Here is a 61,704-nt window from a genome sequence, read left to right as displayed (position 1 = left end):
TGTTTCTATTAAAAAACATCAAGGAATGTAACATTGTAAAACATTAACTCCCTTTCACACACGCGGGAGTACGATACGAAGGGAGAGGTTGAGGCCTAGTTCTAGGCTTTAGGCCTAGCTGTAGGCTTTAGGCCGCCGTGAGTTAATTTTATAATTAAATGTTTTTATTATTTATGTAAAAGCTTTAAATTTAAATGTTTCTATTTAAAAGCATCAGGGAAAGTAACATTGTTAAACATTAACTCCCTTGCACACACGCGGGGGTACGATACGAAGGGAGAGTGATAGGCGTAGTTCGAGGCTTTAGGCCTAGCTGTAGGCTTTAGGGCGCTGTGAGTAAAATTAGAATTTAAAAGTTTTAATTATAAAATTTGAATTTAAAAGTTTTAATTAAAAGCTATCTCAGGGAATTATAAGGGAATGTTACACTTGTTTAGCCAGGAAAGCCTCATTAATTTAAATGTTTTAATTAAAAGCTATCTGAGGGAATTATAAGCGTCACTGAGTCTAAAGGTTTTTGTAGGGTCCTGCCAAGTGTTTGCAGTAGGGGGCAATGTTGCTACACGGTCGGACGGACGGTCGGACGGACGATATAATCTATTGTAGGCTGGTCCACTTCGTTCCTACCAGTAAAAAATATAAAACAATAAAAAATCCTCACGACGTTTCGACTGCAACACAAGCAATCATCATCAGGTGTGAAATCCACAGCAAGAAACGTCGTGAGAATTTTTTTCTTGTTTTATATTTTTATTATTGTATCATTTCCCTTCTACGTGACTTACCGAAAGAACCAAGAATATGAATCCCTGCAGTCACGAAAGCTTTAAATCAGGTGTTAAGACGTTCAAACAGCAAATCGATAAAAGTTTCAAAGACAACGCGTATATAATTATCGGAGTGTGTTTGCATGTTCATATGGACTCGGTTCATTGAAAACGGTTTCTATTTGGTCTTTGAACATCTTAAAACCTCTTGTTTTATTGGCAGAAAGGGTAAAACCTAAAATGTATCCCATGATACCGCATTGTGGTTCAAGATCAGCAGATAGTTTCAAAGATTTATTTTTATTTTCTTTGAACCTGTCTACGTGACTTTACCGAAAGACACAAACAATATTAATTCCTGCAGTCACGAAAGCACTAAGTCAAGTATTATGATTGTGTTCACAGCTAAACACGTGGTGCCGCGGGTGATGATGACGATGCTACTGCTGCGTCGGCAAGCACAATAAACAACAACTCAACACGTTCGTCAATAACAACACCCGTGCGTGCGTGTGGCCTTTAAAGAAAAACATACGTGATGGCCGACGTTTCGGGCAATGGTCCTTCTTCATAGCGCATAGTCGAAATAATCACGTGCCGAGTATTTCGATTGTTTTGCCGCTATATATATTGCCACGCGATAAGCCACGTCGCGTTGAGCTCTCGTTTGTGATAGTCAGATCGCTTCTGAGAAATAAGATAATAGCTTCGTGGGCCGTAAGATGAAGGAAAAAAATTGTTGAATTTTATTTGTATTTTTTTAAAGTGATTTGTTTACTTTTCCTATACTTTGCACTTCCGATCGTGTTTTGGTATCGCTTCTTGCTGTCGCGTTGTGACCCTGTGCCTCTACTGGACATCCGTGAGGGAAACAAAAGAGTATTAGGTTTTTTGGGTAAAGTCACGTAGGTAAAGAAATCAAATCTAGAATGAAACAAAAGAGCTTTACAGCGCTACGGATTCCCCCTCGGAGGAGGTTGGACATTGGCCACGCCCAGCAGGGACATCACCGCCCCTAGCCCCGCCCCCAGCCCCGCCCCCCCCCCGCTTTGCCCCACCCACCCCATCTCTTCCTCTCTCGGCCAATCAGCGCGGGTCCTATCGAGGGAGGGGTCAGAGTGTGCGGGTTGAGAGGTCACGAGGCACGTGTGCTGGCCATGGCGGCGTGCGGAGTGGGAAGGCTGCTGCTGCTGCTACCCGCGACCTTGGCGCGCGGCGCGCCCGGCGTAGGAGGCGTAGCAGGCGGCCTCAGGCCGTCGGGGGGGCTCCTCAGAGGATTCGCGGGCCTCGTGGGCCCCGGCCTACAGACCCTGATGCCGCCGGCTCCTCCTGCCAGCCGAGGTTACGCCAAGAAGCCGGGTGAGCGGACACGCTGGGGGACGTGGGGATGACGGGGGAGACGAGGGGACACTGCGGGGCACAGGGAGACACGGGGACAGGAGAGGCAGGGGTACGTGGGGAGAAACGAGGACATGGGGAGAAACGAGGACATGGGGAGACAAGAAAGTATGGGGAGCTGATGAATGTTTATAGAAGTATGGGGAGACGAGAAAGTGGTATGCGTCTTCCCCGACGGACGTGGCTGTGTGGGTGACACGAGCCACTCCAGGAGGCGAGGATACGGCGGTGAACGCGGAGACACCAGCACACGAGGAGCGATGCGATGTTGGCGGTGTACGTGCAGTGAAACACCGGGTCGTGCGAATTGAAACGGCAGATAAATCACGAGAGAAAGACACAAGGACGAAGATCCACCCCCATCGTTGTGTTTCACGCGTTACAAATCTGTGCATAGCATTCTTGTTTTAATAGTGTGTACATAAAGCCTTGCGTGTACGCGTGCTATGTAAATGTTCGTAGATACCACAGCCTGCACCAATAACCACATCCCCCCCCCCCGCCATGCGCAGCGTTCAAGGCGAAGGGCAAGGCCATGGTGAAGGAGGTGCTCGTCGACCCAGAGTTGAGTCGCGACCCCGAGGTCCTCGTCTCTCACTGCGTGGGCCTCAACTTCCTCCGCGAGGGCAGCGACCCCCCGCTGCGTGCCGACTCCGAGTACCCGCCCTGGTGTGTGTGCAGGGGCGCAACTACGGGGGTTGGGGGTCATGCAGCGTGATGCGACGCGTAGGGGCCCCGGTCGGCCGCAGTGGGGCCACCCGAATCGACAGATAAGCAGCGACATTTTTTGAAAGAAAAACTAGAGTAGAACCTCTCTTAAAGAGCACCCCTGTTAACGATTAATCGCTAAACGGCGTGCCTCCATAGAGCCCAATGTGTAGTGCAGTGTATAGTAGTGTAGTGTCTCCATAGAGTCCATTGTGTAGTGCAGTGTATAGTAGTGTGGTGTAGTGCCTCCATAGAGCCCAATGTGTTCGCTTACCGACCATTCCCCTGTTAACGACGGGATGTTGTTGGTACAGTAAATATTAATGTTTTAATTAACCGCGTTTATTTTAATACTGTGTGTTTATAATTCATATCCATTGTTTAAATATTATGAAGTGCGTGTTTTGGGTGAAAATGTTAACTTTCGATGCTATCGGAACGAATTAAGCCTTTAACGTGTATTTCCTATAATCGCTTAATGACCAAATCACTTAACGACCGGTTACGCAGAACCAATTACCGCCGTTAAGAGGGGTTCTACTATGTTAAAAAAATATGAGAACACTAATAGTTATAGCCTACATTGTGTATACGGTTTAAAAACATCCATAGCTATTTCTGTAAAAGAGAATCGGGAGAAAGGAGGGGGGGGCACAGTCGTATCTTACTTAGCCCCCCCGTTGAAATAGGTAGTATCGCTCCTGTATGTATGCATGTATATTAAACTTCTTTTTCACCGAACGTAGCCAACCGTCCTAATCGGAGGTTCGGGGAATATTGGTCGGGTGGGGGGGGGCGTTTGTTTGCAAGGTCACTGGTGAAATATAAGATGGGGTGATGAATGGACAGGGTGATTGGTGGACTAGAATACAGGGTGATGAGTTGACGGGGTGGATGGGGGTTTATTCACAGACCCCCAACTTGAGTCCTTATCACCCTTTCCCATTACCTGTGACGCGAGCGTGAATCCAAACGCTTACTGAGGTGTAATGCCGAACTCTTGAGTCATTGCTGTATCTGCATGAGCAAATAATCCCAATCTGATCATATCTCAAGCCAAGCAGGGATAAGCCAGGTTTACTCTTTGGATGGGAAACTGCCTTTGGTCATGACAGTCAAAATTCATATCAAAAAGGAAAAAAAATTATCAGCTGGAATTGAGCAGAATTTACCCTTTCTGTTCACTACTGAAGCTCAGAACGTGTATGTGGTTATTGTTCATTTTATTTAGAGGCATCTAATTAACATTTTACGGTACTCACCACAGAGAACTGTAGCGACACAACCGCACTCTATGATAGCTAGCGCCAAACTGTGCCACATGCCTTCCCGCATGGCCTTGGGGGAGCCTCGGTACGTCTTCCGACCTGAAGATGTACCGATAAAGTTATTTTATTTCTGTTTTTCTTCCGATTCCGTTTCGATGAGGTACACGTACGTACACGTATGTCATCGGAATGGGAGAATGGGAATAAACTAATTTAACATTTTGGTTCTTCACCTCTACTATCGCTGATTCAGTGCTTTTGCAGACGAGCGCGTGTTGGAAAGCGTTACTCAATCCACGTACCCGCGTGGTTTTTTTTCCCTTTTTCCCCTGTACCACCTGTCCATGCAAGGCTGTTTGAGCTGAATGTGGGACCCCCGTTGAAGCTGGATGAGGTGGAGCCTGACTCGATGGAGTATTTCCGACTGCTGCGGAAGCAGCACATGTGGCGCGTCAACAAGCTGAGCCGCCACAAACGCATCCGATGATGACTCCTCTCAATTGCGGTTTCATTCAGCGCGGGACTCCCTTCAGCTTCAGCCATGCGTGCTGCCGACACCCTGCCTGGGTTCACGTCCAGGCCCCAGATATTTCTATCCCTTCTACCTGTGCTTGGCGGCCTCATTCTCTCCATGAAATAAATATGCCCACCATGTGTGTACTGCGTCTTTATACGTGGTCACATTTTATCGCGATGTAAATACACGTGTTGTGCTGACTCGCACAACGGTGCATAGGCTCCACACGAAGGTCCCCGATCTCGAATGGAGACCTGCGACTGGCGGTATCTATGAAATGTCGCATGTTTCTGGGGAGCGTCTGCAGATGTGGTCGCATTTAAACGCTTATCAAACCCTGCATTGGCCTCTCCTGTCGGCACTGTAACACACTTGACTATGATAACGGCCACACAAACTGGTCATCCATTGAAGCACACTCCAGGCACTAACCAGGATTTACCCTGCTAAGCAGGGGCATCTCGCTGCAATGGCGAGATGTTAACTCCCTGGCCTGGTATACAGGAGGTCGTGGGTTTGTTCCCGACCCTAACGCCATTATATTTGGAGTTTGTATGTTCTCCCCGTGGTCGTGTGGATTTTTTTTTAGGACCTCCGGTTTTTCTCTCGACATTTAGAAACATGCATTTAGAGTATTTGGCTGCTATAAATTTACACGCGGTAAGCCACTTAGTTGAGCTATCATGTGTGGCCAGGTCGCTTCTGAAAAAGAGCTAAATAGCTTGGTGGGCCTCATCTGGTCAAGTAAAAAGTTGAGTTTAGCATCCAAGGTGTGGCAATCGGGTGCAGTCCAAGTCATTTTTGCATGGGCTACGACCATTCTATAATAGTTTTGTTTATTTGATAGTATCTTGAGCTGGAGATATCACTTGAATTTGGTTTTTATTGCAAAAGGAAAATTGATCTGCACCCTTAAAGTTGTAGCGCTGGGTTTTGCCACAGTCACTCGGCAACCTCTTGGCTCATTAGCAAGTGGGTGCTGCTAAGCTGCTAAGCGCTCGTGTCTCGGTGTCTCTTGAGTACCATTTTTGGCCCTCTTCATTGCCGCTTCACCGTGTTCCTCTTTAAATTGTAAACGTGAGATATCGTTCTCAAACGACGAGTGCAGGTGTGGAATCTTCTGCCTTTGAAGTATGTTTTATAAAATAAAAACATCTACATGTGTATCTTGCTGTTGTCGAGCCCCGTTATGTTGTCTTTTAACCATTATGGGATCACCCAGAGAATTAATCGTTCCAGTCGTAGTTATGGGAATCTAGAATGGTGTAAAACTTCTACGAATGTAGGTTTTTGCGTTTGTGCTGTATGTATTTATGTTGAACTTCTTTCGCAACGTACACAGCTAACCGTGTAAATCGGAGGTGCTGTACAGTTTTCCGATTTTTGTTGTGCCGCTACGCGTTGTTCGGCACCTCGTCCCAACGTTTTTCTCCGCGTGCCGGGGCTTCAGGAAATTCATTCTCATCGACACCTCTACAGGTGGTGACGTATGCCAAGCGATCGTGTTGCTTTTTTGCAGAGGTTTGCGGTTTAAATCCTGCAACCAGTTCTAGTTAGTACTGCCGGTGTGTTAACCATACAATATGCTCCCGCCATCTGCTTCACAGGAGATGTTATGCGTCCCACGACTATTCAAAAAGAGTAGGCCAGTTTCGTTAAAATTATAAATTTACCTGCAAAATAATTCCGATTGGCTCGCCTACCAAGTGTACTTATTTTCTTTAACTTGAGTTCCGGACGGTGATCGATTCCTTCATGCATTACTGTGTGCATGTATCGTGAGCCTGGTCTATTTCAGTCGGTGACTTAGTGGGTCGCGTATTGCGTTGTGAACCTGGCCACGGCTGACACTGGTGGGGCAAGGATATCTGACCCAATGATGGGTCTCTTTTTGTGGTGAAGTATGTCAACGCCCACCAATGACATCACAGGAAGGCCTTCAGCCAGCAGTGGATTGAGGAAGGGGTGAAGGTTAATATGAAGGAATTTGCTTGCCAAGGTTCTGTCGATTTAAGTATTGTCATAGCCCATCATCCTTCGGGGGTTAAGATGAGTACCACTTTGTGGGGAAATCAATAGTGGTTAGCGAGCACCTGATCAGCCGCTTTCCCATTCACCAGGACCTCAATAACGTCCCTCGTCATCGCTTGAAGTCACGCCAAGCCCTTCATCAATGTGAGTTCAACCCCGATGAAGCTTGCAGAGCTGAATGGAGTTCAAAAGGTCTCACAAACACCACCTTGTGAAGACCCAACGCAGAAGATCCCTGGGTTCGATCTTCCACGAAGCTCATGGTCCACCATAAACCACATCAACTCCACAAACCAGGGCAGTAGATGTCGGTATCTGATGCACAAATTGAAAATTAAAACGCTCCAGTGTGCCACTGTGTTTCATCCAGAACAGACCGTAGTGCAACGTTAAACGACGCAATGGCAGATCCACAAATACGAAGGGGACTTCACAGCTGCTCCTGACGCGGTTGTGTGCCTTGATAACCACCTGCACGTGAAATTGGAGTTGTTGCTCTGCATCAGCCATACGACAGAAGGATAGTGATTGTCCTCTGGGAGATTCGCCATAGTAATGTGTAATTGCCATGCCTGACGACTCAAGGCTGTGAAGAGATGAGCCACAACTGCAATGCTCGTTGGAGCAGGAACTTTGATTTTGTTACTGCAGTGTAGGCACACTCCAGTAGGGGGCAATAGTGCACCATACCACGCCTGTTCACAAGCAACTGTGCCACCAGTATAACATTTTAATGAAGTAACATTTTTATAAACATTATTCACGTCATTTGTTTAAATGAATGCATTGGTGGCCATACACCCTTCGAATTATGAATACTTTTGATTTCACCTGTGATTAAAAATAAAATAAAAACTAGCGCCCAACGTGGGGCTCGAACCCACGACCCTGAGATTAAGAGTCTCATGCTCTACCGACTGAGCTAGCCGGGCTTACGTGCACACTCACGGGATAGCCCTTACATAGGCAGTGACTATTGGGATTTGTGTCAGTGTGTGTGGGGAGCGGTGGTGTAGTGGTTAGCGCGCTGCTCCACGAACCCGGCCACCTGAGTTCGATGCCCGCTCACGGCCAACACCAATGACGATCATCTGAACCGGTCCCGGGCTTCCCCTAGGTCGACTCAGCCTCAAATGAGTACCTGGTACGGTGTATAAACATCGCCACTGGGGAGACAAAGGCGGCCGGGCGTGGTGCTGGCCACCCACCGCTTCGTGTGCCATGCCGACCTTCATAAGTGCTCGCTAACAGCACTTTCCCCAACATTGTGTTTACTCCGAATGATGCTCCTGCTGTTGTAAAGTAACTCATGCAGCCAGCTATGGCTATACAGGGTTTGGTGGTCCATGTTGTTCATGTCGTTTATTGTGAAAATTCCGTCACAGTTCCTATGATCACTGTTTCATTGCTTTCATAGCTTTATTTTGGTGATTTCTAAAAGTTTTTTGGTTTGGCCATGTTTGTTTGTTGTAGTACGGAGTTAGACCGATGGCTTTAATATAAGTTGTCTTGTGGTTGTTGTTGTTGTTTGACTTGCATCCCACTGGGATTTTTGCACACAGCGTTGGTGTACGGTGCTTTTTCTGCAATATTTTGATGTCTTTTCTTGGATTTTCTGTTTGCACATAGTCACATATTCACTTTAAGATGTTTTCTGGTTCATGTTTTTGTTTGTTGCGGTTGCACCCGATTCAAGAGCCGAATGGCTCACTGGGCTACACCTAATACATTAACTTGAAGTCTTTGTCGAGGCTCGTGAAAGACGCAACTGGCCAGTAGGTACTCTTAGGTTTTTTTCGGTAAAGTCACGTAGGGGAAAAAATAAGTAAATAATAAAATAATAGAAATAATAATTTTAATAAAATAATAAATCACGACGTTTCGGAGGCAACACAAGTCCCCGTCATCAGGTGGGACAGCTAGATTTACTGTATCAAGTGAGGAAAAATCCAAGAGACAAGCTCTTAAATACAAGTTAAGGGGGAGGGGGGGAGGAGCTTATCTGAATGTATTAGCCAATGAATGGAACGTGTTGGGGGGGTGGGCGGGGCTAAAAGAGAACCAATCGGTGTCCTCGACTTGGGGTTGTAACCGGTGTTGGCTGACAATACAAATACAAAAAAATTTACCCGTAAAAACAAAGTTTTTCACTATAAATCCTTTATATGCGTGGCATCGGTTTTATTTTATTATTCATTTCTGTTTTTCTTGAGTAAGAGTTTCATTTTTATCACATTGGTATTTTAAATTAAATATGATTTTTTTTTTCCCTAAAAAGTGGAAAATTTTGGAAAAATGTTTTCACGAAAATAAATTGTCACGCACAACGAGTCTGTGTGCAAAATGTCAGCTCGATTGGATCACGGGAAGTGGGTTAAAAAACGACCGAAAGATTTGCACGGTCGTAAGCGCGCAAGCAAGCAAGTTAACTTAATATAAAGGATTTAAAAAGCAGTACTGTTAAACGCTGGGGATGTCAACACTCGGTAAAGTAGAATAGTACCTGTCAAATCAGATGGTACAAATGTGTGTAGTTAAATCTTTCTTACATGGTTAATAACATATTTCCAATGATTACTCAATTTGTACCCATCATCACGGTTGAAGTTATTAGTATTCATATTATTATTATTTATATTATTTTATTATTTACTTCCTTTTTCCCCTCCGTGACTTTACCGAAAAAACCCTAAGAGTATGAATCCTTGCAGTCACGAAAGCTTCAAATCTAGAATTGGCCAGTAGGTGGCAGTCGCCCTCCAGCAACCAGCAGAGGGCACGGGGAGGGACGCTCACAACAACGAGCGGAGCGCCGTGCCCCTGGACTGCTGACGAGAAGCTGAATGGCAAAACTATTTAGTTTGTCTTGAAATCAACGCTGCTGAAATGATCCACTCCCACAAGCTAGACCGTGGTCACTGATGGCATGTGTAAAACAAAAATAAGTGTTTTTTCTCTATTTGTTGAGTCGGACGTGTGAATGTCTCTGGTGAGATGTTAACTACCTCGCCAGGTATACAGGAGGTGGTGCCGTGCCAGCCTTCGTAGGTGCTCGCTCGCAGCACTTATTTTCAATGTAGATTAGTCGTAATGCAGATTGGAAACTAATTTCTTTAGAAGTGCTTTTTGTCGTTTAGTTTGTTCTTCCCCTGCACCTCCGATTAGCCCGGTTGGCGGCGTACGGTGTAAAAGAAGTTCAACATACATGAGCTCCACGGTGGCAATGAGATGTCAACCACCTCGCCTGGTATACAAGGAGGTCGTGGGCTCGATCCCGAGACCCTGACGATGCCTGCTGCTGCTGTTGTATATCTGTGGTGTCTCTGGGTTTCCCCTCGACATTTCGAATCAACATCCACGCGTTTAGACTTCAGAGTATTTGTCTGCTATGAATGTCCACACGATGAGAAGCCACTTCGTTGAGCCGTCATTTGTGGTCAGGTGGCTTCTGAAACGAAGAGCTACACAGCTCAGTGGGCCTTTCCTGGTGGAAACATAAAATAGTTTAGTTTTTCCATCATCTAGGGGGTTTTTTGGGTTAGGGGCCGTCCATAAATGACGTCACGCGATTTTTGACGATTTTTGCCCCCCCCCCTTCGTCACACTGCGTCACAAAAAGTCAGACCCCCCCCCTCTGCCCCCCCCAAAATAAAACATGCTTCAAATCGCTTTAAACTATTGTCATTGTAGTGCGTATTTAATATGACGATGCACTCTGATGTTGTAGGAGAAAACATTTATAAAAAAGTATATTTAATTAAGTAGAACGTGTTTGTCTATATTTATTTAAAGTTGCGCATTTTGATGTGACGTCACATTTCTCAAACCCCCCCTCGTCACACATCGTCACAAATGTCTGACCCCCCCCCCCACCATAGGTGCGTGACGTCATTTATGGACGGCCCCTTAGATCGCGTAAATATAAATGTGTCGTTAAACCCGCCATCCACCCGACACAGCCAATTGGTAATGGTTTGCCATGTAAACAGAACACAACATTTACAATGCTGCTGTCAGTCGGTCACATTTACCAAAATTAAATATCCCCAACGTCGGCACGTGCTTCGACCAGTTGTCCCGCTGGCATCCACAACATTTACTATCTTGAGCACCGCGTTTCGCCAGTAATTACACGTAAACAGAACACAACATTTACTATCTTGAGCACCGCGTTTCGCCAGTAATGAAAACCGGCGTCATCATCAGGCGGACAGCCAGAATTGTCAGCAAAAGAACGGAGAATCCACTGTAACATTACAAATGTGTCTCAATTGCTTGTTCGCCATCATCGTCAACGCGTGCCTGGAATCTTCTCCAGGTGGTATCCAGAGCCCAGATAGTTCCAAATTCTCACAAGTGTTAACATTTTTTTTTAAACACCCTGTTTATTCTCGAGTTACACATCACACTTTGATGGAGGGTAAGGGGCCATCCATTGAGTAGGTGCGCAAAAATCTGTCAAAAACTCGACCCATCCACCCTCCCTGTACGCAGGAGGACTTTTTACACCCCCGCCTCCCACGAATCATATAGAACGGCCGATATTTAATCGACGCAGAAGCGATCAAGGAATAATAATATTAACGTGTTTAAACAGACAGTCCGCCGCCGGACTATCTAACTCATTTGAAGGCCAATATAGACACATTATTATCGAGGCATCACCCCCCCCCCCCCCCAATTTCCTATGCGTGCATAGTCAGTAGACCCCCCTCCATGCGTACGGACTAAATGGACGGCCCCTAAAGGGGGGGAGGCCGTCTGGTGGTGGTGGTGGTCATCTCACGCCCTCTGCTGGCCACGCTCCCTCATCGCCCACTGCCCCCGTCTCCGGGGGAGCCGAAGGAATAACGGGACCCAGGGCCCGTGGTGGTGGAGGTGGTGGAGGAGGTTGGTGAGTGCCGGTCGAGAGGGGGGAGACGCAGAGGGGGGGGGGGCGCAGAGGGGGGAGGGGGACGCAGAGGGGGGGGGGAGACGCAGAGGGGGGAGACGCAGAGGGGGGGGGGGACGCAGAGGGGGGAGACGCAGAGGGGGGAGACGCAGAGGGGGGGTGGGGACGCAGAGAGGGGGGGGGGAGACGCAGAGGGGGGGGGGGGGAGACGCAGAGGGGGGGGGAGACGCAGAGGGGGGGGAGACGCAGAGGGGGGGGGGGACGCAGAGGGGGGGGGGGGAGACGCAGAGGGGGGGGGAGACGCAGAGGGGGGGGGAGACGCAGAGGGGGGGGGGGGGGAGACGCAGAGGGGGGGGGGGGCGCAGAGAGGGGGGGGGGGAGACGCAGAGGGGGGGTGACGCAGAGGGGGGGGGGACGCAGAGGGGGGGGGGGAGACGCAGAGGGGGGGGGGGGAGACGCAGAGGGGGGGGGGGGCGCAGAGAGGGGGGGGGGGCGGCTTCGAGAAACCGCAGCGGGACTTGGTGGAGAACTCGACCTGCCGAGGACTGACTCGACATCCAAGTTTTAGACTTCGGGGACGACTACGAACTACCCGGGAGACTTAAAGATAAAAACACTTCAAGGGATGCCCAAGACGGACTTGAGGGATACATAATAAACGTTGAGGTTGGTCCTGGAGAGGTTTTAGAAATAATTAAGCGAGACTGAATATACAATATACTGTACCCTACATCAATGTAAGGGAGATTGAAGGGACGCCTCAAAGGGAAATTAAGGAATACTCAGTTAATACGAGAGGGATAGTTTATAGCATTACTCTTGTTTTGCTGACGAGGGGGAATTGATTGAGACTTGAGGGAGAGAGAAAGACACGAAAACCGAGAGACAATGAAGTCGTCGGGCCTAGGACCCGTCCGCGCTCGCGACGCCTCGGCCTCGCCTAGCGGCTCCCCGGCCCGGGTGCAGCCCAAGGCGGGCGAGCTCGGCCCCGGGGGCCCCGGGGTCTCCTCGGGCTCCGCGGGGCCCGAGCAGCAGCAGCAGCAGGCGGCCCGCGCCGTCCTCAGGGAGGCCGTGGACGCCGTGGTGAAGAGCTTTGCCAAGCACACGCATGGCTACGGACGAGGTGAGCGGGGTCTTGGGCCCCTCTGAGGGCCTCCTGGTCTCCGTAGAAAACCCCATGAGAAACATGGCCAAGCCCTGGGTCCCATAGACATCCCCTGGAACTCAGAGAATCCCTGGGTCTATAGAGAACTCGTGGTGCCATTGAGAGGCTCATAGATGAGCCTTGAGTATTATAGATATAAATGATCCATATATAACCTCTTGTATCTCATAGCTAATCCCAGAGTCCCCTCGGCATAGAGAGAATCCCTGATTCCCATAGAAACCCCTGATTCCCATCGTTCCCAACTCCCCTTCGTCAGTCCACTACTTGATAATGACCTCCTAAAGCGGTGCGGGTCGCAGGGGGTTATTTGACCATGTTTCATCACCAGTGGCCCGGTGTAGGTGAATCAGGGGAACAACATGTAGACATCGTCCCACGGAAGTACACTACAACAATGTATCCCCAGGACAACGTGTTTTGTACATCGTGATGACCAGTCCAAAGACTGTACTTTCCAGACTCATATTTGCTTATGTTCCGAGCTTTGGTCACAAGCGGGCCTTTTATATGGGGTCACAAATTGGTATTGGTGTCTGGTCACAAAAATAACACAATTTACAACTCTCATAAATCATTGCATCCTTTAAAATGTTTACTGCTGCTGCATTGACATACAGTATATGTAGGGCGATGGTGAGACACTTAAGTCAGCTTTACAAGGAAAACCAGCAGGGACACACACGAGGTCTGAAATAGACACGGTAATGGATTGCAATTTTTGACCCACCAAAAACACAACATAAACCACATGCCTATACAACACACACGTGCATTAGGGTGCCGATCATTATGCACATGGGAAATTGAAAATTCAGTTTTATGGGAATCACAGCCTCTCAATTGGTTGCTTCGGATGTAAAAGCACAACTGCTGAAAATGACATTCTAATCCTTTAAGATTTACAGGTTGCTCAGTGTCCCCTCTTTTATTCTCTCCATCTATGACTCTATGCCTCTACATTAACCGGAGTGCATTGACTGTGATGCATATCCAAACTCTGTCGTGCAACCGGTAAATATTGAGGGTTTGTCGTCAAACTCGTGGTGGCTTCAGTGTAACAGGAAATTCATGAATCAGGAGTCGTTCAATTGTAAATAACTTATTAGAATGTTTAGTTTGCACCCTTCACGCACGTATTATACATGAGGTGTCTATCCAAGTCAGACACCCTTTTGTTCCATTTTATTCATATTTCTGATGCAAACGTCATAACAGGTAATATGCGCTGGTTTCGCACCGTCTTCATGATGCACATCGCTATGCTTCCTTGCACGATTGAGTTAAGATTTACAAAAGCACCGCCACATTTTCTCGTCCACCTCTTTTGTGCCGTACGTTGTTGTTTGCCGGGCGGTGATGGCTACGCACGCTTTGCAATCCACCACTGCTGAGACGGCGGGGGTTGGTGGACCGCACACATGTTTCGAAATTCCCTTCCCGTAGGCGTCGAGGAGATGCCATATCCTGCCTCGCCAAGAAACCGCAGTACAGCAACGTGCGGACTTGTCCTGTTCCACTTTTATGGTGGTGGTGGTGATGATGATGGCTGGACTGCTTTACGGCACTCGGTAAAAACCGATTAAGTTCTCCAGTGATAATAATAATCACAAATACGCCTCGTTGAAGCGGTGTGCAGATACAAGTCATAAACCTTGCGATTTTGGATGCTGGTGAGGTGCAGAGGCTGTCAACTCAGTGGTGGCCACAATTTATCGGAGGTTGGGAATCTGTCACAGACGCGATTCCTACCTCTGGTCTCAATGTACCGGGGTATACAGTGGTATGCCATACCGACACTTCTCAGAACAAACAAACGCGGGGAGGCCTTCATCCATTCATCCAGCAGTGGTTGGAGGTGAAAGGCGTCGCGTGAACGCGATCTATTATCCTCATTACGAGCGTCGCGCTCGTGTTGTTGCCGGGCAGTGCGGTCACGGTAGGGTGTCGTGGGAGTCTCCCTGGGAGAGTGGCGAGGTGATGAGCCGTTAATTATACCGCGATTGTTACGTGCTCATTGTCCCCCAGCGTCGCCCTGGCTTGAGAGTGCCCTGCCACCGCGAGACATCGCTCACCGTCACGACCGCAAGCCTGCTGCGCGCGTTCTCATAATCTCACACGCCCTGCTCCTCTGCCAAAAAAGTCGAGACCCGGAATAATATAAAAACTGCTGCTCTTTTAATGTGTAGGTGATGGTGACAATAATAATGATAGCATGCATGCGCATTCCCTGTTTTCATCCCACTGCTGGGTGCGGGCCTCTCCATGCTGTGCGGGTCGTGAGGGCTGTTTGACCATACTTCTTGCTGCGATGGGATGACACCAACGAGTACAATAAAATATAATAACAATGCTCTTTTAGTTCCTCCCAAAAAATCCTCACTTGAGTCTCACTTTTTTTTCACGATGGTTCTTACTCCATTGCGATGTTGAATAATTCCGTTAATGGGAGTTTGGCTTCGCGTGGCAGGGAGTAGCGAGAGAAAACCCATCAAACATATGAGCGGATATTACACAAAACTCCATGCAGATATATTAAATCAGTGTTCATTGCAAAGCCCGCGGGCCACTGGCAGCCCCTGGTGGCCTTAATGCGGCCCCTGATGTGTGAAACGCCCCATCATGCTGTCAAACCCAATCGTTTAAAATGTGTGGCGGTTCTCACACTGATGTCTTTTTGGCGAAAGTGGCCCCCCTCTGAAAATTAGTGACGAACACTGGATTAAATAGTGCCCATTTCCCGCTTGTAATCCAGCAAAGTGCGGTATTACAAGCAAAGTGCTGGATTACAAGCGTGCTCCACACTGCGCGGCTGTATTTTCATTTTAAAAAACCCGAATGTACAGAACTGGACGCATGAGCCTTTGAAGGGCCCCCAAATTAACACGAGGCTGTGTACATCAAAAAACAATAACGGCCCCTTCCTACGCCCGGATGCCATGGCATTGTGGTCTCGTCGTGTAAAGGAACGAGCCGTAAGTCTGCGTGAGAACTTGGCACGGAGTTTCCATCCACTCCCCTCCCTCCTCCAGCGCCCCCCCACTCCCCCCGCGAGTTGCCGGCCCCCTCAAACTTAACGGTCACAACTGCCCCCCCCCCCCCCGGAGGGCTGCTGCTGCTGGTTGCTGAAGCAGCAGCACACCCGCCAAACCTGCCGCTTGCTTTGTCAGGGGTTCTTGGCACACCTCCAGACTGCCTCCTGGCAGCCATTCTCGTGCTCCATCTCCAGACGACGAGCAGCGCATATCGCTCTTCGGAGCAGCGACGCAGTGGCGGAGTGGCCTGGCGGTAGGGCGCTCGCCGCTCGTTGCAGAGGTTTGTAGACTGACCCCGAAGGGCCGCCCCGGTTAATACTGCGGGTTTATTAACCGTGTGAAATGCGCTGCGTCTGCTACGCGGAGGATGTTAAAAGATCCCGGGATGTCCTTAGAAAACGTGGGATTGCATGTAGCAGCATCGGTCCCTATTGGCAGACTATACCTGTAAAACATAGCATCTCCGTGATTGTCTTGCGTTCTAAGTGTGGCAGGGGTGCTTGGTGTCTTATCACGGTGACCACCGCTCCTCCGGTGTTGGGTCACGGTAGTGATGGCCACCACAGACATGGCACGGCCACCACAAATGAGGCAGTGCATTTTGAGACGGCACAAACGAGACGGTGCAAACAAGAGATAGTTCAGAAAGTGCAAATCTGACAGCGCTGTAAGAGACCTCTTGGCGTGCTTGTGCATTGCGGTGTCAATCGTCACTGGCTAAAGGAGCCTTGCATTACTCACGTGGCAATGGCTACAACTGTCCGTACCCTCTTACGTGCGGTGGGTGTTCTCCAGGTACACACACCTTCAGAGCATCCATCACACTACAATAGTGGATTCTTGAATCTATCGGTGCAATTTTGTGTGCGTTGGATGGGTTTCGCCAGGTGCTCCACTTCCCCACCCCCCACATGAAGCCAGCTGCTCAAAGCCCCTTGTCCTTTATTAATCCAGGATAGCCTCACTGAGTCTCAAGACTCTTTGTCGGGAGGGTCATGTGCTCACTATTGGAATTGGCCATACCTCTCCGCGCAGGACTCTTCTTGAAAGCAAGCCCGGGGACTCGGTGAGGATTTCTCAGACAAACAACTGACGTTATCTTATTAAACACCAGCGGCTCGCGCGCCAGGCGGGGGAGTTCGAAGGCAGCGGCGAAGAGTGGAGCCGTGTGGGAGGAACGGGAGAGAGAGGAGGAGAAGAAGCTGGGCAGAAACCCAGAAAACCCTTGAAAAACAGGAACGCCGCATTCCACAACCACCCCATGCCTGGTTGCCGAGACAGATAGCGCCGTATTTTGCAGCCACCCCCACATGCGATAGGCGCGCGGTGCCAGGCCGGTGAGATTAGACAGCGGGGCGACGGGGCTGTGGCCGTGATAATTTTGGTGCACGAAATCGGTGTTGAAAAATATTTGCCAAGTAATTGCGTCTTCGCTTTAAGTCAGCGATGGCTTTCATTGGATGCAAACCGTCAAGCGTGATGGTGGCTCTGACTGTGATGGGACGAAACGAACTAGTCGGAATGACTACACAGACGAAAGATAAATTAATAACGCCAGATACTGCAGTTGCACCGAGGAAGACCAGACCATGATAATTGGCTATTAATAGACATGCAACGATTTACTTAGTTCGCGGGATGGCTGACTGCCTCACAGCAACATTTCATAACTGGTGGTCTACTTGTTTGACCGCTATACTCAACTAGACAAACAGAATGATTCACACACACCACGACTTGATTGAATGTCCATGGCTTACCACCGACTGGGCTAAGACTACGACTAAAAATGTTAAAAATTATTGCCAGCCACATTAACCCCTGCGTTGGGAAGGGGGCGCACCATAATTGCCTGTGGTGTACACCCCGGAGCCCCACCCCACCACCAATCCTCCCGCCCCCCCCCCTCGAATCTGTCAAGGCCAGAAACGTGCGTGGAGTTATGGGTGCGCTGAGAGCCAAGCGAGTCCCCTCCACTCCGGGAGGCGCAGTTTTCCTCTGTAATTTAAAACATCACCGGGTGCAGGACGGGGGAGGAGTGGTACAGGGAGCTCTTGAGGAGACTCTTGTCTGCCAGCCTCAAGTTCCCTTTGTGCCTTTTTGCACTTTGCAGATATTTCGAAGTCATCTTTTGTCAAAATCTTGCAATAAAAACAATTATAATATTAGCATACGTTTACATGCCCCTTTTGTCAATCCACTGCTGGATAAGGGCCTCCTGAAACCGTGCGGATTTCAGGGATTTGTATGTATTTATGTTGAACTTATTTCACACCGTACGTAGCCAACTACGCTAATCGGAGATGCGGGGGAAGGACAACAAACTACAAAAATCAGTTCTGAAGAAATTAGTTTTCAATCTAGATGATTTAAAAGTGCATAGCTCCAGTGGCTTCCTAATATCGGAAGGAAGAGCATTCCAGATGGCTGCAGAAGTGCATCCTAAAACACGCGATGCAGTGACTGTCTTTGTTCGATGGTTAGCCACATGCCACTGCAAGGATGATCAGAGTTTGCGTTATGGTTTATGCTGTTTGACAAGATCAAAGTATTGTGGTTCATTTGTGGCGAGCGCTTTGTGTGTAATGAGTGCGACCTTACAACGTATTCGTTCAGCAACCGGAAGCCAATGCAGCTTGGAGGGCACTGGACGGGCATGGTCGGGTCTTGCAGTACCTGCCACGGCACATGCCATAGAATTTGTGTCATCGTCCTGGGCCGTGGCAGTCAGTGTAGGTTGGTGAAGAAGGGGGAGGGGGGGGGGGCATAGACACGAGGGCTTGTGTGAACCCACTACAAACAAGGTTTAACCATCGACAAACCATCCCGTTGTATTCCGTGTGCGATTCGACGCTCGCGAGGATCTCGGCTAACGGGCGGATCGTCGCGTCGTCGGCCGACCACGAGTGATCCTCAGAAGGCTTCACGGGGCGGGTCGTCGTGTCGCCCCCACAGTGAACGTGGTGGAGGCGCTGCAGGAGTTCTGGCAGATGAAGGCCGCGCGCGGAGCGGAGCTGAAGAACGGGGCCCTCGTCGTCTACGAGTCCGTGCCTTCCAACAGCCCCCCCTACGTGTGCTACGTCACGCTGCCTGGGGGGGCGTGCTTCGGCAGCTTCCAGGTGGGGGTGGCGGACGGGCAGATCGTGCGCAGATTTAAACTATTTTTGTATTTTTAAGCAGGTAAGGCCCACTTGAGCTGTGTCGTTTTTTTTCAGAAGCGACCAAATTCAAGCAATTTCTCCAGCTCAAGATAATACGAAGCGCCATGAAACATGTGTGCAGGCGACAAACAAAATCATTATATAATGGTGATGACCCATGCCAAAATGAACTGGACTGCACCTGATTGTCAGACCTTGGATGCTAAACTAAACTGTTTATTTTAACAGGTCAGGCCTACTAAGCTATGTAGCTCTTTTTCAGAAGAGACCTGGCCACAATAATAGCCCAGCGAAGTGGCTTATCATCGTGTGGAAATTTATAGCAGCCAAATACTCACAACGCATGTTGATTTCTAAATGTGGAGGGGAAAAACCGGAGGACCCGGAGAAAAATCCACGCGACCACGGAGATAGAGAGACAAGTAAATGCCAAATATACAGGCGTCAGGGTTGGGTTCAAACCCATGCTTCCCGTATACCGAGCGAGGTAGTTAACATCTCGCTACCGTGGCACACACGGAGCAACTCCATCCGCGTTGTCAAGGCAGTGAATCCGGTTTACCAGAGAAGGCTGATGGGGGGCAAGCGGATCGGCGCGGCCCTTCACGTGGAAGCGGGTATCGCAGAACTATCGCCGAGATCCAGCGACCCGTGAAGCACCACACGGTAGAGGGCGCCACATTCACACCCACTGTGCCACGGAGAGAAGTGTTCATCTCGCGACAATGAGATCGTTATCTTTGACCGGGTTGAAACCATCGATGCAGTACGGACGAGAACCCACCTGATTTAAACCCCTACATCAAACCAGGGATCTCGGCAGCGCCAGGCTCGGTGATCAGACCTCTGAGCCACTCGGTTACAACTGCTCCTCCTGCCTCTCAATGGGAACCCAGCGAATCACCGAGTCGCTCGCATGTTGTCACGTCATCACGATGCGTTCCTCAACAGACGTGCTCGTTTGCGTTGGTCGGAATGCGAATTACATTTATCCCCGCCCCCCCTCGGTTTAATTGCCTCTTCCCACTGATCCTCACCCCGTCTGCCACCCCCTCCCCCAGTACTGCCCGACGAAGGCGGAGGCCCGGAGGAGCGCCGCTAAGATCACGCTGATGAACTCGGTGTTTAACGAGCACCCATCTCGCCGCATCTCCCCTGAGTTCATCGAGAGCAGCGTTGCCGAGGCCCTCGCCTCCTTCAACGTGAGCGCCCAGCGACAACAGCTGACGATGTCGATGACGTCGAACCTGACGATTCTAATGATACTTGACGACGCCGATTGCGCCGGTGATACTGGCAATGCAAAGGCTCATGATGATGGTGACGCTGATGATACCAATGCTGTCGATGATGCTGGCGACACTATTGATACACATTGATGGTGCGTTGCTGACAATTCTGATGAAACCGATGATGTTGATTCTGTTGATACGAGTGATGTGATATGATATTGGTGAAATTGACACTGCTGACAATGGTGGTGGTGGTGATACTGATGATTCTGACTGTAACAATGACACCGACCTCCCACTAGTGTCAAAGATGCCATGACGTTATCAAATATGGGCAGGAGGCCATTTGTGTGCCGACGTTGCCACCAAAATAAATAAAAAAGATGCCGAAAATTACTCAGTTGGGATGACACGTCGCCCCTTACTGTGAAACCACTGGCAAACTTTGTGAAACAGCAGCGCCTTCTTCCTTGGCGATATCCTCGCGCTATGAGAATGATGGCATAAATCCCAAATGTAACCATTATTATTATTAGAAGTGTTAATTATTCCAATGTTGGACCCCAGCAGAATGACGCTGACGACGAAGATTTAGCGGTGGGCCGAGTTGACCCCTGGCCATGCCGCGTAGCTGTCGTGTGACGTCAGCGGTGTCACGACGGCAGTAAACACACACACACAGCCGCGACCACAGCGGCCTCCTGGGACAGCTGTCTAATCCCACGGCGACCCGAAATACGAGATTCCTGACGCCGCGCTGTCATTAAAACACCGCCAACTGTCAAATTTCACTCGAGATCTGAGCTCTTTGCTAACACCTGGCGACGCCGGTTGTAATCTCCGGCGAAACCTCTCCTGCAAAATCGTCAACAATTTTTTTTGCTCGCTTTTCAATGTTGCCTGTTTTTTTTACTGAAAGACGAAAATCATCCATAATATAGATTTTTTTTGGGTGAGATCACATAAATATGAATGTGTTGTTAAACCCGCCACCACCTGACGCAGCCAATTATTAAGGTTTTTGTCACGTAAACAGACCATGCCAATTCGTTACTAATACAACACACTGGTGTGTTGGAGAGCAAATCCACACTTTTAATTTAATTTATTGGCGAAACGTCGTACTCAGATTGTAAATATTGTGTGCTGTACTTGTAACGAATTGGCATATTCTGTTTACATGATAAAACGTTACTAATTGGCTTTGTCGGGTGTGGTGATGGGTTTAACAACACATTCATATTTACGCGATTTAACCCAAACAAAACTATTATGGATGATATTGGTCGCAAAAGCCTACGTGTTTAAAACAGACAAAAATCAATCGGCACGTTTGCCCACGCGACAACTGCGTCTGTTTGGCCGTGCCGGGTGGCGGAGGCTGCGTGGCTTGAACGACGTTAACCTTACACGACGATCTGACCTGAGAGAAACCAATCGTGAATCGTAATTTCTTGTTTACATTTGTAACACTCAAAACGCTTCATCTTAGTCATATGATGCGTATAAAACCAGGTGTGAGCATCATAACAATTTTCATTTGCAGCCATGTCTATCCGTTGCTGGATGAAAGCCTCCCCACACAGCGTCGGTCATGGGGGTTGTAGTTTCACCATACTTCACCGTGCCGGTCAGTGTGGGTTTGGGGGGAGGAGGGTAAAACCCACGACCAGTTTAGATATCACTCGCCACTGATGTGAGCCGTGGCAGGGAATTGAACTGGGTTTGCTGGGTTCTAAGCGCAGTGTGTAAAACACTGTACTGCGACTCGGGGGCGAGATGTTGTCTGCCTCCCCTGGTATACAAGAGGTCGTGGGTTCGATCCCGACCCTGACGTCTGTATATTTGGAGTTTGCTTGTTCTCTCTCACTCCCTGTGGTCGCGTGGATTTGTCTCCGGGTCCTAAGGTTTTTCTCTCCACATTTAGAAACATGCGTTTAGAGAATTTGGCTACGATACATTTCCACACGAGCTGTCGGCACACAATTCCAGCGGCTTCGGTTTCAACACGAGCAAAACTCTGGACCGGATTCGACATTTATTTTCGCATCAACAGAGCCAAGCTCGCTTGAACCAATGTTGATGAACTACCAGATACGTATGTATGGGCAAGGACCCTCTCTGTCTGCAAGATATGGGCCATAGTTGTCACAGGCACGAGTAGGTTTGACCATTGCCTGTAATTGTCCACCATCCTCCAGGGGACACACTCAAACGTAACTGTGTAGTGGCGCTGAGTTGTTTCAGCAAATCGATTCAGGGTCAGTTTTGATGTTGTCCCGTCTGTATCGTTTTTTAAATCCTTTATATTAAGTTCGCTTGCTTGCTTGCGTGCTTGCTTGCGTGCTTGCTTGCTTACGACCGTGCAAATCTTTCGGTCGTTTTTTAACCCACTTCCCGTGATCCAATCGAGCTGACATTTTCCACACAGACTCGTTGTGCGAGACAATTAATGTTCGTGAAAAAAAATTCCAAAAATTTTACACTTTTTAGGCAAAAAAAATGTATTTGACATATATTCAAATAGAACTCATTCATGGCTTTGGCTGAACGTCACAGTATAAGAGCCCAGAGCGTAACCCCTCCACAGGCCGTGGCGGAGTAGCGCAGTTGGTAGCGCCCTCGCTTCCCATGCCAAAGGTCGCGGGATCGATCCCCGCGTCCTCCACAGGCGAATATATTTTTAAATCCTTTATATTAAGTTCGCTGCCACGCATATAAAGGATTTATAGTGAAAAACTTTGTTTTTACGGGTTATACTTATTTGTTCCCCTGTTCGGTACTTCCCCCCCCCCTCCACGCAGGGAAACCCCGAGGAGGCAGACAACCCCAACACGGGCATCGGGGCCTTCCGCTTCATGCTGGAGGCCAACAAGGGCAAGAGCATGCTGGAGTTCCAGGTACCCGGCCCGCGCTGTGGTTCCGCTGAGACGCCAGACTCGTAGTGCGGGGGTGGGCAGCATTCCCGGGCATGGCTCGGATCTGGCTCGGCCTCTTGACCGCGGCTCGGCTCGGGCTGGAGCCACTCGCCCGCTCATATCGGAGTTCGTCCGAGTGAATCAGAATCAGAATATTTGTTCATACTGGAGGAATCCAGTCAGCTATGCAGCTCTTTTTCACGGATGTCTAGTTAGGGGCGACTCAGAACGTTAAGAGAGCAAACGATGTAAAAACACGGTCGCAGGGCAAAGTATAGACAGGAAGGGTAAGCAAAGCAAATCACACAAAAAATACAAATAATCTAAATAAACAATCTCAAACGGCTACAACCGTGGCTTGGCTCCGGCTCTGCCTTATGGAAATCTTGTGAGCGTGGCCGGGACCGCCCGGGAGCCAGTTCAAGTAGAGCGTGCCTTTGAGGCTGGCTCGCTCAAGCCAGAGTCAAGCGAGCCTGAGCTGATCCGTGACGAAGAATGAGGGCCGTGGTGTCGACGTGCGATTGTTTGGTACTGGTGTTTCGCCTGAGCGGCAGCGGTGGTGGTGGTGGTGTGTGGGAGCAGTGGTGTAGCAGTTAGCGCGTTGCGCTATGAACCCAGCGACCCGAGTTCGATTCCCGCTCACGGCCAACACCGGTGATGATGATCTGAACCGGTCCTTAGCCTCCCCTAGGTCGACTTAGCCTCAAATGAGTACCTGGTGCGATGTGTAAACATCGGGCGTAGTGCTGACCACCAACCCCCTCGAGTGCCGTGCCGGTCTTCATAGGTGTTCGCTAACAGCACTTGCCCCAACAGTCTGTTACGGCTATACGGGGATCTTTATCTTTGTTTGGTGGTGGTGTGAAGTGGAGTGCATCATGAAGTCACGTGACTTAAAAATGCTGTGTGCTCGCCATATGTTCACACCTACACAATACGCGCGCACGCACACAATAACACACGGCTTGCACGTATGCGTGCACGTACACAAACCACACGCACGTAAACTTATGCACACGCACAAAAATACAATCGCACGCGTGCTTACGAAAACGCGCATACACAGGCACGCATGCTCGCAAAAACACATGCAAGCGGTCACAAAAAACATGAATGTGCACACACATACGCATATACACACAAATAAACGCACTCATAAAAACACATGCGCACACAAACAAATGTACACGCGCACACTCATACACTCTCATGAAACACACGCTAATCTGCATATCTTTGCACATCTGGACACATATATACACACCTGCATGCCTGCACGCATGCCTGACCACACGCATGCACGCATACCTGCCCGCACGCACGCACACACGCACACATACATACACACGTACACACGCACGCACGCGCACACACACGCGCACACACACACAGGAGCTGATGACAGTCTTCCAGCTGCTGCACTGGAACGGCAGCCTCAAGGCCATGAGGGAGCGGCAGTGCTCTCGCCAGGTAAACCAACTTCTCCTCCACCACACCCGAACCCTATCCTTCCACCCGCCCCCATGAAAAGAGAAAGGTCCCTCATGTAGCCCTACAAACTGTTGGCAGGCATGTATGTAAACTAAAACTTAACACATTTTTTTATTTTACCAACGTAAAGCCCACTGAGCTATAGTATGTAGTTCTTTTCATAAGCACCCTGGCCACAAATGACTACCCAATGAAGTCGCTTATAATGTGGTAATGTATAGCAGCCAAAAACCGGAAGACCTGGAGAAAAATCCACGTGACCACTGGGAGTAAGAACATGCAAACCCCAAATATGCAAGAGTCAGAGTTGGGATTGAACCCACGACCTCCTCTATACCAGGTGAGATAGTTGACATCTCGCCACCGTGGCACCCATGTATGTATGTTGAACTTCTTTCACACCGTATGTAGCCAACCGTCCTAATCGGAGGTGCAGGGGAAGGACAATAAACTAAACAAAAAAGCAGTTCTAAAGAAATTAGATTTTTAAAAATCTACATTGAAAGTCAGTGCTGCTAGCGAGTAGTACCTATGAAGGCCGGCACGACACACACGAGCGGGTGGGTAGCCAACACTGCGCCCAGCTGCCTTTGTCTCCCCACTGCTGATGTTTTACACATCGTATCAGATACCCACTTACGACTGAGTCACCCTAGGGGAGAGGCCCAGGGCTAGTTGATATTCGTCACTGTTATTGGTCGTGAGCCGATTCGAACTCGAGTCTCTGGGCCCGTAGCTCAGCGCGCTAACCACTGTGCCACCGCTCCCCCTATACTCACCTGGACACCTGTGACACTGAATGCCATTCACAGCAGGCATGTAACACTGCATCGATTACTCGATCACAATCAAATCTCACACGCATCATTCCGTGGGTGTGACTGATTATGATATTGTGTGCCATGAGTTATTGTGACCATCTACTCCGTCACCTCGCCGCCCCGGCCTTCGGCCCACCCTACTGCTAACCAGGCTCAAGCCTGCTTAGCTGCTCACCCCATCCACTCGCCCACCCCCTCACCTACTCACCCATCCAATTCACCTACCTCTCTTCCATATCCATCCCCCATACACTCACGTACACGACCTACTCCCTCACTCTCAGCCCCACCACCCCCACCACGCTGCCTACTCACTTGTGCACCTATCATCTTGCTCACCCACTCGACCACTCAAAGACAAAGATCCCCCGTATAACCTCAACAGACTGTTGGGGCAAGTACATTTAGCGAGCACCTATGAAGGCCAGCACAGCACACGAAGGGGGTGGGTGGCTGGCACCACGCCCAACTGCCTTTGTCTTCCCAGTGACGATGTTTACATACCGCAGCAGGTACTCATTTGAGGCTGAGTCGACCTAGGGGAAGAGGCCCAGGCCCAGTTCAGATAATCACCACTGGTGTTAACCGTGAGTGGGAATCATACTTGGGTCGCCAGGTTCACAGCGCATCATGCTAACCGCTTCACTACCGCTCCCCACACTACCCACTCACACACTCGCCTACCTACACCCCCCCCTCCAAACTCACCTTCTCCGCCCCACTCACCCGCTTAATCATCACCTACTCCACTCAACGCGGTTCCCTCTCTCTCTCCCCCCCCCCACGGTCCAGGAGGTGCTGGCGCACTACTCTGACCGCTCGCTGGACGAGGAGCTGCGCAGTCAGATGGCGCTCGACTGGGTGTCGAAGGAGCGCGAGCGCCCGGGCTGCGTGGCTCGCGAGCTGGAGGCGGCCGGGCGCGAGCTGGAGGGGGCGCGCCTCGCCGGCCGGGAGCTGCGCTTCCACAAAGAGAGGAAGGACGTGCTGATGCTGGCACTGAGCCAGCTGGGGCCCGCCCGCGCCGCCACCGAGTGCTGAGGGCCGCTCGCCCGCTGGGGAACGGACGACGGACGGGTTGACGAGTGGATCGTGGAGCGGATCGGTGATGGTTGATGATAATGATGGAGGAGGGGGAGAGAGAGCGAGAGAGAGGGGTAAAGTGTTAGAGGTCAGCCAGATGCTAGCTCAAGCCGTGAGCCTAACCAGCGAGCCAAACGGACTTGAATTGTACTTCTAGCTAACACTCTGGCCAACCAAACATTAGCCCTACCCATATCCATACAATAAACTAGCCAACCAGGCCTAAGCCCTAGCTCTGAATCTAACTCTAACACTAGCCCCTCCTCTGTCGCATCACTCGGTCCACTCTTCACTTTTTGTTCACGTTTCACTTGCGACGTTCACCTCACCACACGTCGCTCGCCCCCTTCCCCACGCTCCTTCCCCGCCCACCTCCTCTGCGCTCCAAGGGGACCAGGGGACCCCCTCCTGCCTATCCCACACTACCACCCGACAGGGCTGGGCCCTCGGGGAGCACGTGGTAGACGAGCGATCGGGCAGACGGGCGGGTGAGGGCTGTGGGCATGAGGGATTGTCTCTAACCCAAGCAAGAACCCTAACTCTCACCCTAACCCCGGCATGAGCCCGAACCCAGACTAGAGCCCTAACCCTAGCGAGGGAATCGTTTACGTCCGGAGTCGATGGTGTTAGCGAACATAGGAATGCGGCGCTAAACTAGGTGCGGACGTGAGTGTCCGTCTCTGTACTTTCTGTGCGCGCTGCTTCTCCTGTTGTCTGCTCCCGTCACGGTTTCCATCGTCGCGGCCTATCGACGGCGGCGGCAGCAGCAAGGGCCCCTTAAAATTGGGGCCACGCTCGCTCCACCCTCACCGGCGCTGCCGAGCAACGGCGGCGGGCGACCGGACGACCCCCTCGTTAACACCAGTCGACCGTCGAGTTGAATTTGTTTTGACCTGGTGAGAACTTGAGAGATGACAGTGGTCTTAATTTGCAAGAGTGACTTCACCTGGGTCACCAAAATAACAAAAGCAATATCGTCAGAACTATTGGCCCAATAAAAAATTGGAGCAAAAGCTAAACCATTTTACTTCACCAGATGAAGCCCAGTGAGCTATGAACACGTTTTCAGAAGCAACCTGACCACACGTGATCATCAAAGTGGCTTATATCATCATCGTCACACGTGGGAATGTATAAGTCATATAATCTAAACGCACGTTTCTAAATATGGAATAGGTCAAAACGGGAGTAACCCAGAGAACAAATCCACACTACGACCACCACAAGGAGAGAGAACACGTATCGCCAGGGTCTGGGATCGAACCCACGCTTTCCTGCATACCATGCGAGGGAGATAACATCCCTTCGCTACCGTGACGCCCCAAAATATCAATTGGGGCAAAAACAAGTAAATAGAAATCGGACCAAACGCAAGCGATGATGAGACACAGACGGATGACGGATGGGCCGAGGCTTAGCACCTGCCCGTCCCATACTCGAGTTGCCCAGGGTTGACCTGTGCCAAGTAAATGCTCTGCTGGAATTGTCACGTGCCATTCGGGGTTAGGGTGGAATAAAGGATGGCAGTGCCCAGTCGATGGGTTTCTGACAGGAATCGGGAGACGACCCTCCGCTCGAAAGGTTTTGTCGCAAACAATGCACCGTCTGCTTCTCGTTCACTGCGCCAGTCCGGAATGCAAAAAAAATACGGGCGGGATAAACGTTCGTTTTGGTCTTGATCGGGGCAGGTTAAAACACCACTTTTATAATCGGGTTTTTTTTAAATCGGTTTCGAAGACCTTCCAGATTCATTTTGTGACGAGAATAATCAGAATGTAGTTGAGAACAAATCCTGATGAGAAACCCAGTACATGGTGAGAATAACAGTAGATCCGAAGGCAGAATAACTCGTGTTGTGTGTGTGTGTGGTCATTTTATACTCTTTTTCATATAGGAATTGAACCTGTACGTTTAATGCTGTTGGTGTTTCAGGACGGTGTTGCAGTTAGGCACGTAACGATCCATGAACAGAATTACCACCTCTCGACGACGCTAATTGGTTCCACAAAACCGGTCGTTAAGTGATTTTGTCATTAAGCGAGTATAGGAAATAGGCTTAATTCGTTGCGATAGCATCGATCGTTACCCTTTTTCTGCACAAAAAACGTACTTTATAACATTTCAACAATGGATATTAATACATGAAGATGCTAACATCAAACACATAGTATTAAAATAAATGTTGGTTAATCAATGTATTAATTAATATTTACTGTACCTACAACAGCCCATCGTTAACAGGGGAATGGTCGGTAAGCGAACACATTGGGCTCTATGGAGGCACTTAAACTACACTACTATAAACTACACTATATACTACACTACTATACACTACACATGGGGCTATATGGGTCGTTAACAGGGGTGCTCGTTAAGAAGAGGGGTTCTATTGTACTACACGGATTTAAACCCGTAATTCATTCACAATGCACTCATGGAATATCACGTGTAGCAATAATATAATGTATATGTTTGCGTTCATGCAAATTAAATCTCTCACAATCGCCGAGGAACCACAGACAAAGTGGACGGTAGCAGCCAGTTGGTGAGCTGGCGCTGCCAAAAATTGCCCAAGCTCTGCGATCTCTATATATGAAGGTGTTTTCAGCCAATGCATGAGTGTTTATACGTGTTGGGAGGACACCGGAGCACCCGAAGAAAATCCACATGTGTGAGCAAGGGGGAAACCCTCTATCCCGGCATACAGAAGGGACAGATGACGTTTAGGGCACGGCGCCTCCTCGACGCCCACGACATGTGATCACAGGCCACGTGTGTCGCTGATAATTACACGAACACTTGTCGGCCACGATAGATTATTACTATTTTTGTCATTTATCAGATAAGGCTCCACTGACCGAAATAGCTGTTTTTCGGAAGTTACCTGGGAACAAATGATAGCTCAACGAAGTGGCTTATCTCGTGGAAATTTATAGCGACTAAATACTCCAAATGCGTGGTGTTGATTCTAAATGTGGAGGGAAAAGCCAGAGGACCCGGAGAAAATCCACACGACTACGGGGAGAGAGAGCATGCAACTCCAAATGTACGGTTATACAAAGGTTTTAAAGGAATTGGGCAAGTGTAATTGTCACAAATTAGACAACTGTGGAGAGGGAAAATCGTTACGTGCCTACTAATGACGATGTTAATTCGTATTGCTGTTCGTCTTAATTATTTGACACACACCGTCAGCTACATTTCAGTCACTGCACAGCACGCCACCACCTCGTGGCAATTATGAACTTGTGTTGATGTGATTTTGTTTAAAAACCACAGTATTTAATACATTCCACATCGTAGCATTTTTTTATACGTACGGTTATATTAATCATGATTTTGTTTTTTACTAAAGCACGTGTTTTAACGGTTTGACCACTAGCTGAAGTGTTGTTTGCAATTCAGTATTATCGTCGTACTCCCGCTGTATCTCCTCTGGAGTTGATGTCCACGTGCGCACTATCTATGTATAAACACTACGTCATTTCCACACATGGCCGTTCGTGGTTTATTTGCGACCGTGGTGTTTGCGTCGGGGAGGGCATCGCTCACTCATCAACGGCGACATTCCTTTAGCTTGGCAGGCTGGTTGGCTAGATACGTGGGTGGGTGAGTGGGTGAATGAATGGCAGGCAGACCGGGTTACAGGTGGGTGGCTGAGCGGCACACTCGGTGACTGGGTAGTTGGGTGGCAGGCTGGGTAACTGGGTGGGTGGGTAGCTGGGTGGCAGACAGTGACTTCTTGGTTCTTTCGGTAAAGTCACGTAGAATGGAAATAATAAAAAAAAAATTAAACAATAATTCTCACGACGTTATTATGTTTTCTTTTTATTATTTTATTATTTCCATTCTACGTGACTTTACCGAAAGAACCAAGAAGATGAATCCCTGCAGTCACGAAAGCTTTAAATCGAAATTTAAGACAGTGACTTGTTAAGTGGGTTGTAGGTTGAGCAACTGGGTAGGTGGTTGGCGGGGTGGGAAGCTGGGTAGGTGAGTCGGTGGCTGGGTAGGTGGGTTGGTGAGTGGGTATGTAGGTGGGTAGCTGGTGGATGTGATGGTGTGGTAGTTGAAGTTGTTGTGGAAGTGGTCGTGGTTATGTTTGACGCCAGGGGGCGGCGTGGTGCCTCGTGATGATGTAGCTGCACCCCCACCACCCCCTTTTTACCTGTCGCTCCATCCCTCGCCAGGTGAGACGCACTGTAACACAAAGATTATGGAACTAGGACCATGCTGTAATAATGTGTTAGTTTTATAAACAGCGTCGTCCCTATTACATATCTCAATCGCTGAGAGATGCCAAAGTTGGTCCAACGGTTCCAACCACGTGCCGACGTTGGGAAATTTTTATTTTAGCAAATGTGACCGACTGACAGCAGCAACAACAGCAAGGATGCAGCGATAGACAAACCGTGTGCCAGCCTCATCCTTATTAGAACTCATCAGCACAGTACAGGCACCAATGCTCGCTACTGCTGCTGCGAGTGAGTGCACGAGTGACCGAGTTATCATCTATGCGCTCGCAGGCGTGGGGGGGGGGCGCCGAATAGACCCCATGAGCTCGACCTTGAGTACCGTCCAGCTCTGCCCCCGAGTGACCTCCGCATTCCTCCCCAGGTGCGGAACCTCCCTGCCGCAGGTGATGATGGCTGCTGCTGCTGCTGCCGTGCGTTTATATGATGAAACCGAGATGATTTACTCTCCAGAAATACCCCCCATCCCCCCCTACGGGGAGGACATGTCACCGTGACGGACTCGCACGTGGCAGGGTACGTGACAGGGTAATGCCGCCTCTGATTTGTGGGGCCACCTCTGCGTTTGCGTTGAGCGAAAAATCCCTCCCCTCCATTCCATGCGAGTCAGTGGGTGGGTGCGTGGGTTAGAGGGTAACGTCAGTGGGTGGGTTTGTGAAGTCGTGACCGGGTGAGTGAGAGAATGAGTAGTTCAGTTGGGTGACTGAGTGGGTAGGGTTGGTTTATTGGTGGGTGAGTGGGTGGGTGAATGAGAGGGTATAGAGAGGGGGTGATGGGGGTGATGGGGGAGTGGTGATTGGGAGGGGGGAATGTGAGAAACACTTTGGACGGGTGAGGAAATTAATTAGTTTTTTTCTGGTGAATTGCTGTCCTAATTGAGGGGCCAATTAGTGAGTGGAGAGAGATTATATATTTATGTATTTAATGATAGAGTCGCGAATGTTGTGGGATGCAGGACTCGGCGTAATTCCTCGCTAATTTGATTCCCTGCGTCGCTAGTAGACTGTGTTGTGGCGATTAGCAAAGTGGTGTATACTGGATGTAGTGTTCCGGTTGTAAACCGAAAACATTTTCCGGCGTGATAAAAAAATAAGGACCATTTCGTGGGAAGTCGTTTTTTATGGATGGAGTTGTCAACGTCATATGAATGTGGAATTTCCATCACGCAGGCTCAGGGATAGAATAGGAATGACTGTGAATGGTGTTCGTCTAGCAGTGGATAGACACTGATTGCTGATGATTATAATGATGATGACATTTCCACGAAAGCCTCACCAAGTCTCAAGACTCCTCGGGAGGGACCTGCTACCTTTGGGACAACAGGGCTCGCAGCGAGCAGTGCACCTCCCTGTGTGCACGGACGTGGAAGATGTCGCTTCACAAGGCTTCACACGCACCTTGCGGATGAGGCCCACAATGTCGAAACCGGTCTGGCAGGACGGAGGAGAGACATTTTTGGTTTGCTAGTCTTGGTGTGCTCACCATCACGCCACAGTAGCTCTCTGTCAACAACACTCGCTTAAAATGAAGCTATACATAAAATACTATTTACTATATTTTTTTACCAGGTAAGGCTCACTGAGCTATATAGCTCTTTTTCAGAAGCGACCTGGCCACAAATGATAACTCAATAAAGTCGCTTATCACGTGGAAATTTATAGCAGCCAAATACTCTAAACTCGTGTTGATTCTAAAAGTGGAGGGAAAACCCGGAGGACCCGGAGAAAAATCCACGCGACTCCAAATATACAGGCGTGAGGGTGGCACCCACGTATATAGTATATCGTAGTGATATGCAAAAGGGTCAGTGCCCGAAACATCGCCTTTTATTTTTGTTGTCCATTTAAAGCCACACACGTACACACCGTGCTGTTATTGGTGCATGTTTTTATCGTTTTTGTTGTTGCTAATTTTGCTTGTGCACCACTGCCAACGCAGCAGCATTGCGCGTAATTTGTATAATTATATTCCGTTCTCGCGAGTAATGGCGCCAGCAATGATGTTCAGCAGCTAAATGCCAATTTGGAGGTCTGCCAGCCACGACGAGAGGGCTTTAGCAGAGAGACAGAGAGTTCGTGTCGTGTTGCTGTTCCTCCTACTCTGTTGAAGGAGCACAGACCACGGTGGGTTTACTGTAGGGTCCATCATTTGAGTTGTATGGCCACAATCGCACGACAGTACTGTGGGTTGTCGTTAATATATCTACATATATATCTTCTGGACTCTATGTATTTCTATGTGTTTCAAGGTATCTCTATGGGTTTCTATTTATCTCTATGTGTGTCTATAGGTCATGCCCTCTAAAGGGACATCTGCACTGGTTAGAAACATTCAGGCTGGCCTACCTACGATCCATCCTGGGTTTAACCAGGCTGGATTGTGTGATGAGCTCACAAATCCTTAAAAGATCTGGACACATCCGCATGAGTGATCTCCTCCTGGGTTATGTAGCTCGCATGCCCAGCCAACGCATGCATAAGCATCTTCTGTTTGGTCGGATAGAGGAGGTTAAACGGGCACGACACGGGTTGGAAAAGAGATGGACTGATGCGGTACAGGAGGATGTGGAGCTTAGTGGACTTCCAAAACACTGGTACCAGCGGTGTCAAGATCGACCTCTATGGAGGAGCCTCGTGAAGGACACTCCCGGGCAGTTGGAGGCAGTCGCCCTCCAACAACAACGGAGGGCAGAGGAGCGACGCTCACAACAACGAGTGAGGAGCCAGGCATCTACAATTTAGCAAAATTGCACAGCAGCACAAAATGGCACAGCCAATGTGTGTATCTGCCAGTCATCTCAGGCACCTGAGTTTGTCCCGTCCCCTATCAGCGAGCCTTGGACACTTCATGTGGCCTCAAAGTGCATCTGGCCTGGCACAGGCGCCGTGGTGAGGTCACCATCACTTGGCGGCTGGTCTTATGGGGTTACTATTAGGGCCACAGTGTGGGTTTCATGGCGGCAATCGCACCACCGTGACTCGTGGCTCTCATTTTACGTTCACGAAGATGTGGTGCAGCATCGGCCTGGTGATGTTCTGACGCAGTTGATGGTTATACCACCAGGAAGAGGAGGAATGTCAAAGCCAGGAGGAGGTGTTTGAATCTCAAAGCCAGGAGGAGGTGTTTGGGTCTCGAATGAGGAGGTGTTTGTTCTATGTCCGCCTTTTCCCACTATGTTCGCACAGCAGCAGCTGCAGCAGCTGCATCCACTCCTCTGGATCTGGGAGAGATTCTAGGATGGGTACCAGCAGCAGCGGTCGTCTTCTTCTGGGTGAGATTATAGGATGGGTGACAGCAGCAGCAGCAGCGATCCCAGAAGGGATGGGGTCGGGACTTGAGTGGGCGGCGAGGTGACGTCGTTGACGTCTCGCTTGACGATGGGTACAGTTGCCGTTGGCAACAATAATTATAAGGAGCTTTTTCACCTTTTGCTCATTTGCAACTGTTTAATAAGCGCTCACTCTGTGAGGTTTATAGCTGCGTGTGAAAGCGTTTACGGGGAAGTGACGGGGTGTGGGGTGGGGGTTGGTAGCTGGGTCGCTCCGGGGATTAAATAGAAGGGGGTCCCCCCTCCCTCCTTGCCCCCACCCCCTGCCCCCACCCCCTGCCCCCCCTCCCTACTCCCCTCCTCCATGCCCCCACCCTCTGCCCCCCCTCCCTGCCCCCATCCCCTGCCCCCCACCCCCTGCCCCCCTCCCTGCCCCCCACCCCCTGCCCCCCTCCCTGCCCCCCTCCCCGCACCCCACCCCCTGCCCCCCTCCCTGCCCCCCACCCCTGCCCCCCCTCCTTGCGCCCTCTCCCTGCCCCCCCCCCATCCCCTGCCCCCCGAAGTTTCCGTTTGCCTGTAAAATCTCAGCCGGTTCGCGCGGTGACGTCACCGGGGGCGCTATAATAGCGGCGATTGTGGCGAGAAACTCGTAAAAGCTCAGAGGTGCAAAGTGGAATTAACCACGAGGTGACATCATGTCTCGTATTAGGTACTCCCTAGCAGTACTCTAACTTGGCCCAACGATCTTTGACCCGCCCATACTGGAGATCTGTGCTAAAGAGCTTCATAGCTCTTCGGATTCCTCCTGCAGTCAAAATAAAGATGTGGCTTCCTCCTGCCAGTCGCAACGCTGAGCTGCCACCGCCCTCCGCCTCGCTCTTGTCTCGCTACTGCCACGGTCACTGAACGTCTTCACTCGTCGATCCCTCCACCAAAGGGAGTTAGGGGCCGTCCATAAATGACGTCACGCGATTTTGGACGATATTTTACCCCCCTCCCCCCCTTCGTCACACGGCGTCACAAAAAGTCAGACCCCCCTCAAATATGACGTCACAAAGCTCTGCCCCCCCCCCCCCCCCAATACAAAATAAAACATGCTTCAAATCGCTTTAAACTATTGTCATTTAATGTGGCGCTGCACTCTGATGTTGTAGGAGAAAACATGTATTAAAAAGTATATATATAATTAAGTAGAACGTGTTGTCTATATTTATTTCAAGTTGCGCATTTTGATGTGACGTCACATTTCTCAACCCCCCCCCCCCCATCGTCACACATCGTCACAAATGTCTGACCCCCCCCCCCTAGGTGCGTGACGTCATTTATGGACGGCCCCTTAGTGGCGCTTGTGTTGAAGCAATGCTGATGAAATTGTGCTGCACGCTTGCCAGAGAGAGGGGCCGTGTGGCTGGTGGCAGGGCTGTATTATCCAGTAGGGCGCTGTGGGCCCGGTTCCTCGGGCCTACGGGGAAAAAGACTAAATGTTGACCATGTTTTTTTGTTCATAATAGCGGTGTTTTTTAAGGGTTAGATCGCGTAAATATATAAATGTGTCTTTAAACCCGCCACCACGCGACACAGCCAATTAGTAAGGGGTTGTCACGTAAACAGAACATGCTAATTCGTTACTAGCTCAGCACACCGGTGTGTTGGAGAGCAAATCCACAACATTTACAACCCAACAACCTGTATTATGGATTATATTGGTCGCGAAAGTTTACGTGTAAAACATGTTTTTGTTGTTTGTATGATAAAAAAAAATTCGACCAAGATTTCTTCTTGAATAAATATATTTATCTAGCAAGAATAGGCAACAGTGCACATACAAGAGGCAGAGTCATATCAATAGGTTTCTTATTTAATTATGGCACAGACTAAATAATGAACGCATCAGCAGTAAGGACATCTGTCCAGCGGCTGGACGAATTAAAAGTGCAACAAGCGGAGTGACAGTGGCGGTAGTGGTGACATGGGGCAGCAAGCAGCAGCAGTACCAGCTGTAAAACGTTATCAGTGAAGGCCTGCGAAACAGAAATGCTTAGAAGAAGCTTAATCCGGCCCTGGCTGATGGGATGTGTCAAACTAAAAAAAATATTGGTAATATATTTTGTTACTCTTTGGTTCTCTCGGTAAAGTCACGTAAGTAGAAATTAAAATAAAACAAAAAATTATATATCACGACGTTTCGATCGCAACACAAGCAGTCGTCCTCGGGCAGAAAATAACAATCCTGTAGTGGAACTGCTGAACCAGCGAAAGAGCTGTTACAGCAAGAGGTTATATATGTGGCGATGGGCAAGCAAGCGGGGTCTGAGCTGGAAAGGAATTCCATCCCCGCACGCAAGCACGTCAGTTGTGTTAATGGGGGAGATTAGGGAGAGCGAGATTAGGGAGAGAGATTAGCATGAAATAAGCTTCCGTCGCCGCATAAGAGTATCATCCCCGCATATGCGCACAACAGCAGTGTTCATGGGAAATTAGCACTATGTTAATGGGAGAGATTAGGCAGGGATATTAGGGGGGATTAGTAAGTTAATGTCATGTCTATGTGTAACACAAGCTGCGGCGCTGCCAACTGCGCTGTGAGGCAAGCGCGTCAATGCAAGAGAACCACCGCAACGGTGGTCGCGTCAGTGAGACACACAGCCCATCACACAGCCAGAGGCTAAGGTAACAGAGGTGGCCATGTTAGTGAGACCCCAGCCCGTTAATGCAGAGGCACCTAACAGGGCAATGCAACTTAGAGAGTCGGAGTTAACAGCCAAACGGCAGGAAGAATGGAAGCACCACAGCAAGTGACGACTTTGCTTGGCTAATAACGTCCTTCCAATGATTGCTCAGCTCGTACCCATCTTCTCGGTTGAAATTGTCTCCGTGTTTATATATCTGGATGGCTTCATGGACAAATCTTTGATGGTAGCCTGAAGGTTTGCAGAGTACCTTGGTCTCGGAAAAACAATATCATGCGATACTCTTAGTTCTTTCGGTATGAATCCTTGCAGTCATGAAAGCTTCAAATCTAGAATATCGTGCGAGCCCACTGCGTTATAACAATGATCAGCCACTGCAGAGGTATTGGTTCTGCCGTGTTTCAAATCTGCCTTGTGTTCACGAACACGGTCCGAGACATGTCGTTTCGTTTCCCGAATGTAACTGCTGCCGCAGACACAACGTAGTTTGTAGACACCAGGGTATTGCATGTCAGGAATTACATCCTTCACAGATGGGATCAAATCACGGATTGTGTGTACTGTATTGAATCGGACCTGGATCTTGTGTTTGTTTAAGATTTAGGAAATGTTTTTGGTAACACCTGCTATGTATGGCAAGGTGATGGTTTTTGAATGGGTCTTCAGATGGTTGTCTCACCATGGTTGGGGATACACCTTTGCGGATTGTGCGGTCTGAGTATCTATTCATCTTGAGGGCTTGGTGTACGTGCTCTAATTCACTGGCTAGGTGGCGCTGGTCGGAGATGCAGGGGGCCCGATGGTGTAGTGTTTTGATGAGGGAGTTCTTCTGGGCCGGATGGTGGTGGGAGTCAGGCTTTAGATAGGAATCCGTGTGGGTGGCTTTCCTTTAGATGGAATGTCCCAATGAGCCATCAGGCCTCTTCTCGATAAAAACATCCAGGAATGGTAGCTTGCCATCATTTTCCACTTCCATGGTGAATTTCATGGATGGGTGTATGGAATTGATGTGGTTGAAAAACTGGTTCAGTGCTGGCTGGCCATGTGGCCAGATGACGAAAGTGTCTACAGGAAAGCCACCCACACGGATTCCTATCTAAAGCCTGACTCCCACCACCATCCGGCCCAGAAGAACTCCATCATCAAAACACTACACCATCGGGCCCGCTGTATCTCCGACCAGCACCACCTAGCCAGTGAACTGGACCACGTACACCAAGATTGAAACATATTTTGTTTGTTATGGTCGCGTTGGTCGATGCATCCACCACCACAAAAACCACGCCAGACCGCATTCGCCTTCCCCACAGAGACACAAAGACAAAGGTCCCCCGTGTAGCCTCAACAGACTGTGCGGGGCAAGTCGCTGTGAGCGAGTTGCCACCTATGAATGCTGCCGGCACTGTGGCACACACAGAGAGGGGAGCGTGGGTGGCCAGAAACGACGACAACAACAACAACAATCGCCACTTAAGTGCCGGAGACGTCACCGCGGCGCTTGGTGCCAGGCTATGTGCACGTTAAGACGCACGGATACGGACACACGCGACGCACAACAAATATTTGAGAGGGAAAAAACCGTGAATAAACGTTGGAATTGAAGGGGGAAAAAAGCGACGCGTTTGGAGTAATCACCACAAACAAACCAACAACAACAAACTTTAAAGTGGGAAACATTGAGAGGAAACGGCTCACGCTGCGTCCGTGGTTTTGGCGGGAAATGGCGACACGAACTCCGTTAATAAGACCTCGAGGGAGCGATGGCGGCGTGCGATTCATGTTCGTTACGAGCAGCGATTATTGTGAGGTCCCTTCACTTGAGGGAATTATTTTTACGTTTTTTGAGGGAATTGTTTTTGTTTTGTACAACACAGTACCTCTACTCCCCCCCCACAACATAAACACCGCCTTTGTGTCCCCACTGACAGACACACATACACAGACAAAAGGTCTCCCGAATAGCCTTCAACAGAACGTTGTTGGCGCAACGTTGTTACGTTTACAGGAAACAAGGGCAAGGATTGATGCATTATTTATTGTGGGAGCATAGCCCCTGACTTAAATTAATCTCATCTGAGCAACTGGTTCTCGAAAGCGCCGGGAATGAAACTCGGGTGCTCCATACCGTGTCAACCCGTACGGTTTACCCCGTAAAACTCTTTGGTTATTTCGGTAAAGTCACGTAGGTATAAAATAAAATAGATCACGACGTTTCGGGCGCAACACAAGGGTCCATCATCAGGTGGAAAAGCGTGGTCTGCTGCTGAGGCAGACTGTTCTAAAAGGTTTGAAATGGGTATAGCTCAGTTATATGCTACCCTTGAGATATATCCATTTAAAACCTTTTAGAACAGTCTGCCTCAGCAGCAGGCCACGCTTTCCCACCTGATGATGGACTCTTGTGTTGCGCCCGAAACGTCGTGATCTATTTAATTTTCTACCTACGTGACTTTACCGAAAAAAACAAAGAGTTTGGATGCCTGCAGTCACGAAAGCTTCAAATCTAGATATTCCCTTACCAACCCAAAACCACCCATCACTGTCAACCCCTGAGCAGTGCCCTCCCTTATTACAGCACAATTCAGATCTTATTGGCCACCCCGTGCCCCTTATACATCTCAACGTTCATCCTACACAAGGGAGAAACACAATAAAATGGATATTTTCATGTTGTTGTTGTTGTTGCTGCCCTATTGAAACGGCTGTGCGCCGTATGGACCTGAAAGCTCAATTTCCCTGCCCACTTCAGCAATTGCTTCTTGCTGTGGTTGTCCCACCTGATGATGGACCCTTGTGTTGCGCCCGAAACGTCGTGATTTAATTTATTTTATATCTACGTGACTTTACCGAAAAAACCCAAGAGTTTGGTCAGGGAATGTTGCTAACCGCTGCACCACCAGCCGGGCACTGGTTGCTACGCCGCTGCCAATAATCACGAAGCGCAGCGGAGGGTTGGCGGATCACCGCACAGATTTCTTCACAAGTTGATTGCCTCACTCCTACCTATTACCTATTTTTTTATTTTTGCCACGCAAAACCCGCTGAGCTGCACTGCGTAGGCCGTTTATAGAAGCCGCCTGACCACAAAGTATAGGCTCGACGAAGTGGCTTATCGGGTGGATATGTATAGCGACAGCCAAATACTCTGAAACGCGTGGCGATGTTGATTCTTAACGTGGACCGGAGGAAAATCCACGCGACCACGGGAAGAGAGAGAGAGGGACACCGCAAACTCCAAATATACAGTAGCAGCAGCAGCAGCAGGCGTCGTCAGGGTCGGGAACGAACCCACGGCACAGCGTTGGTGTGAAGTGCTTTTTTTCTGGAAGACTTTGCAGTTTTTTCCTGGATTTTTCTGTTTGCGCAAAGTCACTTTAAGATGTTTTCTTGTTCATGTTTATGTTTTTTGTTTGTTGCGGTTGCACCCGATTCAAGAGAGGAATGGCTCACAGGGCTATACCTAATAAATGAAATTGAAATGAAATGAAACGACCTCCTGTATACCAGGCGAAGTAGTTAACATCTCCTGGCCAACGTGGCCGTACACTGGCTCGCCAGGAGAAGTGTCCACTAATCTTCATCTTGTCCCAACTGAACTCTCCAGAATCACTGTCTTTATTCATACTGGAGGAATCCGATGGCCTCCAAAGATTCATTTTGTTCAATGATGTCCGGTCGGTTTTTATCCACCCGGCCCTCCGCTCGTTGTTGTGAGCGTCGCTCCTCTGCTCTCCGTTGTTGTTGGAGGGCGACTGCCTCCACCTGCCCAGTAGCGTCCTTCACGAGCCACCTCCACACAAAGACCCCCCCCCCCCGTACAGCAAGCACCATGCCCGGCCGCCTTTGTCTTCCGAGTGGCGTCGACCTAGAGGAGACCCAGCATCGGTTCAGGACGTTCGTTGCTGGTGCTGGCCGTTCAGTGGGAATCGAGCAGTGAGGATCATCTGAACCCCTCTCAGCAAGGGGATTCATCTCAGCCCACTCTGTCCGCTCCAGTTACAATTAAGAGTTAAAGACTAAGATCCCCCCGTGGAGCCTGAACAGATTGTCGGGGCAAATGTTGTTAGCGAGCGGCACCTATGAAGGCACACGTGGGGGTGGGTGGGTGGCCAGCACCACGCCCGACCGCCGTCGTCTCTCCAGTAGCGATGTTTTTACGCACCGCACCGGGTACTCGTTTGAGGCTGAGTCGACCTAGGGGGATGCCCAGGACCGATCCGGATCATTAATCGTCACCGTTTGTTGATGGCCGTGAGCGGGAATCGAACTCGGACCGCTAACCGCTCCCCAGAGTCACCACCCGGCACACCACGTCCAGTATGACCACCCCTGCCACCCACAACTTGTTATGACGGTGGCGACTACGACTCACGTGCCACCAGATACATATCTCGGCAAGCAATTGACACCCCAAGGGGTGCCACTTTGAATCCACTGCTGGATGAGACCCCCCCCCCCCCCACCACCACCAACACTGGCGTCGTCGCGTTTTGTGGGGAGGTCCCTTTGGCCATACTTCACCGCGCCGGTCGGTGCGGTTGATTGCTGATCATTTGAGGGGGGGTCGAGTGGTTGGTGGGGGGCGCTGTTAGCGAGCACCTATTAAGGCGATCCGTGTGGTGTGAAACCGCGCCCGGCTGCCTTTGTATGACCCATGCTGAAACGCGTATGTTGAGGCTGAGTCGGCCTCGGGGAGCGCGAGTACTTACTGCTACGACGTTACGCACAGGGACCAATTTAAAGGAGGCCGTTGAGCGACGTGGCAAATGTATAATTAATAGGGGATTATGGATGGAGGGGCGGAGAGGATGTGGGGGCACGTGGCCTGAGGCGAGACCCTTCTCAGCCATCTCGCCCTCTCAGCCATCTCGCCCTCTCAGCCATCTCGCCCTCTCAGCCATCTCGCCCTCTCAGTCATCTCGCCCTCTCGTCTCACCGCCTCGCCTCTCACCCACTCGTCCAATTCCTCACACGTCTCTCATTCGCCCTCTTCCTCGACTCACCCACTAACTCACCCGAACTTTCTCACCTGCCTCCCTCCCTCCCTCACCTACCACCCCACCCGCTTACCTCACCCCTCACCCCACTCCCCTCACACGCATCAACACCCTCCCCTCACTCTCCCCTCACCCTCCACTCACCCTCCCCTCACCCTCCACTCACCCCCTCATCCTCCACTCACCCTCCACTCACCCTCCCCTCACCCCCCAAGGCTCGCTCGTGGTTTTCCTCTTTTAGTGAGCGGTAGGGATGAGCGTGTGGTGAGCTAATGGTGATGTGGCGAGTGGTGATGTAGCGTGTGGTGATGTAGCGTGTGGTGATGTAGTGCGTGGTGAGCTAATGGTGATGTAGCGAGTGGTGATGTAGTGCGTGGTGAGCTAATGACGATGTGATGTAGCTCAGTGTTTTGTTAATGTTTAGAAGCGAGCCTCCTTGTCTCATAAAGCGAATGTAAAATCCAGCAGAGAAACATAAAACGCGTGCATTATTCAGAGATGCTGGAGGAGGGGGGGGGGGTTATATAACACCCCCCAACCCAACACCGCCCTTCCACCAACACCATTGGACACCCTCACTCCAAACCAGATTCCCATATCACATCCTCCACTCTTATTAGATTCGTTATCTCCAGAGAGTGCGAGAGGAACAACTCGTGGCTCACAGCGCCACTGTTTATTCGTTCCAACCACAAACAACTCTCCGATTAGCCACGCCGGGCACTGGCTCCCACACGGTGCGACCCTACGACTCCATCCAACACTGCGGGCCGCCGAGATATGTTCAGCCAGGGATGACAATCAGACATTTCGCGCTGGGTAGCAAAACTATCGAGGCGACACTGAGCCAGGCGCAGTCGTTAAGGAGAAACAAACACCGATTGGGACCCCTCGCTAACTCCCAGTACATCCCCGCGGTGGCTAGGAGATGTCAACCACCTCGCCTGGTAGACAGGAGGTCGTGGGTTCGAACCCGACCCTGATGCCTGCTGTATATTTTGAATTTACGGTGTCTCTCTCTGACCAGGGTCGCGTGGATTTTTCTCCGGGTCGTCCTGTTTTCCCCTCCACATTTTGGATCAACATCACACGCGTTTAAAATTATTTTACTGCTCTACATTTCCAGGTGTGGAGCCACTTCGTTGAACTCTCATTGGTGATAGCCAGGTCACTCCCGTTAAAGAGATATACAACTCAAGTTGACCTTACCTGGTGGAATTTTTTATTTCTTTTTTAATATTCTTGGTTCTTTCGGTAAAGTCACGTAGACGCGAATATGAATCCCTGCAGTCACGAAAGCTTTAAATATTTTTTTTTTATAGTTTAGTTTAGTCTGGCTTTATAGACTTCCACAGGGTCTTACCGGGGTGTATGGTCGGGATCTTGCACCGCATATTGAGGAGCAGCTATCGCAGATCGGGAGATGCTTAGTGGCCTGCGCCATTCGTTCCGCCACTCTCCTAAAAGCAGCTTCCGAGAAGTTGGTGAAGCTGCCCGAGCGACATCGGCGTCTTCTCGAGCGGCAAATGAGCGACTGGGAGCCGGCTCTCACGCAGCCATCGCCGCGGGGGGATGATCCTGATTAAGCGGCCCGCAAGATCAGTGCCGTACTTAGCGTGGGGACAGGGGGTGCCTTGTCCCCCCCCCCTCTCCCCGCCGGCGGCCAAAGCTACGAGTTGGGGCCCCCTAGACGACCACCATGAGACACGTTTTCAACAACAGTGGAAAAGAACACAAACTTGTGTAATGATCTTGATTTGAAGCTTTCGTGACTGCAGGAATCCATACTCTTTGGTTCTTTCGGTAAAGTCACGTAGGTGGAAAAGCACCTGATGACGGACGCTTGTGTTGCGCCCGAAACGTCGCGATCTATTTTATTGTGCAATGATTTGATGAGGCGAGAGAAGTCGCGCTATATAGCCGAGGTGCGACCTGTACGAGACAAATCCAATATTGGGGCCCCACCTGACCGATGGAGGCACGACACTGTGCTGATGGCGTCGCCACTTACGCCACTGCTCCAGATCCATTCTCTCCATCGCCCAAACTACGCAGAGTCTGTCTGGCTGGCAGTCGAAGTGATATGCCCACAGTGCCACCCAGCCACGTGGGTCACGATTGCCATGCTGAATACAATCGCACCGTTAGCAATTCACCGATGGATTAGCACTCGTCCACACGTAAACACATGCAGCACGATGATGATGACATGTGTAGATAGGCGGGTTTGTAAATCCACTGCTGGATGATGCGGCTTACCCACGCCGTGCGGGCCGTGGGTGGTTTGGGTGGGGGGGGGGTACTTCAGCCATACTTCACTGTAATGGACCCTTCTGAGGCTCCCCTGTGGTTATATAAAACAAAAAATAATCGCGAATTATGTTTTGTTCTGAAGATTACTTTGATTTAATTAAACATAACACGAGTACGCAAGCGCTCACATTTAACTATCCACTAATTAGTCAAGATGCTAGCGGTAATTAGATTCAACTCTACAGTTCATTTGACTTGAGGCGGGGAGGGGGATATATACAGTATTCTATTTCCCAAAACTGCGACGAAATTATAAAAACAGATCTTGTTATTATTGTTGTTACAATCTGGGCGCAAGGTATGCATTTATACTGGAGGAATCCGATTCGCTCTTTTTCACAGATGTCCAGTAGGATACATTGGAAAGGAAGAGCGTTCCTAAAGGCCGCAGAAGCTCATCTGGCCAAAGACAAACATCCCCCGTAACAGACTGCTGAGCCAAATGCCGTTGACCACACAGAAGCCCGCAGACGACACACGCACGCACACAGTTTAACACGTCAGCTTTCGCGACCAATATTTTCCATAAGAGGGGTGTTTTGGGGGGATTAGATCGCGTAAATAGAAATGTATTGTTAAACCCGCAACCGCCCGACACGGCCAATTAGTAAGGGTTTGGGGGTCGTCCATAAATGACGTCACGCGATTTTGGACGAATTTTTACCCCCCCCCCCCCACTTCGTCACACGGCGTCACAAAAAGTCAGACCCCCCCCCCTCAGATTTGACGTCACAAAGCTCTGCCCCCCCAAATTTAAACATGCTTCAAATCGCTTGAAACTATTGTCATTGTAGTGCGTATTTAATGTGGCGCTGCACTCTGATGTTGTAGGAGAAAACATTTATTAAAAGTATATTTAATTAAGTAGAACGTGTTGTCTATATTCATTTAAAGTTGCGCATTTTGATGTGACGTCACATTTCTCACCCCCCCCCTCCCTCGTCACACATCGTCACAAATGTCTGACCCCCCCATTCCCTAGGTGCGTGACGTCATTTATGGACGGCCCCTTGGCACGTAAACAAAACATGCCATATTCGTTACTAGTTCAGCGCACCGGTGTGTTGGAGAGTAAACCCCACAACATTTAACAATTCGAGTACGACGTTTCGCCGGTAACGACAACCACCAGCTGCATCAGTAACACAGACAGCCGTGTCCACCAGAGGGCCGCCTCCACGTGTTCACCGCGTCTCCCCGCGTCTCTCCCCGCGTCTCCCGTGCCGCTCCTCCACTCGAGCTTGGTGCCGACGTCTCTCCCTCCTGTGCCCCCTCTACTCCGTATCAGACTACAAACTACGTTCGAGATCACTTGCACCTGTACATAATCGGACCTTTTTTTGCCGGTATCAAATTGTGACAAACTAAGACCCAAAAGAATACCATCATAATACCTTGCTGATCTTCACCCACAATGCGGTATCATGGGATACATTTTAGGTTGTACCCTTTCAGACAATAAAACCGGTGTTAAGATATCATTGGTTCTTTCGGTAAAGTCACGTAGAAGGGAATATGAATCCCTGCAGTCACGAAAGCTTTAAATCGAGGTGTTAAGATGTTCAAACACCAAATAGATAGCAACCTTTTGCACGGAATCGAGTCTGCATTAACTACGCGTCCTTGTGGTGAACATGCAAACAAGCATGCTCTGATAATTACTTAATGCATTGGCTTTGAAACTGATTGGCCTACACCAGAGGCAGCTTTCTTTAGGGCCTAGTTTTATCGGTGTCAGACCAGAGAGCGTCAACAGGCGACCAGCACAAGGACATTATGGGACATCCCTTGCCAGTCGACTGGCAAGGGATGTCCCATGATGTAGCTGCTCACCCCGAGCTCTCAATGTGCTGGTAGCGCATTGTCGTTGTGCTGTTCGCCTTTTGGCGTTGCCCTCTGGTCTAAGAGTATTGAGACTCGGCTCTCTAAAGAAAGCTGTCTCTGGTGTGGACCAATCAGTTCCAAAGACAATGCATATACTATCAGAGCATGGTTTTTTTGTATGTTCACCACAAGTATATATGGTTAATGCAGACATGATTCCTTGCAAAAAATTTAAGTTTGGTGTTTGAACATCTTACCATCTATATATTGTCAGAAAGGGTAAAATCTATTCTTACAGTACAAAAAGGACAATACACTATTGGGGCATTTATAACTCGGGGTGAGCAGCTACAAAATGGGACCTTTTTTGCTCGACATGATTCCTTGCAGAAGGTTTATAATTGGTGCTTGAACATCTTAACACCTGTTTCATTGCCAGAAAGGGTAAAACCTATTCCTATATTTTTCATCTGTCCCTCAACTTGGCTTTTTTCTGGCATCTCTTGGCTCTCAAATTCTGTTTGCAACGGGGTTTTCTCTCTCTCTCTTTCCTTTCGGTTCGCGTGTGTTTAGTTTACGACCGTTAAACACGCCCCGTCTGTTGCGCGATATCGCTCAAGGACCATGGACTTGTTGTCCGCAATATTTGACGTTTCTGTTGTTGTTGATGCCAATGTGCTCAAGCACAGATCTCCGCGGCACAACAGCCGGGAAAACTGAATCAAACGTGACTACCATCCGTGTGACAGATCCACTCAACTCAGACTCTCTCTGTCTCTCGTGACCGCGAGGAAGTCAGTCATGCCCGCCATTCGCAGTCCTCGTGGCGACGTCACCCGCGCTGAGAGACCTCATCAGCAGTTACACAGCAATCGTGACACGCCACAGCAGAGCCTCCAGTCAACCACAGAGCAACCCCTGGGCACTACCCCTCAGCCTGAGCACAGTCGTAAGCTACCTTCATACTCCATAACCCTACTCACCAGACACGCTACTCGTAACCCCAACCACACTAGGCAACTACACCATAACCCTAACCACACTAGCCACCCGGATTCTAGCCCTAACCATGCCAGCCAACCTGACCCTAACTCTAACCACACTAGCCAACCTGACCCTAACTCTAACCACACTAGCCAACCAGACCCTAACTCTAACCACACTAGCCAACCAGACCCTAACCCTAACCACACTAGCCAACCAAATCCTAACCCTGTCCACATTATCCACCCAGACCCTAACCCTAACCACATTATCCACCCATACCCTAACCCTCACCACAGTAGCCAATCAGACCCTAACCCTGTCCACATTATCCACCCAGACCCTAACCCTGTCCACGTTGTCCACCCAGATCCTAGCCCTGTCCACGTTGTCCACCCAGATCCTAGCCCTGTCCACATTGTCCACCCAGACCCTAGCCCTGTCCACGTTGTCCACCCAGACCCTAGCCCTGTCCACGTTATCCACCCAGACCCTAGCCCTGTCCACATTGTCCACCCAGACCCTAATCCTGTCCACGTTGTCCACCCAGACCCTAACCCTGTCCACGTTGTCCACCCAGACCCTAACCCTGTCCACGTTGTCCACCCAGATCCTAGCCCTGTCCACATTGTCCACCCAGACCCTAGCCCTGTCCACGTTGTCCACCCAGACCCTAGCCCTGTCCACATTGTCCACCCAAACCCTAGCCCTGTCCACATTGTCCACCCAGATCCTAGCCCTGTCCACATTGTCCACCCAGACCCTAACCACGCTGACCCACCAAGCACCGGCCCCATCTCGAGCCCTACCCTTAACCCCGCGCACTGCCGCTTTGCTCTTCTCGCCCCCCGCCTCTCCCCCCGTGATGAATGCAGCAGAAGGCGACATCTGTTTCCATATAAAGTAACGGAGGGGGTGGTGGGGGGCATGGAGCCCCATTTCTTTAAGAGGATTTACCGGGGGGTAGGGGGTGGGGGTTTGGCGAAGTAGGGTGGGGAGTTCCCTCGTCTCGGCTCCGCGCCTTTGAATGCCTCTCCCCCCATTCCCTCCTCCCCTCCATCCCCTGTCGCCCCCAACCCCTCCCTTCGCATCAACCCCCCCCCTCCAAGTCTTTATTCCCGACAAAAACAGAGGCGGTTTATAATGGGGGATGGGGAGGGGGGGTGAGAGGGGGGAGTGGGGGGGGTTGCACGTTTCGTGAACAATAGAGTGAGCGGTGGCGCAGCGGTTAGCGTGCTGCGCTACGAACCCGCCGGCCCCAGTTCCATACCCGCTCACGGCCAACACCAGTGACTGTTATCTATAACCAGTCCTGGGCGTCCCTTGGGTCTACTCAGCCTTAAAATAACACCTGGTTCGGTATTAAAAAAAAGAACATTGGCACAAGGGAGACAAAGGCGGCCGGGCGTAGTGCTGGCCACCCACCTGCAGTGTGATGTCATGGCCTTTCTAGGTGCACACCAATAGCACTTGCCCCAGCAGTCTGTTAAGGCTATACAGGGAATAGTTGTCTACTATAAAATAATGTTTACAGCACGGCACATGATGTTATTGTTGGTTACAAACCGAGCCCATCAACCCTCCTGCGGTCGTTAAAATTAGTACAACGTTAAAGTCAACAGCGTTTGACTTTAAAAGGGAATCGCTGAATGCCATTGTGCATGGGTTATACAAATATGAATACAGTACCGTGTGCTGTTGACGATAAACATACTTACACTTGAAAGCAGAGTAGAGCCACAACCCAGCAAAGAAAAAATCATGTCTGCTGACAACATCGCCTATTATATATTTTTTTAAACACATGCATGGGCTGAAAACATCTGACTATATATAGAGGACCGCAAAGCTTGAGTAATCGTTTGTATTGCCGACTCCTCACCGCCTGGCTGCTGCTACTTCTGACTTTCAACCTGGTCTGTGGGTTCCTCGGCGATTGTAAGAGATGCAATACGATATACAGTATATAGATGTGAAACTAACAAATTATGTTAAAATCAGCCACGGTCTATCCACTGCTGGACGAAGGCCGCCTCCACCGCCGCCACCTCTCACGATTCTGCGACGCAACAATCCATCCGGCACCTGCACACGAAATATTTCATCGCTTCATCTTCCTATAGGTGGAACGTCCACTCGGACGCGTTCCATCCCTTGGCCTATAACACGTAGCACCTGTGTTACCAGCGGTGCTGGTGATTGTTGTGGTGATGGCTGGGTCATGTAGCTCGCATGCCCAACCATCGCATGCCCAAGCAGCTTCTGTTTGGCCAGATAGAGGGAGTCAAATTGGCACGAGACGGGCTGGAGAAGAGATGGACTGATGCTACACGGGAGCTGAGTGGACTTGCCGAAGACTGCTTCCAGCGGTGTCAATATCGGCCTCTATGGAGGAGGCACGTGAAGGACACTACTGGGCAGTTGGAGGAATTAGCCCTCCAACAACAACGGAGGGCAGATGAGCGACGCTCATAACAACGAGCCGAGCGCCGGGCGGCTAAAATACAGCAATTTGGTATAGTAGGGGACACAGCTGGTGCATCAGCCAGTCAACTCAGGCAACCCATGGCACCTACTGGGGCTGTCTCCTGACCTGTCAGCGAGCCTTCGACACTTCATGTCGCCTCAAAGTGCACTTGGCCTGGCACGGGCGCCGTAATGACGTCACCGCCACTTCGTGGCAAATGGGGGGCTGTATTGGTGGTGGTTGTGGCGGTTTCTCATCTCAGCAGTTCACCCAGACCCCCCCCCCCCCCACCGCTGTCTCGACGCATTAGCCGTCTATGGGCTCGTGCCGTCACCCGTAATGAACGCTGTCCCTTCTCCTATCGATGTCCTCCTTGCCTCTCCGGGGATCCGCTGAGAAGGCGGGAGGGATCGATAGGAATTGTTTTCTTCCCAATAGAGAAGAAAAGAAAACCCCAAAAACAAACCCCGAGCATAGAGCGACCATTGGCGGTTTCCATCATTAACACACAGGCCAATTAGGGCAGAACGGCATTATGGGTAAAACCAAAGGCTTCATTTATAATGGCAACATTTCCAGCTGCCTCTCCATCAGCCTTTCAACCCCCAATCCCCCGTCTCCCAAATTGTGGTGAAAAGTGGTGGGGGGGGAGAGGAGGTATTTTCCGGAGCTAAACCCGTGTGAATTTGTGACACCAAGCCCCTGGGTAAAACACAGAGATTTGCATTTTGATTTCTTGAAAGCGTTGTCGCAATTAGCGCAGCTCTACCTGCGTCACGTGATGGTCGTCATCGTGAGATGGAGGGGATTTACATTTGGAGCTTTACGAATGCGGTGAGCACTACACCACAGTGCATCAGAGAACATCTGCACCGGAGTTGATCCACTTATAGATGCACCAATACAATTGTAATGCAAAGTCAACGTGGTTTTTTTTCCTACTCAAATGAGCATTGAGGCGTTGGTACTCATGTTTGCTGCTCCAAACCAGTGTTGGAAATTCCACATTCCTATGGCGGGAAGTGAGCCAACTCGCCACGGTGGCGAGATTTTATCTATCTCTCCTACTATACAGGAGGACGTGGGTTCGATCCCGACGTTGACGCCTGCTGTATATTTGCAGTCGCGTGGATTATTCTCCGGGTCCTCCGGTTTTTCCCTCCACATTTATAATCAACGTCACGCGTTTACATTTCCACGCGATACGCCACTTCGTTGAACTATCGTTTGTGGCCTGGTCGCTTCTGAAAAAGAGCCACATAGCTCAGTTGGCCTTACCTGGTAAAATAAAAAAATAGTTTACAGTTTAATAGCTGTAGACTCCATTTACACCACTGGGTCATGGTCTGTGCCAGTGTTCACGGTGTTTGAACATGCAATGCCATAGCAGGCAGAGTCCGCACGGATGACACGGCCTGTATGCCTGCACACAGGCCGCCGCCGCTGCTGCTGCATTGGCAGTGATGCGCAAAGCACAATGAACAGCACCGTTGGGCATTTAAAGAAAACATATAACGGGCGACGTTTCGGGCAATTGCCCTTCTTCATAGCACACTGATTATACACTGTGTAACAAAAAAATTATATTTTTTGTTCCTGGGTAGTAAGTGTTATTTTCCAACTGCTTATGCCTCAAAAGTACAGAGAATGGCTATTTATTCCCCACAAACTTTGCTTTTGTGACCAGGACAGTGATATTTTGAAATGTACCTATTTTCAATGACAAAACGTGGTGTGCATTTGTGTTATTCCTTCACGTAAAGTCCTGGTCACAAAAGCAAAGTTTGTGGGAAATAATATCATTTTTCTATACTTTTGAGGCAGAAGCAATTAGAAAATAACACTTACTACCCATGGACAGAAATCGTGTTACAGAGTGTTATGCTGTGGAGAAGCGTCATTGCCCGAAACATCACCTATTATGTATTTGTTCCGTTCAGCCAAACCCGTATTATTTACGAGTGGGTTGAGATGTATTTGATCCCTTCAGCAGAAATGCTACGTTGCTTTTCATCATGACAAATATGTCCACGCGTGATAACAATGTTTATATTTTATAACCTAAGCCGATGGGACTGCGTAGTTATTATGCCAACACAGAACGCCCACTTACACACCCACACACGAAGACAAAGATACCCCCGTTTAGTCTTTTAACAGACTGTTGGGGGAAGTGCTGTTTTTCATGAGCAGCACCTATGAAGGCCGACACGGCACACGAAGGGGTGGGTAGCCAACGCCTCGCGCGCCCAGCCGTCTTTGTCTTCCCGGTGGTGATGTTTAGTCGTGTACGTGCGCGCACGTACGCACAAACAGCTGACGCACACGCTTCACCTGAACTCTGTTGTAGCCCCGTGTTTGCTGGTGAGAGGTGGGGGTGGGTGGTAATAACCGAGTGTAATTGAGTCGTAAAACGAGGTGGCCTAGACACGGATAACAGGGGACGTAACAAAGCGGGGCTTTCTTCATTGTCTCACTCCATCAAGGACACCTGTGGTGGCCAGGGGGCGGGGGGTGGTGGACGGGGGGGGGGGGTGCTGGGGGAGTCGAGGTTAGATGGTGGGGAGGAGGGGGTTGGGAGTCGTGGGGTTGAAAGGGGAAGATCAGTTTAACACGCAGGAGGCTTTCGCGACCAATATCATCCATAAGAGGCTTTTTGGGTTAGATCGTGTAAATATATAAATATGTCGTTAAACCCGCCACCACCCGACACAGCCAACTAGTAAGGGTTGTCGCGTAAGCAGAACATGCCAAGCCACAACATTTACAATCTGAGTACGACGTTTCGCCAGTAATTACCACTAGCTTCATCAGGCGACAGCCAGATTTGTGGAGAAGTCTAACTGTTTAGTTCCTTATATAGAGGCGTAGATGTGGTGACCACGCTTCTGCGCTCTTGCGCCACGTGGGGGAGGGGGATTACTTAAGCAACGCACATTATGCATTATGCGAGCCCTTTGAACTTGTTCTTCCTGTCTATCGTGTGTATTAAAATAGCCGTACCAACGGTATGCTGCCCTCTGTAGGCATGCATTTAAATACTGTATTATTTGATGATTGGCTTCCGCGCAGCACTAAGGCGGTAGCTATCCGAACGGTTAAAGTTACTTGTATTTGGTTCTTTCGGTAAAGTCACGGAGATAGTAAAATAACTAATAGATCACGACGTTTCGATCGCAACACAAACAATCGTCTTCAGGTGAAACAATACAGCAGGCGGACTGCTGAGGCAGGAGGAAATGTAGCGAGAGAGCTACTGCAGCCAAAGGTTACATAGGTTTGAGGTGGGTACAACCCAAGGGTAAGTGGGCGGGGCTAGGGATGGAATTGGCAAGTAAATGTAAAATCGCAGAGCTCGCACACCTCGGCTAATCCGAGGGGGGGAGGGAGGAGAGGGGGAGGGGCTGTCGTAACGGGCGAGAGGGTGGTCTGTGAAATTTACAGAGGGAACAAGGTGATAGAGAGAGAAAAGAAAAAATATCAAACTTAGCAAACTTAGAAATGTAATGCAACTCAGAGAGTCGGCCAACACAACAGTTAACACTTTACCTGGTTGATCAACGTCCTTCCAAAGTTTGCTACATTTTGTATCCATCTTCTCGGTTGAAGTCATGTTGTGTGGACTGCAGGAATTCATACTCTTTGGTTCTTTCGGTAAAGTCACGTAGATAGAAAAATAACTAATAGATCATGACGTTCTGATCGCAACACAAGCATTCGTCTTCCATCCCTAGCCCCGCCAACTTACCCTTGGGTTGTACCCACCACAAACCTATGTAACTTTTGGTTGCAGTAGCTCTCTTGCAACATTTCGTCCTGCCTCAGCAGTCCGCCTGCTGTATTGTTTCACCTGAAGACGAGTGCTTGTGTTGTGATCGAAACGTCGTGATCTATTAGTTATTTTTCTACCTACGTGACTTTACCGAAAGAACCAAAGAGTATGAATTCCTGCAGTCACGAAAGCTTAAAATCAAGATTTACTTTGATTTCTTTCAATTTAGATAGATTTGTGTAGTGGGTTCACTGAGAGACACACACACAAACTCAGGAGGTAACACGTTTATTCTATGGGCCACAACGGGATAACGACATAAACCGGGTCAGGACAGTCGTCACACTGCCTGACCCACTATGCCGAGCATGAAGACCGAAGACCCAGGAGAAGAGCCAGCACGGAGGACTCCATTCCAGCAGACAGCCCCGACCCAGCCTCGGGACCTCCCTTTTATGCCCCCCAGCGTGGCCTGGCTCCGCCCTCGACCACGCTCCCTTCTGGAACCTACCAGAAGGTTCTGGGCCATACCCCACGTGTCCCTTCTGTCACCTTTGGCCCACATCCTGACCCTGGCCTATCACGTGTCCTTGCCAGCCAACCGGGCTGCTACGTCCTCAGCAAGAATTTTGATTTATTTATTTGCTCTCAATTCTCTTATGGCTTTTGCTTCACTGAAGTTAATATGTTTTTGGCAATTTGCAGTTTTCAATAATTTTGGCAACCTCATGCCTAGTCATCTCAGCTTGATTATGGGGGAGATGTCTAACTGCTGATTCCACTTCAGCAATGATCTCATCGACAGGGATTGTACGTGGGTCAACAGCAAAGTTAAGACCTTTAGACAGGACTGAAACCATATCGCTGGATAATTCAACGTTAGTCATGTTGATAACCGTTTTGTTTATAAAATGTTAATTTTTAGTTGAGAGTTGTTTATTAGTCAGTCTAGCAAATTAGATAATTTGGGTAGTGTTAGTTGTGTTAAATACATCAGCTGATTGCTGTGTAATTGTGTCGATTTTTTTCCAGTGATCTGTAGAGACACTGTTACTTATTTTTACGTAAGGACATAAGTGATTTTATAAGTGTGACTTAGTTCTTCTTGGTTCTTTCGGTAAAGTCACGTAGAAGGGAAGTAATAAAATAATAAAAATAAAACATAATAAAACAATTCTCACGACGTTTCGGCTACAACGCAAGCAGCCGTCTTCAGGTGAAGAATGAGACACTGCCAAGCTAGGAGCTTATATATAAGCTGAGTTGGAGGTGGAAGAAGAAGAGAGCCTTAACAAAAGAATGTGCATATCAAGAGGAATTTAGCATATTCATGGGAAATGCGTAGGAGGTGGGCGGGGGGGTTTCAAAGTCATATTATGCCCATGCATTATGCAGGATCAGCAGCACCAAAGGGAGGGGGGGGTAGCATTAACAAAGGGAGGGCATGTTAATAGTATGTAGAAGCAATGAAACATGTGAATGGGAAAACGGTGGCAGGAGATCCGCAGCGGAGCAAATAATGCCTTCCCTGTGGAGAACACAAGATACACAGTTAATGCCAGTGAGTGGACTGCGGTCTGAAAGTCACCATAAACGTGAACAACAATCAGTTAAGATCCGAAGTGGTTTATTACGTCCTTCCAATGATTGCTGAGCCAGAATCCATCTTCTCGGTTGAAATTGTCTCTGTGTTTGTATATGTGGATCGCCTCATGAACGAATCTCTCATGGTAGCCAGATGGCTTGCAGAGAACCTCTGTCTTGGAGAAGTCAATGTCATGTGAACCCACTGAATTGTAACAGTGATCTGCCACGGCTGAGGTGTTTGTCCTACCGTGTTTCAGGTCAGCTTTATGTTCACGGATGCGGTCCGAGACATGTCGTTTGGTTTCTCCAATGTAACTGCTACCACAGAGGCAACTTAGTTTGTAGACGCCAGGGTACTGTATGTCTGGAACCACGTCTTATACAGACGGAACCAGATCACGGATTTTATGTACTGTGTTGAATCGTACCTGAATCTTGTGTTTAATCAGGATTTTGGAGATCTTTTTTGTGACCCCAGCAATGTAGGGTAAGGTGATGGTTTTGAAAGGCTCCTCAGCAGGATCCTTCTTGACGGTTGGAGTGATGACCTTGCGGATTGTGTAGTCGGAGTAACCATTAGCCTTAAGAGCTTGGCGTACGTGTTTGAGTTCACTGGCAATGTGTTCCTGGTCGGAGATGCATTGGGCTCTATGGTATAGAGTCTTGATGAGGGAGTTCTTCTGGGATGGATGGTGGTGGGAATCCGGTTTTAGGTAGGCATCCGTATGGGTGGCTTTCCTGTAGACAGAATGGCTCATTGAACCATCAGGTCTCCTTTTAATTAGGACATCCAAAAAGGGTAGCTTGCCATCTTTTTCGACTTCCATGGTGAATCTGATGGCTGGGTGTATGGAATTGATGTGGTCGAGAAATTTGTCTAGAGCAGGCCGGCCATGTGGCCAGTTGACAAAAGTGTCATCTACGTACCTCTTCCATAAGGTCGGGTGTAGAGTGGCAGTCTAGATGGCGTCAGTCTCAAATTTCTCCATGAAAATGTTGGCTACAACCGGAGATAGGGGGGAGCCCATTGGGGTGCCTTCAGTTTGCTTGTAGAAGGTTCCATTCCAGGTGAAGTATGTATTGGTTAAGCAGTGTCTCACCAGGGGGGGTACCCCAGCATTCAGTCCAATATGAACCAAGTCTTCAATGATTGCGATGGTGTCAGGCACAGGAACCTTGGTGAACAAGGAAACCACATCAAAACTGACAAGCAGGTCGTCTGGGGACAGGGAAATCCCCTTGATTGTCGATACCAGGTCAGTAGAGTTTTGTACCGCAGAGGTGGTTTTTCCAGTGAAAGGCCGTAGGATTTCAGACAAAAAACGAGCCAGTTTGTAAGTGGGGGAGTTGATAGTAGAGACAATGGGACGAAGAGGTGTATCTTCTTTATGTATCTTTGGCAAGCCGTACAATCTTGGTGGCCTGGCTGCAGAAGGTTTCAACGAGAACTGTTTGGTCTGATCAATTAATGCGGTTGAAGCAGAAATGATTGTGTTGGTTTTGGAGACGAGGCTGTTGGTGGGGTCTCTTTTTATTTTTGTATAGCTGCCATCGTTGAGTAGTTCTTGAATTTTGTTGTTGTGTTCTATTTTGTCCATGATGACAGTGGCATTGCCTTTGTCGGCTGAGAGGATGACAATGTCATCCCTCTTTTTTAATTGGGCTAATTCAAAACGCTTATCTTTGCTGATGTTGCTAGCTGGCATCTTAGCGTTTTTGAGGGTTGCAGAGATTTCAGATCTTGCTACGTCTGCAGCGATGTGACTCAAGCCCTTGAGAGCTACATCTACTCGAGCAATTATATCATTAACTGGTATGTGTCTAGGTGTGATTGCAAAGTTTAGTCCTTTAGCTAAAACGGATTTCAGACCTTCAGAAATAGGACTGTTACTGCGATTAATTACGACTTTGTTAACATCTAGCTTTTCAATGTGTGGGTCCGGTTTCTTGTTTGAGAGGCGGTTGAATTTGGAAATCAAGTTGTCCTTACATTTAGTCGACATAGCGGCAGCTGAAGAGGCAGTCATTTTTTCTACATGTTCCCAATCCGATGTGGACATTGTTGCACTCAAAGATAAGTGTGATTTGTAGAGTGTCTTGTCTAACTGATCTAGTTCGGTGCGCGTAAGTCTGATTTTCTCTGAGATAAGAGCTAAGCTAGTTCTAGACAGAATTCGTTTCGCATTAGAAGAAGTTACAGCAGCAGATGTTAGTGTAAATGCGTTTGGTATTACCTTAGAGTCGCGGCATCTCTTCAGAAAGGTGAGAGACTCGATTAGCTGAGCCTTCTTATCACGGAGCTTGTTGAAGGATCTCAAAGTTATGTGGAAACCCTCCCCGTAGAGGCGGTTAAATTTCGATTTAAAGCTTTCGTGACTGCAGGGATTCATCTTCTTGGTTCTTTCGGTAAAGTCACGTAGAAGGGAAGTAATAAAATAATAAAAATAAAACATAATAAAACAATTCTCACGACGTTTCGGCTACAACGCAAGCAGCCGTCTTCAGGTGAAGAATGAGACACTGCCAAGCTAGGAGCTTATATATAAGCTGAGTTGGAGGTGGAAGAAGAAGAGAGCCTTAACAAAAGAATGTACATATCAAGAGGAAATTAGCATATTCATGGGAAATGCGTAGGAGGTGGGCGGGGGGGCTTCAAAGTCATATTATGCCCATGCATTATGCAGGACCAGCAGCACCAAAGGGAGGGGGGGGTAGCATTAACAAAGGGAGGGCATGTTAATATTATGTAGAAGCAATGAAACATGTGAATTGGAAAACGGTGGCAGGAGATCCGCAGCGGAGCAAATAATGCCTTCCCTGTGGAGAGCACAAGATACACAGTTAATGCCAGTGAGTGGACTGCGGTCTGAAAGTCACCATAAACGTGAACAACAATCAGTTAAGATCCGAAGTGGTTTATTTCGTCCTTCCAATGATTGCTGAGCCAGAAAAGACGTGGTTCCAGACATACAGTACCCTGGCGTCTACAAACTAAGTTGCCTCTGTGGTAGCAGTTACATTGGAGAAACCAAACGACATGTCTCGGACCGCATCCGTGAACATAAAGCTGACCTGAAACACGGTAGGACAAACACCTCAGCCGTGGCAGATCACTGTTACAATTCAGTGGGTTCACATGACATTGACTTCTCCAAGACAGAGGTTCTCTGCAAGCCATCTGGCTACCATGAGAGATTCGTTCATGAGGCGATCCACATATACAAACACAGAGACAATTTCAACCGAGAAGATGGATTCTGGCTCAGCAATCATTGGAAGGACGTAATAAACCACTTCGGATCTTAACTGATTGTTGTTCACGTTTATGGTGACTTTCAGACCGCAGTCCACTCACTGGCATTAACTGTGTATCTTGTGTTCTCCACAGGGAAGGCATTATTTGCTCCGCTGCGGATCTCCTGCCACCGTTTTCCCATTCACATGTTTCATTGCTTCTACATACTATTAACATGCCCTCCCTTTGTTAATGCTACCCCCCCCTCCCTTTGGTGCTGCTGGTCCTGCATAATGCATGGGCATAATATGACTTTGAAGCCCCCCCGCCCACCTCCTACGCATTTCCCATGAATATGCTAATTTCCTCTTGATATGTACATTCTTTTGTTAAGGCTCTCTTCTTCTTCCACCTCCAACTCAGCTTATATATAAGCTCCTAGCTTGGCAGTGTCTCATTCTTCACCTGAAGACGGCTGCTTGCGTTGTAGCCGAAACGTCGTGAGAATTGTTTTATTATGTTTTATTTTTATTATTTTATTACTTCCCTTCTACGTGACTTTACCGAAAGAACCAAGAAAATGAATCCCTGCAGTCACGAAAGCTTTAAATCGAAATTTGTGACTTAGTTCACTTATATTGTGCTGTATTCTCTCTTTTAGCAACAATTCACTAGCTTTATGTAGTATTTTATTAGTTTACTAGCAGAAGTACCCGGCGTTGCCCGGGTGAAAAATATATTTCTTAATAACCTTACATATATACACAGATGGGCTGCTACCCCTGCCCCCCCACCCCCCCAGCCACGATCTCCTCGGCCGCTGTGCAGTAATATGTACGGCCTATAGTGTGGTGGGGTGTCGAGGCCTAGTACCGTGCAGAGCCTCCGGCCTCGCCTAGATTGCCCACCCGGCTGAGGCTGGGTACTGGGGCCGTTACCCCCCCCCCCCCCCCGCGCTACAATAATACTGTCTAATCGCTATAATTTTATTATCTACCGACCCTATAATAGTAATTGCACACATTGGGTGGAGGGGAGTGAAGAGGACGTGAAACTTTGATGAATTTACCTCAGAGTCGCGTGTTAATGCGTGCGCATATTTTTTACGGGAATTAAAAATGGCGTCCACCCCGCAGCAAATGCGTCGCTACCCGTTGCCAGGGGCAACCGCCGTGGAAAACCAAACGGACCAATCGTGTCTCGCAAATCCCTCACATTTCGTCCAATGAAACTGCGTATGGTCCGGCGACACACAGACACACACACAGACAGACAGACAGATTTGCGATTTTATATATATAGATAGTGACTTAATGTGATTAGTTAATTTAATTGCGTGTATTACCTTTGAATCTCTGCATCTTTTGAGAAGCGCCAGTGAAGACAACAGCTTCATCTGCTTAACAGTTAGACTTCTCCACAAATCTGGCTGTCGCCTGATGAAGCTGGTTGTAATTACTGGCGAAACGTCGTACTCAGTTTGTAAATGTTGTGGCTTGGCTCTCCAACACACCGGTGTGCTGTACTCGTAACAAATTGTCACGTTCTGTTTACGTGACAACTCTTACTAGTTGGCTGTGTCGGGTGGTGGTGGGTTTTAACGACACATTTATATATTTACGCGATCTAACCCAAAACACCTCCATTATGGAAGGGGAAGATGATTAAAGCCACCTCATCACAAAGAGGAGGGTCCTTGCGAGCGTGGCTGTGCTGCTGATGAGACGCTGACAATTGGCACTCCCTGAAGGCCGTGGCGGCTGATGGATATTGCAAACAAATTATTTCGTGTTTTTGTGTGTGTTTTACGTGGAGAGACGGGCATGTGAAGGAGGTATCATATTTATCGTCCGCTTATTTATGTTGCTGCTACGAAAAACCATCGAATATTTAATGTATATACTGTGTATTTGTCATTTTATGGCTGTGTTATTGACGAATTTGTGTGCATTGCCCTGATGTTCCAACCAGATCACGTGCGGCGGGCGTGCACAGGCCCCGCCTACTCTCTCTTAGCCACGCCCACCCCTCTCTCTTAGCCACGCCCACACGAAGAGCGGCCCCTCCCCATTGGCTCTTTCCGAGACAGGCCCCTCCCACTGCTCAGGTAGGACGTTGACGGGTTCAGGTGACAGCCAGAGAACTGTGGGAGGTGGAGGTGTTTGTGTGTGTATGTGTGTATTCCCGCTCACGGCAAACACCAGTGACGATTATCTGAATCGGTCCTAGGCCTCCCCTAGGTCGACTCAGCCTCAAATGAGTACCTGGTGCGGTGTGTAAACATCGCCGCTAGGGAGACAAAGGCGGTCGGGCGTGGTGCTGGCCACCCACCCCCTCGTGTACCGTTCCGGCCTTCATAGGTGCTCGCTAACAGCACTTGCCCCTACATTCTGTTAAGGCTATACGGGGGATCTTTGTCTTTGTAGGTATAGGTGCCCGCATGCCCAGCCACCGCATGCCTAAACAGCTTTAGTTCGGCCGGATCGAGGAGGCTTAACGGGAGCGACGCGGGCTAGAGAAGAGATGGAGTGATGTGGTACAGGAGGATGTGGAGCTGAGTGGACTTGCCGATGACTGGTACCAGCGGTGTCAAGATCGCCCTCTGTGGAGGAGGCTCGTGAAGGACGCTACTGGGCAGTTGGAGGCAGTCGCCCTCCAATAACAACGGAGGGCAGAGGAGCGACGCTCACAACAACGAGTGGAGGGCCGGGTGGATAAAGCACAGCAAGTTAGCACAGTAGGGGGCACAGGTGGTGCATTGGCCAATCATCTCTCAGTCAGTCGACCCGTGGCACCTGGGTCTGCCCCGTGACCTCCTGCCAGCGGGCGTTCGACACTTCACGTGGCCTCAACGTGCACATAGCCTGGCACAAGCGCCATTGTGACGTCAACGCCACTTAGTGGCGAATGGCGATTGTTTTTGTTAGAGGTCCTCGCTAACAGCACTTTCCCCAACAGTCTGTTAAAAGGCTCTACGGGGGATATTTGTCTTTTGTGTGTGTGTGTGTATGCTCAACTTCTTTCGCACCGTATGTAGCCAACCGCGCTAATCGGAGGTGCGGGGGAAGGACAACAAACTAAACACAAAAAGCAGTTCTCAATAAATTAATTTTCAATCTAGACCAGGGGTGGGGAACGTCCGGCCCGCGGGCCGTACGAGGCCCGCGAAATCATTTGGTGTGGCCCTGCCAAGGCAACCGCAGGCGGGACTCGAAATTCAATACATCTAGGAGCAAACCTGGAAAAGCAGTTGCGAGTAGCAACATCATCAATATCAGCTAACGTCACACGCCTCACCAAAGAGAAGCAATTCCAGCCATCACATTAGGGGTGAGTTAATTAAATGTATGACCAAATATAACAGGCTACTTTTTAAGTTGATCATTTTGTATGGCCCGCGAATGATGTTATAAATATCCAAACGGCCCTTGGCAGAAAAAAGGTTCCCCACTTATGATCTCGACGATTAAAAAGTGCATAGCTCCAGTGGCTTCCTAATAGCGGAAGGAAGAGCGTTCCAGACGGCCGAAGGTGGCGACAGAGGAGCGTTGTGGTTGTTGTTGGGGAGATCTGCGGTTAGTGGTTGGTGATAGGAGCTGGCTGGTCGGTCATGGTGGAGAAGGCGGTGGGTGGGTGGGTGATTGTATGTTGAACTTCTTTCGCATCGTACGTAGCCAACCGTGCTAATCGGGAGGTGCGGGGGAAGGATGGGTTGAGAGGTGGTTGCCATGTTGCTGGAACTTTTCAAGTTTATTTTGTTGAAGCAAATGAGGACTCGAGAGACGAGAATGAGTCTCATCAGTCTGCCAGGAGGGGGGGGGGGGGTGATTA

The 61,704-nt window shown here is 49.3% G+C and overlaps 2 protein-coding genes and 1 non-coding gene across 3 annotated transcripts; 2 read left to right on the top strand and 1 right to left on the bottom strand.

The window, feature by feature from the left end:
- Positions 1 to 1,856: 1,856 nt before the first annotated feature.
- Positions 1,857 to 5,824, top strand: MRPL54 (mitochondrial ribosomal protein L54). The gene is made up of 3 exons (XM_078599804.1): positions 1,857 to 2,126; positions 2,678 to 2,834; positions 4,493 to 5,824. The coding sequence occupies exons 1-3, from the start codon at positions 1,925 to 1,927 to the stop codon at positions 4,626 to 4,628; spliced, it is 495 nt and encodes a 164-aa protein (XP_078455930.1). The 5' UTR covers positions 1,857 to 1,924; the 3' UTR covers positions 4,629 to 5,824.
- Positions 5,825 to 7,548: 1,724 nt separating this feature from the next.
- On the bottom strand, positions 7,549 to 7,621 carry TRNAK-CUU (transfer RNA lysine (anticodon CUU)). The gene has a single exon. It is a non-coding gene; the product is annotated as a tRNA-Lys (tRNA).
- Positions 7,622 to 12,073: 4,452 nt separating this feature from the next.
- Positions 12,074 to 29,973, top strand: LIX1L (limb and CNS expressed 1 like). Its single transcript, XM_078599803.1, has 6 exons — positions 12,074 to 12,703; positions 18,736 to 18,899; positions 20,003 to 20,143; positions 22,978 to 23,073; positions 24,484 to 24,561; positions 26,196 to 29,973. Exons 1-6 carry the CDS (start codon positions 12,469 to 12,471, stop codon positions 26,439 to 26,441), a joined length of 960 nt encoding a protein of 319 aa, XP_078455929.1. The 5' UTR covers positions 12,074 to 12,468; the 3' UTR covers positions 26,442 to 29,973.
- Positions 29,974 to 61,704: the final 31,731 nt, after the last annotated feature.

Source organism: Lampetra planeri, chromosome 13, assembly GCF_965212315.1.
Source record: "Lampetra planeri chromosome 13, kcLamPlan1.2.h2, whole genome shotgun sequence".
Taxonomy (NCBI): domain Eukaryota; kingdom Metazoa; phylum Chordata; class Hyperoartia; order Petromyzontiformes; family Petromyzontidae; genus Lampetra; species Lampetra planeri.
This window is presented reverse-complemented; position numbering and strand designations above follow the sequence as displayed.

Excerpts from the sequence above, each read along its gene's own strand:
- MRPL54 (XM_078599804.1), top strand. The coding sequence starts at position 1,925 with ATGGCGGCGTGCGGAGTGGGAAGGCTGCTGCTGCTGCTACCCGCGACC. Across the intron at positions 2,127-2,677 it reads AGGTTACGCCAAGAAGCCGG|CGTTCAAGGCGAAGGGCAAG; the intron begins GTGAGCGGACAC and ends CGCCATGCGCAG. Across the intron at positions 2,835-4,492 it reads GACTCCGAGTACCCGCCCTG|GCTGTTTGAGCTGAATGTGG; the intron begins GTGTGTGTGCAG and ends TGTCCATGCAAG.
- LIX1L (XM_078599803.1), top strand. The coding sequence starts at position 12,469 with ATGAAGTCGTCGGGCCTAGGACCCGTCCGCGCTCGCGACGCCTCGGCC. Across the intron at positions 20,144-22,977 it reads AGGCCCTCGCCTCCTTCAAC|GGAAACCCCGAGGAGGCAGA; the intron begins GTGAGCGCCCAG and ends CCCTCCACGCAG. Across the intron at positions 24,562-26,195 it reads AGCGGCAGTGCTCTCGCCAG|GAGGTGCTGGCGCACTACTC; the intron begins GTAAACCAACTT and ends CCCACGGTCCAG.